The 72,089-nt window shown below is 37.2% G+C and overlaps 4 protein-coding genes and 1 non-coding gene across 6 annotated transcripts; 3 read left to right on the top strand and 2 right to left on the bottom strand.

The window, feature by feature from the left end:
- Positions 1 to 1,094: 1,094 nt before the first annotated feature.
- LOC142176801 (uncharacterized) lies at positions 1,095 to 2,955 on the top strand. Its single transcript, XM_075245167.1, has 2 exons — positions 1,095 to 1,266; positions 1,768 to 2,955. The coding sequence occupies exon 2, from the start codon at positions 1,776 to 1,778 to the stop codon at positions 2,808 to 2,810; it is 1,035 nt and encodes a 344-aa protein (XP_075101268.1). The 5' UTR covers positions 1,095 to 1,266; positions 1,768 to 1,775; the 3' UTR covers positions 2,811 to 2,955.
- An 11,247-nt stretch (positions 2,956 to 14,202) lies between these two features.
- LOC107767841 (putative pectinesterase 53) lies at positions 14,203 to 48,217 on the top strand. Of its 2 annotated transcripts, none has more exons than XM_075244205.1 (5): positions 14,203 to 14,692; positions 15,236 to 15,368; positions 15,985 to 16,188; positions 47,582 to 47,817; positions 47,904 to 48,217. In XM_075244205.1, the coding sequence occupies exons 1-5, from the start codon at positions 14,292 to 14,294 to the stop codon at positions 48,052 to 48,054; spliced, it is 1,125 nt and encodes a 374-aa protein (XP_075100306.1). In that variant the 5' UTR covers positions 14,203 to 14,291; the 3' UTR covers positions 48,055 to 48,217. The 2 variants fall into 2 exon arrangements, with proteins under 2 accessions (XP_075100306.1, XP_075100305.1); XM_075244204.1 differs by having other exon boundaries at positions 15,179 to 15,368.
- Positions 48,218 to 50,844: 2,627 nt separating this feature from the next.
- LOC107758914 (gibberellin 2-beta-dioxygenase 2) lies at positions 50,845 to 54,747 on the bottom strand. Its single transcript, XM_016576763.2, has 3 exons — positions 54,233 to 54,747; positions 51,713 to 52,139; positions 50,845 to 51,534 (listed from the first exon to the last, which is right to left on the bottom strand). Exons 1-3 carry the CDS (start codon positions 54,616 to 54,618, stop codon positions 51,268 to 51,270), a joined length of 1,080 nt encoding a protein of 359 aa, XP_016432249.1. The 5' UTR covers positions 54,619 to 54,747; the 3' UTR covers positions 50,845 to 51,267.
- A 4,427-nt stretch (positions 54,748 to 59,174) lies between these two features.
- Positions 59,175 to 61,787, top strand: LOC142176051 (uncharacterized). Its single transcript, XM_075243108.1, has 5 exons — positions 59,175 to 59,466; positions 59,533 to 60,047; positions 60,409 to 60,649; positions 60,703 to 61,148; positions 61,305 to 61,787. The coding sequence occupies exons 1-5, from the start codon at positions 59,175 to 59,177 to the stop codon at positions 61,785 to 61,787; spliced, it is 1,977 nt and encodes a 658-aa protein (XP_075099209.1).
- Positions 59,647 to 59,752, bottom strand: LOC142176881 (small nucleolar RNA R71). Its single transcript, XR_012705686.1, has one exon. It is a non-coding gene; the product is annotated as a small nucleolar RNA R71 (small nucleolar RNA).
- Positions 61,788 to 72,089: the final 10,302 nt, after the last annotated feature.

Here is a 72,089-nt window from a genome sequence, read left to right as displayed (position 1 = left end):
ATTATAAATAATTGCGTAAGTTAGTAGACAATAATTTGTGAATATTTCCACGTACGTAAGTTAGTAGACAATGATAATTCTGTTCTTTTCACGTTTACTGTTTCCAAAATTTATGGTTTAAATACTGTTGGCAATCTGATTATTTATCTGGTATGTTAGAAAGCTTTTTCAAAAACTTCAGCTTATATAGTGCTGATGTTTTTACAAATGAACTAAATAACTTCAGCATCTTCTGCTGAAGTTTTTGAAAAAGTTTTATGACAAAACTAACGAATCCAGAACCAAAAAACTTTAGTATGAACAAAATAACTTCACCATCTTCTGCTGAAGTTTTTGAAAAAGCTTATCCAGGACAAAAAAAACTTCAGTTTATTTAGTGCTGAAGTTTTTATAAATGAACTAAATAACTTCAGCATCTTCTGCTGAAGTTTTTAAAAAAGCTTAATGACAAAATTAATGAATTCAGGACAAAAAAACTTCAGCTTATTTAGTGCAATTACAAACAAAAACTTTAGCAAATAGAGAATAAAACTTCAGCTACTATGCTTAAGTTCAGCAATTACAAACAAAAACTTCAGCACACTTGCTACTTCAGGCTCGTCTACTGGAATGCTGAAGTTTTGAGTGATTGCATTTGCTACTTCAGCCCCGTATGCTGAAGTTACGCGAAAAAGTGGGTACGCTTGTAAAATAATTTTACAAAGCGGGCACAAATTAAAACGTAACCCAAAAAGCGGGTATTGATGCAACCCCCGTTTTACTATATTGGGCTCCTCTTGTCCATGCCGTCAGGCCCATGAAGAGTAATATGGTTGTTCTCGGTTTCAGTTGGGGAAGAAATCATTAACAAGTGAAATGTGGATTTTGTCGGTAAGAAGTTTAACTCCCCAGCAATGACTTTGTGTAGAAGAAAATTGAGTGTGTTATGATGAATATCACATTATGGTGGATGTCTACTCTTCTTCCATGATCTTTAGCTAAAATGCTTAATGACATATTCAATGACATAATTTGTATGTTCAATGACATATTCCATGACATATTTTCTTCACTTTTTATGCCTATATAAAGGCCTTGTAATAGATAGGAAAAATACACAATTGAAGAAGAAATAAGAATCTCTCTTCCTCTCTTTCTCTCTATATCTCTTAGTTTGTTTTTGCTTGTTCTATATTGTTATTTTGGGTTATATTTCATAACACGTTATCAGCACGAAGCTCTAATTTTATTCTTAACTCCAGCTAAGTTGAGCCATATTTTATTGAGGTATGTATCATTATAATTATTTTATTTATGGCACTACATATATCATATGCTTAATTCTTACAACCTAAATTTTTCTTTGCAATTTTTGATAATTTACATCATTCATGTTGTTGTTCCCTTTTTCATATTTTTGTTTATCATGTTGTTTTTCACACCTGACACAATACCATTAAAAAAAATGTATGCATATGTATGTAGTGTATACATTATCTAGTCACTGCAACTAATAAAACGTTAAATTCTATATATATATATATATATATATATATATATCTAGTCACTGCAACTAATAAAACGTTAAATTCTATATATATATATATATCAATAATATAAAGTGAAATGAAATAATATATAGTTTCTATTTTATGGCATGAATAAAATGAAATAGTAGATTGCTAACATGATATAGCTTTATTTTCATTTGTTTTACCTTAATCGATTTGTTTCATTAATTGTTTATTATTATAATTATTTCTCTAACTTATTCATCTTTTATGATAGTTTTCACTATGTCAAATTTAACAAAACTTGAATTTGTGGCACTTGACATCACCGGGAAGAACTATTTATCATGGGTCCTTGATGCTGAAATTCACCTCGACGCTAAAGGTCTTGGAAATACGATTATACAAGGAAATGAAGCATCAAATCAGGATAAAGCGAAAGCCATGATTTTCCTTCGCCATCATTTACATGAAGGGTTAAAAACTGAATATTTAACAGTAAAAGATTCACTTGAATTATGGATTAATTTGAAGGATCGATATGACCACCTAAAACTTACGGTATTACCAAAAGCTCGGTATGAGTGGATACATTTAAGGTTGCAAGACTTTAAAACTGTAAGTGAGTATAATTCTGCTATCTTTAAAGTAAGTTCTCTATTAAAATTATGTGGAGACACTATCACAGATGAGGACTTATTGGAAAAAACATTTTCTACTTTTCACGCTTCAAATGTGGTGCTACAACAACAATACCGTGAAAAAGGTTTTAAGAAATATTCTGAGTTAATCACATGCCTACTTGTGGCTGAGCAGAATAATACTCTATTAATGAAAAATCATGAAGCCCGTCCTACTGGGTCAGCTCCATTTCCGGAAGTGAATGCTATAGCAACATATGATAAGTTTGAAAGAAAACAAAATAATTACCGTGGTCGTGGACATGGTCATAAACGTGGACGTGGCAGGGGGCGAAACAATTATCGTCATTATGGTGGAAATAAATTGGAGAACAATAAGGGTTCTCAAATTAATCATTCAAAAGGTAAAGCTAGTATGTGTCACCGATGTGGTATGAGAGGTCATTGGGCGCGCATTTGTCGTACGCCAGAACATTTTGTCAAACTTTATCAAGCCTCCCTCAAGAAAAAAGAAAATAATGTGGAGGCACACTTGACCTTTCAAAATAATAATGATGAAGCAGGTCCCTCAAATAAATATGATTCTAAGGCACATCCTGCATATAAAGATGATGATTTTGAAGGCCTAACAAATATTACTCATTTAGAAGTTGGAGACTTCTTTGAGGATATTGACTGAAGAATGAATCATCTTACTGGGGAATGAAGTTATAAAAGTTGTTATGTTTATGTTTGCAACTAGTTTATTTTTTCTTGAGTGTATTTTCCTAATGCATCATGTATTGCTAGTTTCTATATTTCTAATGTATTTCTTAATGTTTTTTTTGCTTGTCTTTCATATTTCTTATGATGTATTATTTGTCTTTTTTATGAAGAATATGAAAATTCCACAGTCTTCAGTTGGACTCAAGATTAATAAAGATGATATATGTCTTTTGGATAGTGCTACAACACACACTATTTTAAAAGATAAGAGATATTTCTCTTATTTGGTAATGAAAGAAGCGAATGTTAATACAATATCCGGTAGTACAAGATTAATTGAAGGTTCTGGAAGAGCCAATTTATTACTACCAGGAGGAACAAATTTGGCTATTAATGAAGCACTATATTGTAGTAAATCTCAAAGAAACTTATTAAGTTTCAAAGATATTCGCCAAAATGGCTATCATATTGAGACTACAAATGATGAAAAGATTGAATATCTTTATATTACTACAATAACGTCCGGTAAGAAATATGTGCTTGAAATGTTACCCGCTTTTTCCTCCGGCTTATACTACACAAGTATTAGCAGGATTGAAACACATGCCGTAGTAAACAAGAAGTTTACTAATCAAGATAATTTTATTATTTGGCATGACCGGTTGGGCCATCCTGGTTCTAATATGATGCGTAAAATAATTGAGAATTCACATGGACATACAATGAAGAATCAGAAAATTCTTCAATTTAAGGAATTCTCTTGTGCTGCATGTTCTCAAGGAAAATTAATTATTAGACCATCAACTATTAAAGTTAGGATGGAATCCCCTGCATTTCTGGAACGTATACAAGGTGATATATGTGGGCCCATTCACCCTCCATGTGGACCATTCAAGTATTATATGGTTTTGATAGATGCATCTACAAGATGGTCACATGTGTGCTTACTATCAACTCGCAATATGGCATTTGCGAGATTGTTGGCTCAAATAATAAAGCTAAGAGCACAGTTTCCAGATTATGCAATTAAGACAATCCGTCTTGATAATGCTGGTGAGTTTACATCCCAAGCCTTTAATGATTATTGTATTTCAACTGGGATAACCATTGAGCATCCGGTTGCTCATGTTCATACACAAAATGGTCTAGCAGAATCATTGATCAAACGCCTCCAATTAATTGCTAGACCAATGCTTATGAGAACAAAACTTCCCATTTCAGTATGGGGTCATGCTATTTTGCACGCAGCATCACTTGTGCGGATAAGGCCCACAAGTTATCATAAAGTCTCCCCATTGCAATTGGCTTTTGGTCAGGAGCCAAATATTTCCCATCTTAGGATCTTTGGTTGTGCGATATATGTTCCAATTGCTCCACCACAACGCACAAAGATGGGTCCTCAAAGAAGGTTGGGGATATATGTTGGATATGAATCTCCTTCAATTATAAAATATCTAGAGCCGATGATTGGAGATTTATTTACAGCAAGATTTTCTGATTGTCATTTTGATGAATCAGTATATCCAACATTAGGGGGAGAAAATAAGCAGCTGAAAAAGAATATAGATTGGAATGCATTATCACTGTCTCATTTAGATACTCGAACAAATCAATGTGAACAAGAGGTTCAAAAGATTATTCATTTGCAAAATATTGCAAATCAATTGCCAGATGCATTCACTGACCTACCAAGGGTGACCAAGTCACATATTCCAGCTGCTAATGCACCAATTCGAGTTGATATCCCGGCAGGACAATTAATTAAAGCAAATGAGTCTAAGCCATGCTTGAAACGTGGTAGACCAATCGGTTCTAAAGATAAAAATCCTCGAAGAAGAAAAAGAGCAAATGATCAAAGTGAACATAACACGGAGGTAGTGGCTCAAGAAGATCCCCAAGACATAACAAATGATAAGACCTTAGGGGAGGTCCAGGTACCTGAAAATAATGAAAATGAAGAGATATCAATAAGTTACGTCTCAACCGGGAAAAGATGGAACCGAAATAATGTTGTTATCGATAACATTTTTGCTTATAATGTTGTTGTTGAAATAATGCAACAAGATGAGGATCTTGAACCAAAATCTGTCAATGAATGTAGACAGAGAAATGATTGGCCAAAATGGAAAGACGCTATCCAGGCAGAGTTAACTTCCTTTGGAAAACGTGAAGTCTTCGGACCCATAGTTCGAACACCTGAAGGCATAAAGCCAGTAGGGTATAAATGGGTTTTTGTGCGGAAACGAAATGATAAAAATGAAGTCGTTAGATATAAAGCACGACTTGTGGCACAAGGGTTTTCCCAAAGGCCTGGAATTGATTATATGGAGACATATTCTCCTGTAGTGGATGCTATCACCTTCAGGTATCTTATAAATATGGCAGTGCAAGAAAAACTTGATATGCATCTAATGGATGTTGTTACAGCCTATTTGTATGGATCATTAGACAACGAAATTTTTATGAAAGTACCTGAGGGATTTAAAGTGCCAGAAGCATATAAAAGTTTTCGAGAAACTTGTTTAATAAAGCTTCAGAAATCTTTATACGAATTGAAACAATCAGGTCGTATGTGGTACAATCGCCTGAGTGAATACCTGTTGAAAGAAGGGTACAAGAATGATCCAATTTGTCCTTGTGTCTTTATAAAAAGGTCTGGATCTAAATTTGTTATAATCGCTGTGTATGTTGATGATTTAAATATCATTGGAACTCCTGAGGAGCTTCCAAAAACAGTAGACTGTTTGAAGAAAGAATTTGAAATGAAAGATCTTGGAAAGACAAAATTTTGTCTTGGTCTACAAATTGAGTATATGAAAGATGGAATATTTGTCCATCAATCAACATATACCGAAAAGATTTTAAAGCGATTCTATATGGATAAAGCACATCCATTGAGTACCCCAATGGTTGTGAGATCACTTGATATAAAGAAAGATCCATTCCGACCTCATGAAAATGATGAAGAGCTTCTTGGTGCCGAAGTACCATATCTTAGTGCAATTGGGGCATTAATGTATCTTGCCAATAATTTCCGACCAGATATAGCTTTCTCAGTAAGTTTATTGGCAAGATTTAGTACTTCGCCAACACAAAGACACTGGAATGGTATTAAACATATATTCAGATACCTCCAAGGGACCATTGATATGGGTTTATTTTATTCAAACGAATCCAAGCCATCATTGATTGGTTATGCAGATGCAGGATATTTGTCTGATCCACACAAAGGTTGATCTCAGACAGGCTATTTATTTACAAGTGGAGGTACAGCCATATCATGGCGTTCGACAAAACAAACTATGGTTGCTACTTCTTCAAATCATGCAGAGATAATAGCCATTCACGAAGCAAGTCGAGAATGCGTTTGGTTAAGATCTATAACTCAACACATTCAGCAAACATGTGGTTTTTCTTCGAAAGAGAATATTCCAACAATATTGTATGAAGACAATGCTTCATGCATAGCTCAATTGAAAGGAGGATATATCAAAGGAGATAGAACAAAACACATTTCACCAAAATTCATTTTCACTCATGATCTTCAGAAGAATGGTGAAATAGATGTACAACAAGTTCGTTCAAGTGATAATTTGGCTGATCTGTTCACTAAGGCATTACCAACCTCAATATTTGAAAAGCTGATATATAAGATTGGAATGCGTCGTCTTCGAGACATTAAGTGATTTTTCATCAGGGGAGTAACTACACGCTGCACTCTTTTCCTTAACCAAGGTTTTGTCCCACTAGGTTTTCCTGGTAAGGTTTTTAATGAGGCAGCAAGCAATGCATATCATAAATAATTATGTACATCCCAATATTTTTTTAGAGAGTTTTTAACAAGGCACATTATCTATGGACATCCAAGGGGGAGTGTTATGATGAATATCACATTATGGTGGATGTCTACTCTTCTTCCATGATCTTTAGCTAAAATGCTTAATGACATATTCAATGACATAATTTGTATGTTCAATGACATATTCCATGACATATTTTCTTCACTTTTTATGCCTATATAAAGGCCTTGTAATAGATAGGAAAAATACACAATTGAAGAAGAAATAAGAATCTCTCTTCCTCTCTTTCTCTCTATATCTCTTAGTTTGTTTTTGTTTGTTCTATATTGTTATTTTGGGTTATATTTCATAACAGAGTGACATTTTAGCCAGAATTAAGATACTGTTTTGAATATGCGGTATGGGGTCCTGGTCCAGTAGCCCTTCCACCAAAGTTGCAGGTCCGCTTCTCCACTAAGATAAGAAATTATGCTTGTACGTACTTGAAGCCGAAACAGTATCAAGATTTAAAGTTTATAAATTCAACTTGGTATTAAATTCATAACTCGCTTTATGTATTAGATTTGCAATTAATATTGTAGTTTTACCCTGACAAGAGTGTTTAACCCAAACAATAGTTTTCAAGATTAAAGCAATAATTTTATATGACGGGCCACAAGCAACCGATTCAATCCGAAAGATATAAAATTTCGTTAATACAACGTGATAGAGAAGTGAAAAATAAATTCAATGATAGATAATATAATAAAAATAAAGCAGAGAAGAAAGAATTCTTATTGAATGATCCTTGATAGGATAATGAGCCGAACAGAGCTTGAAGGGCCGAATTATGGCCAACTTGAGAGCAATATGCTATAAATTACAATGTATAGAATTGTAGAGAAGAAAATTAGATTCCCCTAATGGTGGTAAAAGTATGTCTATTTATAGGGCTAAATCTAAGTAACTAGTCTCCTTGAATTATGAGTCCATTATGAGCATTTACTCAATCCATCCATTACTTTTGGAAGACTTGTAACAGCTGTGTAAATGCTGGAATTCCGTAACTGATGAGATAATTCTATAACTTATGAGTTAATTCCGTAATTAATGAGTCAATCTCGTGCCTGTTGAGTCAATCCCGTGCCTGTTCAGTCAATCTCGTGCATGTTGAGTCAATCTCGTGCCTGTTCTGGGCTATTTCATGATGATCAGTTCCGGGCTAACAGGCACGGTATGAGTATGTTCGGTCCCGGGAGTGTTTCACATATCATCTTTACATGTCATTCTTCACTTTTCTTCAAACTTTACTGACACGTGTCGCCATTTAATAGACCCACATGGCGAGTCTAATTTTTACTAATACAGATAGTCCTCCCACTTTCCGGTTACTCACTAAAATATGACCGGGAAGTGGATGATTTTATCCTTTTCATCCTTGCCTCTGCCTCATTAAAAACCTTGCCAGAAAAACCCAATAGGGACAAAAACCGGACGAAGGAAAAAAGAGTGCAGAACTTAGATATTCAGATTATAACTCCGGCACTTATGTTCCTTTCGTCAATAATCGGTTGGTTTACCCCTGTCTTGTTTCGGGGTTTGGAGACAAATCTTTGTCTCATGTTTGCAAAGTTTGATATATATATTTCGGCTTTATTTTATGCCTATTTTAATATTTGAGTTTTTGTTTCACCCTTTAACTTTGCATTAAAAATGCTTCAATGCTCCGTGACTTTTTTGAATAAGCACGAATTATCAAAGAGGGCCCTTTTATGAATGACATTTAGTGAAGAAGACGTCTCAACTTCATAATGGTGTAAATATACAAAAGAGAGATAGGAATTTTCACATGTTTTTCTTTAACAATGTTTTGAAGAACGTTTTTACATTTAACTTTCATAACATTTCACATGTGTTTGTGTATCGTCTATAACTCATTTTGCAGCTGTTTTTTCTTTTAACAGATTCGATATAAGCTTGCACTCGTAACTATTTTTCTTTTGCAATAATTTTTTTTGAATTAGTACAAGGAGATAACTATTTTTGTTTACAACAGTTTTAAATATAAGGGTATGAATTTTTACCCATAACTAATATTCTGCCTTTAACCTTTTTTGAAACATTCGTTTATATTTACGAATATGTTTTCAAAGGTTTTCGAGTCAGGCTTGTGTTTTTGACTCGTGACTTTGCTCTTAACTTTTGATTTGTTGGGTAGACCTAAGGCTTGACTTGAATTTTGATTTTTCTAGTCTTCTTTGCCTTCCATATATATAGTTCCCAAGTGTTAGAGCTTTGAAGTATGAAATCTCGAGCATTTGATTATTCCTTCCATGTGATCCATTTCTTGAAAAGGAAAAACATACGGAACTCGGAGGTATATATTTAGATGATGACTGCTTAACTAACCCCCCCTTTTTTTTACCAAAAGGGTTGTAACCTAGACCGGGATTAATACAGTGTTCCTCGTGTCTTTCGGGTCTAATATCATCATTTGGTATTTTAGAGAATTTATCCGAGTACTAACTTTTCTTGGCACTTTAGAAAATTATTTGAGTGCTCATACTTAGTCTTTTAGACTAAAATATATATTTGGATGCATCGTTACATGTGCGATTTCTTAATGTTGCACATTTGGGTGTCTTAACTTTTATATAAAAGAGGGCTCTTTTATATACTTTAAACGCTATGAAGAGGACGTCTCCTTTTCATTAAGGCGTAAAATAGGATCGATTGATCCGAGTAGACTTTTAGTTTGAGGGAATATTAATCCCGGTAGGATTTACAAGAGTATTGACCCCATTAAAATTTATGGGAGTATTGACCCCGGTAAGACATTGAGTTTGAGGGAGTATTGATCCCAAATAAATATATATCTTAGTAGATTTGTCCTGAAGAGACACTTAATCTGATTGGATTTTGAATCTAAATTGGAGTATATGAATATACTTCCAAGTAGAGAGGGACACATGTCCGAAATAATATTTGAGATTTACGGGATAATCGATCTGAGTCATAATACAATTAGCCATTAAGAAACGCTTAGATATTTAGCTTGAATGGTCGTTGTTGGACCGAATATAAATCGCGTGTTTGTTCAAAGTGAACTTTATTCTGGTGTATACATTTATCTTGAATTAGATGTAACACTCTCGTTTTTTATCGTAGGATTCTTGACTTTGACATGGAGTTCTTGATCCTTTTTGTGTACGTGTAGTATATGTATTTTTGAAGAACTCATTCAACACCGTTTGAAGTGTTTATGCTTGATATGAGTAATACAACTAACTGAGTTGAGCTGGTAAATAATGTCAGGTCAAATTGACTAATCTTCAAGTATAAGTAATCTCCCTAGTGTTTGAGTTTTGAGGTATGAGAACTAAAACACTGGAATCATAATTTGACAATCCGCGGTCTAATAGTCCCCGGTAGGATAGTTAACTTCGATATTGATGGACTTTCATATGGTCCAGTTCCAACATAGGGACGGTATCGAAGCTCTTTTAATAAAATATTTTGTACTCTAGTCGGGAACTACGGAGGTTCCAAAATGTTGTCGAGAATTATGCCATATCTTGATTTGAGCTATTCATACTAACTTTGATGAGTTTTTGATTTAAAGCCTTATTACCGGAGTAATTTTCACTGCTTTCTTTATAAATTTCTCGTATCATATATTTTGTTTGTTTGGTCCATGTGCCATTTTAGCTTTTGGAGCCTTGAATATTCTCAAATATAATTCTCCTTCAACAAGGCAGGTAGTACGGGATGAGAAGCACTCAGAGTTATCAAGAGCATATTTGTCTTTGGGTAAAGTCCCATTCTGCAAGTAATAAATGAATTTATTATGTCAATTCCAAATTAAATTAGTCAGGCTTACCTCAATTTCATTATAATTGATGATAGATCAGGGATCGCCTAAATAAGGGATGGTTCAATACCGAGACTGTTTGATTCGGAAACGATATTTCTCAATAAGTGCCCGGAGTTGCTTTCTAAGTCAGTGATATCAGCAGTAGATCTGAGACTAACACATCCAACTCGATTTTCTTGGGCTGCATAGTTTTTTTGGATTTGATCAATCGTTAAATCAATATTTTTTCTCTGAGTCCCCAAGCTAATTTAAGCCCTGTAGCATATGCTTCATACTCGGTTTTGTTGTTAGTAATAAAATAACTTTTATGAATTATCTAACTACTTTCCCTGATAGGCATTAAGCATTGCCCCTAACTCGGGAGGTTTAGTACTTGTGGACCTAATTGTGTAGAAGGTCCAGATCCCGAGAATTATCCCAGAAATAACATGTTCGGGTAATATGTTCGAGCTAAAATTAATCATGAAATCTACTAAATTTGTGATTTTATAGTCGTACGTGGCTGATAAACAATATCATATTCACGTAGTTCGACTACTCATTTAGCTAGCCTTCCTGACAGTTCATGTTTATGCAAAATATTACGTAATGAAAATATAGTGACTACGAAAATTGAATGACATTGAAAATAAGGCCTTAGATTTAGGGAAACTACAATTAATGCCAACTTATCAAAATGTAGATATACAATTTCCGTATCTAAGAGCATTTTATAATAGATAGGATAATGTGTACCTTTATCTTCTTGAATTAAAATTGCATTTACCTACACATCCAAGATAATTTGGTGTACCGGCAATCATCTTTCTCCTCAGAATTTTGAAAGTAATGATGTGTTGTTGTTAGATAGCAAGTTCGAATGATTCGACTTTTCGGACCAAACCGATCTTTCGAAGTTCTGTAACTTTATCTTTTATTATTTGACTCTAGTTTGTTCTTTTGCTTGACCGGATTATACCGCGGGTCAATATTGAGCATATAAAACTTTTCCTCCGGTGGTACACCTGCTATGTTAGCTGGAGGAAAGTAAAGCAATTTTTGTTAGCATGTAAAAGTTTAATCACATTACCTTTAAATTCGGTGTCGAGTCTCGACCAACGTAAACCATCCTATTTGAGAAGTCAATGATAATTTCTAGTTCTTCAGCATTTGACCTCGTGGCTTCTGATGCCTTCGGTTCAATGATTGCTTCCGAAAATATCTGTATAATTGTCCAAGGTTATTAATGAACCTTCCTTCCTCGTGTCTATTCCATCCCGCAGCTATCTCTTCTTTTTAGTTGTTAGGTGTGGTATCTTTGTAAGCAATATCATGGGTATTTTACCCATGTTCTTCCTAATTTCATTCTTCTCCTGTGAAATTTTACAATTTAGCAAGGTAATTCCTTGCTTGTTTAGGTAGAGCCGGATCTTTTCAGCCCGTGAAGAAAATCTCGTATCTCTTTGCTCGGACCTGTTTTTTAGATTTTTGCATTTAGATTCGAATCACCCAAGAATCACATCCACTTGATCTCCGGACCTGTTTTGACTTTCAATTGAATGAACATGTCTTCCTCTATTCGAAGCTTTGTATTATATCGAATGTAAATTTTACTCCTCAGTTCCGGGAAGGTCCGGCGTTATTCTTCTGACTCCTTCAATCATATCCGGAATCACCTCGGTTTGGTTTTCGAACCTGTTTTTGGACACTTATTAGTGTCTATTCGACTTACCGTGTCTTCTTCTGTTTAAATTTCGGTGCTGCAATGGTTATGCATATCATTCTCGCAGGATAGATAGGAATTCCCGGAGGTGTTCTATCCGCTCGTTCTGTTCCTTGATCTGTTTCTGTAAGGTTAGAACTAAATTTTGCAAATTAAAATTACCTGGTGTATCTGAACCTCCTATTCCGAAACTGTTTCGTATAGATCCGTTATAATCAGTTCTGGTACTGATAGTTGCGGTACCAATATATCGATGTACATTCTCTATTTTTCTCTGCTTGTTGCTTACATATCATTATCATGGCTATTATTCCCTTTTTATTTTGCATGGTAAAGCCATCTCCAACTTGGTTATCCTCAGTTGTGTTGATTGGTAAATTTCGGCCATGATGAAGGTTTAAACTGAAAACAAGCGAATATTAACAAAAATGTTACTATCTTTGGATGAATAGCAAATTTGTTTGAGTTCCCGGTAATGGAACCAATCTGTTTAACCCAAAATATAGTTTTCAAGATCAAAGCAATAATTTTATAGGACGGGCCACAAGCAACCGATTCAATCCGAAAGATATAAAATTTCGTTAATACAACGTGATAGAGAAGTAAAAAATAAATTCAATGACAGATAATATAATAAAAATAAAGCAGAGAAGAAAGAATTCTTATTGAATGATCCTTGATAGGATAATGAGCCGAACAGAGCTTGAAGGGCCGAATTATGTCTAACTTGAGAGCAATATGCTATAAATTACAATGTATAGAATTGTAGAGAAGAAAATTAGATTCCCCTGATGGTGGTAAAAGTATGTCTATTTATAGGGCTAAATCTAAGTAACTAGTCTCCTTGAATTATGGGTCCATTATGAGCATTTACTCAATCCATCCATTACTTTTGGAAGACTTGTAATAGTTGTGTAAATGCTGGAATTCCGTAACTGATAAGTTAATTCTATAACTGATGAGTTAATTCCATAACTGATGAGTTAATTCTGTTAATTAATGAGTCAATCTCGTGCTTGTTCTGGGCTATTTCATGATGATCAGTTCCGGGCGAACAGGCACGATATGAGTATGTTCGATCCCGGAGATGTTTCACATATCATCTTTACATGTCATTCTTCATTTTTCTTCAAACTTATTGACACGTATCGTCATTCCCACATGGCGAATCTTATTTTTACTAATACAATGAGGCGTCTGGTTATCTCACAAAGTAAAAAACAAGCACTCACAACAAATAATATAAAAAAATTACAAAACAAAACAAAAGCAAAGCGGTTTACTAATTGAATGACCACTTTTAAATTTAATAGCAATTTCAAACTCTCGAATGAGAGGCTCGGAAACTGTGAAATATAATTAGGGTTTGGATATTTCTATCTCCTTTGTTCTGTTAATGTATTAGGCTCCCAGAGAACTAATTATAACAACACACTGTCCATATATACTATTGGTATTTATCTGAACAAACAAAATCAATTGGGATACAGCTAATTAGGTAGGTACAATGCGCAATAGTCTTATCCCTCTGGTGCCCACTGATATCCTATTTTTTGGCACTAAATTGAAACATGGCTTTGCACCACAACCGTGACCCAACTCCTAAGTGCCAATCCTTATAGATTTGAGAGGGTAGGGACCCCTAAACTGCTTATAATGCCACCACTACGAATACTTCATTTCATAAAAAATGTCCCTACACTTCCTCTTTTTTTTTTTTTTGACGTTGCTAATTGTTGCAATACAGAATAAATTCAGTGCTAAAGTATATAAATCTCGCGTACAATCAGATAAAACTGATTTACAACAATAGATTAATTTTCATATCATACGCCGATTAATAATGTGAGAAGTTGTAATAACCAGTATAATCGCAGAGTGCATTTTTTTTTTTTTACAGTATAATATCCTGAAGGTCAGTTTAGTAAATGCAACTCAAGATTAGGCCACACCTAACCACAGTATTTTCCTTGTGTAAATAAATATGCATGTGATCATGCAAACATAAAGATAGTGCTTAGTTTTTCTAGTATTGTGGATATAATATTGTTGCACACTAGCAGTTCCAACCAAAGATAAGCTTACTAGCTGCTATCCAATATGGCATCAGCTGCGCTTATTCTGTCGCTTCTCATTGCCGTGCAACTGCCATATTTGAGAAGCTTGTCTTTACAAAGCAGTAGCTATAGCCCACTTGAAAATCAAGAAAAAGACAATATTGGGCAGTTAGAGGAATGGATATCTTTGAATGTGAAGCACTACAACAGAAAGAGAGCAGCAAGTTTGAAATGGATGCAAGAATCAGTCAGAAACAGGAAACAACAAGTTCCATCGTCTAGTAGCCTGGATCCAAGGCTTAGAAATGCGGAGTTGAACAAAATTTTAATCAGTGTGAATCAAGAAGGAATTGGCAATTTCAAGACCATTAAAGAAGCTCTTGCTAGCATTCCTGTTTATAACAAGCGTCGTGTCATATTGGATATCAAACCTGGAGTTTATAGGTATGTATTTGCTAATTCCTAGTACTCCATCACTGACGACAATATAGAAGATATTTACACGATCAGGTTAATGACTGAATTGCAGATAGATACACACATGCATACACTAGCTAAAATATGGATTAGTAATATGAAACTGTGAATAATTTTTAAATATTACGTCACTTAAAAATTAAATATTGCAAATAACTTTTGATAATAAGCATAAAGTGGTAACATATATAACTGATTTGTTAATGATAGTACTCCATAATAATATTGATGGTGAAAAACTCTTTTAGACTAGCAGAGTATAAATCCATCTTAAAAACAAATTAACTTGCTATGGCCTATTAAACTATACTATAGTATATAATATCTTTAACCACTCAGCATATATCAAATTTAAAAACATACATAGTTACTACTAGCAGTAATTTTGGGAGAGGGAGGAGTAAAGGAATATTAGTGATGCGGATGAAATTTTAGAATATTATCAACTTATAGGGAAAAGATTAACATTCCAAGAAGTTTGCCATTCGTGACATTTCGGGGGGATAGCAGCGATCCGCCGAGGATCACAGGCAACGATACAGCTGCGGCCGCTGGAACCGACGGCAGGCCTTTGAAGACATTCCAAAGTGCTACTGTTTCTGTGGATGCTGATTATTTTGTGGCCATTAACGTCATTTTTGAGGTAAATCTCTATATTCTTGTCTAGGGGTGTACTGTTTTTAAAAAGCTGTTTACTAGACCAATAGTCCAATACGCAAATGAATTAAGACATTCCCTATGCATCCAGTAGGTCCATGATACTGTTGTAAGGTATCACATGGATTTTGTTCAATTAGCCTGTTTTTGTCAAGCTTGCATGATCTTTTCTAAATCATTAAGATTATTCCTACACTTTTTATGTAGTTTTTCAATATTTTCAAGTACCAATGTGAGATCTTTATTCAGATATCAAACAAATTTTTTACAAGTTCGTAGGTGAAGGCAAATTCTACTGCCATACAAAACATTCCAAAGGATAAAACAAAAATTGAAACAGCGTTAGCATATATAAGTATTGCTAATATTTGAATATATTAGTGTCTCAATCAAAGACAAGGCAAATTGCAGTTTGCAGGTCGTGCACTGACAAAATTGTCCTCTGTATTTGTGTCTTTGTAATTGGAGCGCTATAAAATTTAACTTGTCATAATATTGGAAACGTCAATATAATGTCACTATATAAAGGAGATTGGCAATATATGTACTACATTTGATAAAGAAAATTAAGATACGTAGGAGATAGAACATTGGTTTTGTAGAATACAGCAGCACATGTGGTAGGGTCGGTGGGAGAACAAGCAGTGGCACTGAGAATATCGGGGAACAAGGCTGCATTTTACGACTGCAGTTTCTACGGAAGTCAAGACACCCTTTACGATCACAAGGGACTTCACTATTTCAATAATTGCTTCGTTCAAGGCTCTGTTGATTTCATCTTCGGCTATGGCAGATCCCTCTATGAGGTCAGTTCATCTTTCCTCAATTCTCATATTTTATTACCCCACCGTACATCCTCTACTTATTGAAAGATGAGATGAAAATTTACATTTTCTTGTTATTAATTAGGCCGTTCTGAAGAAGTTAATTAAAATTTATGATTACACTAGATCATAACATACCATAAGTTATTTATCCTTGAACAAGGTGCTCAATTGTTTAGGCTCAAAACATAGTATGCGTGTGATCCGAATTATACGTTCGTACTAATTGTTAGTAATCTATATTTGCAAAGTAATTCTGGAAATAAAATAACGTAAAAACATAAATATAAAAGAAGCAGATATTAATGTGAGTCCACTGAATTCACAGTGTTCCTTAAGGAACTTAATCCCCTCCTAGTATATGAGGTGATGGATTATTTCCTGCCAAAATAGAATGGATTACACGCTGGTGTAGCGGTACTTCAAACCCAGCGTTTGAGCATACACAAATGATTGGTAGCAAATCACACTTATTGTTGCTTTCTTTCAGTTAAAACAATGCAGAAGAAAGAAGGAGAATTCAAAATTTTCGTAAGGAAAATCTGAGGAAATGACCTGCTATTTATAGCCAACAGGTTAGATTTAAACGAAGAGGTGCAACTCTTCAAGATGATCATTCATGTACAACGGCTATTATATAAATGGCTATTTACGCAAAATAAAACGGGAAAATAATATCTGAGGGAAACTTTCCTGAACTACGGCCGCGAGGCAATTATCTGTAGTCCGCAGAATTAGGACTGCGGCTGCAATGTATTCTTCTGCGGCTACACAATTCTTGTGCGGTCTGCAATTCTTAGTGGCTCCTGGACTTGGTCTTTTTTCACACCCTCTGATCTTCAGCTTAGAGCTCAGCTTTGCGGCCGCAAAATTCATGTGCGGTCTGCAATTTGCGCAATTGTCTGCTAAAGTTTCCCTCTTTGTTTGCGGCCGCAGATGGAAATCTGCGGTCCGAAATTTCTTCTGTGGCCGCAGAATTCCTATCCATCTGCGGCCGCAATTTCTTCTGTGGCCGCAGAATTCCTTCTGCGAACCGCGCAGTTGTGCTCCTACACCCTTTATTTTTTTGTGCCCCGGACTACTTCTTTTTGAGTCAAATTTCATCTCGGGAGATTAACTTCCATCATTCCTGCAATTTGTATAATTTCATTAGTATCGGGAACACAATTCAATGCTTTTAGACTAAAACTAAAGTTAAAAGGCGCTAATAAGCAGTCAAAATCCCCACTTATCAACTCCCTCAAACTTAAGTCTTTTCTTGTCCTCAAGAGAATAAATTAGTTCCTACCTCCAAAAGTTAAGGGTCATTTCAACGACTCGAAGGTGAGCCATCCACACATCAGTTGGGACCAACAATTACCCACACTACTCATGAATTATCAACAAGGCGACAAGTTAAACATTCATACACATATAGTTCTAATGTGACATTTGAGCTTCAAGAGTTAACTTAACTCATCAAGGACTCTCGCTCTATCTTGTAGGTCATGGTGGATTCCAAACTCTTCCTCCTCTAGTTTCCATTTGCCAATCTCACTTAAGAATTTAGCACTCAATTCAAAGATTTATGAAAGGTTCGGTCATCTCTCCCAGGAGAATGTCACAAGTACGACTTCAAGTACCATAGGCTTGCCCCTCATGTAGATTACCATTAATGTAAGCTCACTCGGCTCAAAATCAAGTAGGACTTCTTTCGGGATGTAATGAAAACTTTTGGATTAGGGATTGATTCAATATGGGTAAGTGGTTACACCTTCCTTAAGCACTCCATTTTTCATTTCTCGGCTCACACTGTGCCTATTCCTTGAGGCATTTTCTTTCTCTTGGGTGACTAGAGAGACTTAACATCACTATTTCTTGATTATTACATTCATAACTCTCCATGTTTTGGATCATTGTCTTTCTTTAAATCCCTTCAACTCTTCTACTTATTCACTTTTTTGTATTTTTTTTATTCTTTTCTTTTCTTTGCCTTTCCTTCTCATCGTTTCTTTTCTCTTTTTATGCCTTGATACCTTTTTCAATTTCCTTGTCTCTCCCCTAAACTTATATTTTTAGCCATTTGTTTCACGTGAGTGTTAAGAAAAGCTCGGGTGCCAAGAGAGGGTTATAATAGAACGGGTAAACGCTTGTAACGTGATTTTCCAATGAGTAAGTCCAAAGGCTCGAAGGGATTAACTAGGGATGACATCATTTGTAGGCAATATAAAATTCAAACGGGCCAAGGAAATCCTATAATCACTTCTCAAGCTAAGCACGACTTACGATTTTTCCTTGAAATACATTCGGGGTAAGTTTTAGACCTTTTGCACAAGTATTTGGACTAATGAAAAAGAAATTCACCTCTCACACGACTGGTTAAAGAGGATAGAGTTGAGGGCCCACAACGACCACATTCAAGTTTGAAAATCACTATGGTTCAATTAAATCACTCGACGGTTGTCAAAGTCAACACAAGAGTCACAAAGTCACTAACTAGAGCTATTTCTTTCAAAAATCCTATTTTTAACCATAAGCACATAGTTAAGTGTGTTGGTACCAAATGAAGCACGATTGACTCTTTGAGCATGACTCTGTTAGGTTTTTTTATTCATTACTACTACCATTATTACCTAAACACAAACGGACTCATTCACTTAAGAAGGGTGTCACACCATCCATTGTTGGGACAAGTTACCCGGTTCACACAACAACTACCTTTGGAAATAACCACGGCATTAAAAAAACCAAAGGCTTATTATCTACTAAAACATAAAAAAGAAGCTACTAAATCAAACACTAACTTGTACGGAAACAAACATCAAGAAGCTACAAAGCAAAAACTATTGAAAATAGAATGAATATATATAATGAGAGAAGAGACAGAATATTTACATAATGAGAAAGAAAAAGAAAATAGCATGAAGTTAATTACAGGCCAAATGTCTCAGAATCATCAAATAAGATCAAATAAACTCCACCCCCTCTCCCGATTAAAAATAAGCATTGTCCCCAATGCTTAACAAAATAAGAATAAAGGAAGGGAAAGAGTGAAGAAAACTCCATATAGATCCTTGTACATCTTTGTGTCCATAGCAACATCACCGCCCTCATTCTCATCCAACTAGATATCATCATCTTCAACTGTGGGAGTGACTGGGTTGGTGAACATCTGATGCGCTGCCTCGGCAGTGTCTGCAGCAAAGTCTGGCTCCTCAGACTGGCCAACTGGCGCCTCTAGTGCTGATGGTGCTATAGGATCTGGGCCTAGGTGGTTTGGGTCAATCAGCATGTCAAAAGGGAGATCTCCGACTGCAGCAAGCTTGGTCATCTATCTCCAGAGCTTATCCATTGACTTCTTGCTAGCCTGGGACTTTCTCATTTTCTTTACTTCTTTACCCAGCTCTTCGATCACTGAACCAAGGTCTCCATGATAGTGTTCTGGTTTTCCAGGAGCTTCTTCAATGTTTCTTCAACTAATGGGGGAAGTTGAGGTTCCTGAACGGAAGACTATGCTGCAATAGTACTAGATATGTTAGATAGCTTTGTTGTGGCTGTCTGCATCCAATTGTTGAGGATCACCAATGTCTAGGAGACTCGCAGCACAGAAAGTGGAGTAGTAGGCATGGGCACCGGCTTCAAAGCTGAGGTGGAACCTGTGGCAAGAAATGCAATGGGAACTGAAAATTGTGGTGGAGGCATAGCTGCGACACTAGAAGAAGGTTCGGCCGAAGTGGATGGACCATCAACTGCTTCCGCAACTACCATAATTGGCTCGTCAAATTGGCCCGCAGTGGTTGGAGGCTTAACTTACTTCTTTGGGTTCTTAGCATCCATCAAAGAGCACCATGAGAAAGGCCTTTTCGGTTGCCCCTTCGTATCATAATCTCTCAGCTCTACACCTGCATCTGTGAGATACTTTGTAATAGTATTGGGATACGGGTAGGACGAGTCAGCTTTCCTAGCCATCATAGAGATGTTGGCCGACATCAAGGCACCCACATTGATCGGATACCCGGCCATAATAAAAGCAACTAAAACTGTCCGAGGAATTGAAAGATAGGTCTCATTCTGGCACGGGTTTAGTTTGCTGCAAACAAAGGTTTGCCACCCCTTCATCTCAAATTTTAGAGTGTTCTTCTGAATAGGAACCCATACTGTGATCCATGGTGGTGGTGGTCCAAGAGCTGCTAGAATCTCCACTAACCAAGGACGAGTTGCCTTCCCAAGTGCATACTTCTCTAAGTACTCTGTGGGCTCGACATCATCAAGTCCCAAGTCTGTGTTCAATGTGTGCTGATCAAATCACACCTTGAGGTTTCTCACTTTCGTCACCTTTGTCCCCTTTTTGATATGCGCCATATTGCGTAGAATTCCGTGACAATGTACTCCTTAGCATCCACCATGCATTGGGTAAATCACATCCACCCTTTGTGTTCCTTGAACTGTTTCAGCATTGTTGGGTTATACTTATCTAGATCCTTCAACTGAAATTGTCGCTCAAGAGTGAGCGACCTCACTGGACATCATTCACGGAAACTGGAGAAGGCTGCTAAGTTGACAAACAGGTCCTCCCATACCTTTTTCTTCTTCGACCTTTCAAGGCCAGCAACTGTAGCATCTCCCCCTCTGCCGTCATCGGGGATGTCCTGAATTGATGTATCTAGTGCCTCAGAGACAGGTGTAATGGAAGGCTCAGAAGCTTGACTGGCACTGTCTGATCCCTCGGAAGTGCTATGAGATGAGGAGGACTCGTCCTTGAGTTGATATCTTCCTGGCGGTCTTGACTGGGCATCCTGCTGCTCTTGTACAGAGGCTGAGTTGGCCTCTGATGCTTCCCTAGATGGGACATAAGAACTGGTCTCGGAGAGGTTTGCACCTCTCCCTCTGCCGGTTGTAGGCTTCTTTGTGATGGTTCTTTGCTGGCCGAGGGGTAAGGCACTCTTGCCTCGACCCCTAGAAGGTTCACCCCTTTCTCTCGAAGTGTCGCCTTTGCCTCTAGATCGAACCATTTTCTGTAGCAAGCAAAGGCAGTTGTTAATTGCAATTCAAGTTCAGACATACAAGGACACACCAGTAAACACAGTGAAGAACATAGTTAAGACATGCTATAGGTTAAGGATCTGCGGTCCGTACATTTTCCTTTGTGGCCGTAGATTTGGCCTTGCCGACCGAACAATTCTTTCTTGCGGCAACAGATGTGGATTGCGGTCCACACATTTTTCTTTGTGGTCGCACCTCAGAAATTCGATATGTGCCAACTCTCTGATAACAGAGAATTAGCTATTTCACGGCCGTAGATTGTTTTCTACGTCCGTACAATTTGAATTGAGGCCGCACAGGTTAGTCACCAAATTGTCAACTCTCTGATAACAGGAAAAGGGTTGTTCTGCGGCCACAATGGGATTTCTTCAGTCATCACAATTTTCTTGTTGCCGTAGAACCCTTCCTTACTAAAGTACCCTAGATTCTACTTTTGCGGACTACACAATTTATTGTGCGGCCGCAGAACTCAAAATTACGAACAAATATCTAGGGATTGCAATTTTTGCACAAATTTTGACATTGTATCAACATATAAGCATGAAAATCTATTTACCCAGTCCCCATAGAGCATGAACTAGTTGACCCATTACTAGTTTAATTCCCCCCCCCCTCCCACACACATGGTTGTATAATTGAGTTCTCTTGACAAATATCCTAAAAATACTGTAAAACTACAATTCAAACTAAAAAATTGAAAAAATATAACAAGTAATTGAAGCATACCAGATATGAATGAGTGCAAAGAATGAGTGATCAACAATTGTGTTGTGTGTGGGCAGATAATTCACCAGAAGATTTCAATTTTTAGTTTGTGTATGCTCAGAGAGGGAAAAGGGTATAGTAGCCCTAGCCCTCTTATTTATAGTTATAGATTTTTTATAAGAGAAGAAGTCCGAGTGTGGCCGCAGATTTCCAATTGCAGACCGCACTCTATTACCTTTTAAGCTTAAACCAACATTTTGTCTGCGGTATGCAGAAATTTGTGCGCGACCACAAATCCCTATTGCGGACCGCAGATTTTGTGTTGTGGCCACAGTTCTAGCATTTCTCTGACAAACCAACTTTAAAGACTTGTCATTTTCCACCTTCCAGTTATGCGGTCCGAAAGTCATTTGTACGGATGGAGAGCACTTTTGTTGCAGCAACCAAAATTGTGTGGTCCGCACAATGCACTTGCGGTCCGCAATTCCTTCAACTTTTAACCCAATTTTTGTCCACAATTCCTGTAAGGCACACTCATCCCTGCAACACACTTCAAATCAAGTTAGCACCAAATTAACACTTAACAACAAAAGTAACAAAAAAAGAAAAAAGGAACATACGTTGCCTCCTAATAAGCACCTAATTTAACGCTGCGGCACGATACAGAATACCATCAGTTGAAATGAATAGCCGCCATGACATGGCCATCTCCAACGTTTCTCAAATAGTGCTTCACTCGGTGCCCATTGACTCGGAATACCTCATTGTTTTTGTTCTTTAAGTCCAATGCACCAAAGGGTGTCACACCCATAACTTCAAAAGGGCCACTCCATTTAGACTTTAACTTCCTGGGAAACATCCTCAATCGTGAGTTGAACAACAACACAAGATCGCCCACCTTGAACTCTTTGTTCCAAATTTATTTATCATGAAGGTATTTCATCTTTTATTTGTACAAGGACGAACTTGCATAAGCATGGTACTGGAACTCATCCAATTCATTCAAATGTGCAACCCTCAAATTAGCGGCTACATCCTAATCAAGATTCAACTTCTTTAGATCCCACATGGCTTTGTGCTCAAGTTTCACCGAAAGATGACAAGCTTTTCCAAACACCAATCGGTATGGAGACATTCCGATAAGTGTTTTGTAAGCCGTCTTTAAGCCCATAATGTATCATCAAGTTTCTTGGACCAATCCATCCGATTAGCATTCACTATTTTGGACAAAATACTCTTTATCTCCTGATTGAAGAATTCCACTTGACCACTTGCGTGTGGATGATAGGGATTCGTGACTTTATGAGTAAAAACATACTTGCTAAGTAAGGTGTCGAAAGCCTTGTTATAAAAATGTGACCCCCCATCGCTTATAATAGCTCGTAGAGTATCAAGCCTTGTGAAAATATTCTTCTTCAAGAACGCCACCACACTTCTCGCCTCATTGTTGGGTAGAGCAATGGCCCATGAAGTCAATACCCCACAAATAGAAAATATCAATATCCAAAATGGTGGTGAGGGGCATTTCATTTTTCTTTGAGATTCCACTGGACCTTTGACATTCATCACATCTTTTCACCGAATCACTTGCATCCTTTTAAAGAGTGGGCCAATAGAAACCACAACTTAGCACTTTAGCCGTCATTCTTGCTCCATCATGGTGACCATCATATGGCAAAGAATGACAAGCCCCAAGAATTTTAACATTGCTCTTCTTTCGGTATACATCTTCTAATCACCCAATCCGTACAAATTCAGAAAAGGTACGGTTCATCCCAATAATAATCTTGACAATCCCGTTTGAGCTTCTTTTTTTGGTTTGAAGAGAACTCATCCCGGATGATACCATATACAAAGAAATTTGATAGATCTGTGAACCATGGCACCTCTTGCATTGAAATAGCCAAAAGTTGCTCATCGGAGAAAGAGTCATTGATTTCAAGGCCATCATGTAGCCTCCCATCCTCCTCCAAACAAGACAAGTAGTCCGCCACTTGATTTTCACTCCCTTTTCGATCTTGGATGTCAATATCAAACTCTTGCAACAAAAGCACCCATATCATCAACCGAGCTTTGGATTCCTTCTTACTCATAATATAACGAAATGACGCATGATCCGTGTGGACAATGACCTTTGCACCTATCAAGTACGGGCGGAACTTCTCAATTGCAAACGCAATGGCAAGGAGCTCTTTTTCCGTAATGGTATAGTTGACTTGGGCAATATTCATGGTCTTACTAGCATAGTATACCAGATTAAAAATCTTGTTGAAGTGTTTCCCCAAAACAACCCTCACCGCTACGTCACTTGCATCGCACATGAGCTCAAAAGGAACACTCCAATTTGGAGCGGTGATAATGGGAGTAGTTATCAACTTGAACTTTAACAATTCAAAGGCTCTCATGCAATCATCATTGAAGTTAAACTTAGCATCTTTCTCAAGGAGCTTGCACAACGGGTTCACCACCTTAGAAAAATATTTGATAAAACACCAGTAAGACTCTGCATGGCCTAAGAAACTTCGCACACCCTATACCGAAGTTGGAGGTGGAAGTTTAGAAATCACCTCAATATTTTCCTTGTCAATTTCAATTCCATTCTTTGAGATTTTATGGCCAAGGACAATATCTTCCTTGACCATGAAATGACACTTCTCCCAATTGAGAACCAAATTTGTTTCTTCACATCTTGCCAATACTTTGTCCAAATTTGCAAGACAATCATCAAAAGAATCTCCAACCACTGAGAAGTCATCTATGAAAACTTCAAGGTAGTCCTCCACCATGTCCTTGAAGAGAGCCATCATACACCTTTGAAAATTCGTTGGTGCATTGCACAAACCAAATGGCATACGCTTGAAGGCGAAAGTACCATTGGGACATGTAAAGGTTGTTTTCTCTTGATCCTCTGGAGCAATAAGAATTTGGTTGTAGCCCGAATACCTATCAAAAAATCAATAGAAAACACGGTCGGCCAACCTATCAAGCATTTAGTCTAAGAAAGGAAGTTCAAAATGAGCCTTCCTTGTGACTTTGTTGAGCTTGCGACAGTCCATACACACTCTCCAAACGGTCACAACTCTTGTAGGAATCAACTCATTCTTTTCATTGGTGACCACCGTCATGCCCCCCTGATTTGGGACACATTGAACCGGAGAAGTCCATGAACTATCAGAAATAGGGTAGACAACCCCGTCATCCAACCACTTGATAATCTCCTTTTTGACCACATTTTGCATAGCTTCATTGAGTCTCCTTTGATATTCAATAGATGGTTTGGCACCTTCCTCCAAGTTTATCTTATGCGTGCAAAATGCATGGCTTATCCCCAAAATATCCACTAATGTCTACCCAATAGCCTTCTTCCTCTTTTGTAGCACCGCCAATATAGATTCTACCTGCATGTTAGACAAATAAGAGGAAAGAATAACCGGTAAAATAGAATAAGGGCCAAGAAATTCATACTGAAGACGTGGAGGCAACAGCTTCAATGCCAAGGTAGGAGGCTCTTCAAGTGAAGGTTTTGTAGGAGTTGTCTTATTTTCAAGATCTAAAGATAATTTATGGGGTGTATATTTGTACGACCCCATTCCTTGCAAAGAGTTCACACATTCCGTGAAGCCATCCATCTCGTCATCATCAAAGTTGAGAAAGACGGCCTCCAACATATCACCAACATTTATCATAGCACTTGTTTCATCAACAATGACATTGGTCACCAAGTTCACAAAAGAGCACATCTCAGTGCTATTGGGTTGCTTCATGGACTTACACACATGGAAAACCACTTTTACATCACCAACCTAGAAAGTAAGTTCTCCGGCTTCAACATCACAAAGAGCATTCCTCGTAGCAAGAAAAGGTTTTCCAAGAATAATCGGCACCTCATAATTGACTTCACAATCGAGAATGACAAAATCCGCAAGAATAATGAACATATCAACACGAACCAAAACATCCTCAATCACTCCCAAAGGTCTCTTCATAGTACGATCGACCATTTGCAATCTCATAGAAGTTGGACTTGGTTTCCCAATTCCCAATGTCTTGAAAACCGAATAGGGCATCAAATTGATACTTGCCCCAAGATCACAAAGAGCTTTAGCAAACTCGGAACTTCCAATTTTACAAGGAATCGTGAATGCACCAGGATCCTCCAACTAGGCAATTGCCCTCACTTGATGAGTGACTTTGATAGTTTCAAAATTCATTGGCCTCTTCTTAGTCACAAGATCATTTATAAACTTTACATAACCGGTCATTTATTCCAAAGCTTCAACTAATGGCACACTGATTGAGAGACTCTTCATCATTTGAATAAACTTCTTGAATTGGTTTTCTCCATTTTGTTTGGCAAGTCTTTGAGGGTATGAAGGTAGAGGCTTAGGCAATGGTACCTTAGCCTTTTACACTACTGGCTCCAGTATGACAATAATGTGATCCCTATACGGGTTCACCTCCTCTTAAGTCTCTTCCACTCTATCATCAATATCAATCCGAACATCATCATTTGATTGCACCATATTTCTCGGGACCTCTTCTTCTTGCGCCACTTGCTCATCATCCATAAGTTGCTTTTGACTCGAGGTGGGTGCATTCCCACCCTTTGGGTTTACCACTGTTCCACTTGGTAGTGCCCCCTTAGGACCAGTATTTAGAGCTTGAGAGATTTGCCCCATTTGAACTTCTAAGTTGCAGATCGATGTGTTGTGTGAGGCAAGTTGGGCATCCGAATCGACATTCTTTTCCATCATTTGCTTGAACATATTCTCCATACGCCCCATTTCGTTGTTGTAAGAACTTGGACCATGGGAAGGATAAGAAGGCGGGTTACTCGATTGTTAAAACATCGGGGGCCTTTGAAAACCTGACCCCCGATTGTCTTGATTATTGTTCCATCTACCTTGATTGTTACCTCCCCCCCCCCCCCCACTATTACCTTGATTGTTTCCACTCTAAATTCCTTGATTGTTATTGTTATGCCAATTCCCTTGATTGTTATTGTTATGTCAATTCCCTTGATTGTTTCCACCACTCCAATTACCTTGGTTGTTAGAATTTCAATTGCCTTGATTGTTTTGAGGATGCCATTGTTGTTGATTTGGGCCTTGGAAATTTTTTTGTTGCCCTTGGAAGTTGTTCACATATTGTACCTCCTCTTCTTGTCTATTGTAAGAATCATCTTGATCAAAGCCACTATCCTCTTGCACATAATTCTCTACTCGATGTTGCACTTACGGACCGTTGGTCCTTCTTTTGTTCACCATCATGTTCACTCCTTCCATGGCATTGACTTGCTTAGGATTTTCTACTTGTTGAATTTGAGACTTTGCTAATTGATTCATGGTGGTAGTCAATTCGGCAATGACTTGCTCATAGTCATGCAACTCTTTGTGAAGGTGGATCACGTTGGGATCACCTTGTGGAACATTAGCCTGGAATTTCCACGCCGATGAAGTTTCCATCATTTTATCCAAAATCTCACAACCCTCCACATAAGGTGCGGTCATGAAATTTCCACCGGCAAGTTGATTCACAATACATTGGTTGGTCATATTAATCCCACGATAGAAAGCTTGTTGAATCATATTCTCTATCATAACGTTGTTGGGACATTCTTTGATCATTGTTCTATACCGCTCCCATATCTTATATAGTGGTTCATTGGGATCTTTATTGAATGCTAGAATCTCATCCCGAAGTGTAGCCATGTGCCACGGAAAGAAGAACTTAGAAATAAATTTCTCCGCCAATTCATCCCAAGTGTAAATGGAATGGTTCGGCAAACGTTCCAACCAATCTAAAGTTTTCCCTGGTGAGAGAAGGGAAAAAAACTTAGCATCAATATATCCACAGAGACATTCATTTGTTTACTCCCTCAACAAGTGTCCACAAACCTCTTCAAATGTTTGTATGCATTTTGACTTGGAGCACTAGTGAAGAAACCTCGTTTCTCTAGCAAAGTGAGCATCACGTTGGTGATTTGAAAGTTGCCCGCCCTAATACAAGAAGGGACTATTGCACTTGCATAACCTTCATTGGGTAACACCCGGTGTGGAGCCGCTCGTGGTGGAGGTGGGGGTGGAGTGGGGACGTTGTCATGAAACACTTGGCCTCCTCTATTGGCTAGAGATTCAAAGGAACCTTATCAACTTGCTCGTCCTCGATGTCCACATCCCCCAAAACAATATTTCTACCTACGATATTTCAAACACATTAGTAACATGGAAGGAAAAGAAGATATTCCAAAAACACACCCAAATATATAGCTAACATCGTTTTTTACTCCACGACAATGACACCAAAAATTGATCACGTCCAAACGCACACCTCATAAGAGGCATAACACGGTTGTATGCAATAATAAAACCAACAAAGAGTCGGAGTCGAATCCACAAGGAGCTAAGATGGGAGTTAGGAGTATATGTTTGGAATGAGCAAGTGAAGTATATAGATTGCACTTCAACAATAGGGTATTTGTTTCTATATCTAATATTAATATAAGGAATGCAAATTAAAGATATAAGACTAGAGATAATTGTCTTGGAGGGTTTTCCAAATATATAAAAGGTCATGACCATGACCTAGGTATTTGCCTAATGGGATAAAGACTTTTATGCTCATTTTCTTGATTGGGTTGTTTTATAGCTCACAACTCTATGTTATACACTCAACACCTCTAGCTTAGAGAGTGGTTTTTTCCAATTTGGCTTTCTCAAGACCAAATGGGTATCAACCAAAATAATTGATAAGAGCTCAAGTCGGGTTATTACTATCTCTAGGTTAAACCCTTTAATTGGAATAATCAATCTCTCAATTGACCCAATTCCTTGTTAGCTAAGTTAATCTAGACTAGGTCCCTCTTTCTCAAGAAGAAACTAAGCCAATAGACATGAATCGATGTTTGCAACCATCAATTCCACAAATTAAGCATGAACTAAGCTAAATAATAAATACCCCATCATAAACAAGCATAATCACCCATAAGGTTTACACACTAGGGTTTGGTCACAACCCTATTAAAAGTCTAGTTTCTCATAGTGGGTGCAGAAGAAAACAAAGAAAAAAAGATAATTAAACTCATATTGAAAGATTAAAATAAAGAAATCTAATGTTAAAACACCAAAATATGCTAAAGTTTCCTAAAACAACAAAGAAAAATGGCTATAGTGCTTCAGATATTCAAAACTTGACCTAATTTTGTGAAACTCTTCTATTTGTACAAGGTTGAAAATCTCGGACAAAAATGCCCCCCGAGAGGTTCTGCGGCCGCACAATTACGTGTGCGGTCCGCAGATTTCTTTATCTTGTCGGGATTTGGAGGTCTGCGATTGCATATTTCAGAACTGCATCCGCGAGGCAATTCTTCTGCGGTCCAAAGAATTAGGACTGCGACCGTAAGGCATTCTTCTGCGACTGCACAATTCTTGTGCAGTCCGCAATTCTCAAAAGCTCCTGCACTTGGTCTTTTTGCACATTCTCTGATCTTCAGCTTCTAGCTTAGCTTTGCAGCCACACAATTCATGTGCAGTCCGCAATTTGCGCAATTTTCTGCTAAAGTTTCCCTCTTTGTTTGCAACCGTAGATGGAAATCTGCGGTCCCTAATTTCTTCTGCGGACGGCATAGTTGTGATCCTACGCCCTTTATTGCCTTGTTCCATAGACTACTCCTTTTTGAGTCAGATTTCATCTCGAGAGATTAACTTCCACCATCTCTACAATTTGCATAATTTTATTAGTTTCGGGAACATGATTCAATGCTTTTAGACTAAAATTAAAACTAAAAAACGCTAATAAGAAATCAAAATCCCCGCTTATCATATACCTAGACAACCATAAGTCATACAATTAATCTTTAACCATCTTTGGTTCTCATTGTTATGTTTGTTTTATCCATGAACACCGCTTAGTTTTAGAAGTGCGTAAAGAACTCCTTACAAAATTCTTCTTGAAGTGGCTAACACTTCACACTTACATTGGTGATTCCTAAGTGTGTCATCTCGTAGATACACTCTTTTGATATACCTCGTATCAAATTTAGAAACCATTAAAAAGCCTTAGTGATTTATCTTTGGTTTTAAACATTGTCTCATCACCAGAATGGACCAAAAATTTAGCTGACAATGTTGAACCGTCATTAATGACTTTTTTTTATCTCCCTAAACCTAGATCTTGGGGTCTCCAGTCTTCTAGGTAGAGTTACCGCCACAATGACTTTGTCACGACCCAAACCGATGGGCCGGGATGGGCACCCGGTACCTTACTCAACTGAGTACCAACATAACGTATCTTTCATATCATTCTATCATAGGTAAATGAACCGGAGTAAAGCATGAGGGAATGCAAACTTATACATATGCGTACGGTCCTATAAGGCCGGCATGATCCTTAATATACTCAAAACATAGGCCGATAAGGCCATACAAGTATCCGTATACATGACATCTATCTACAAGCCTTTAAGAATACATAATATCATAAAGGTCGAGACAGGGTCCCACCATACGAATCTATACATGTACTAATCATATTGACCAAATAAGCAACTCCGAAGCAAATGGAGCGCACCAACACCTTATGCTGAGCTGATAGCGTACTTAGAGGACTCTCCACCTGTCTATCAGGACCTACGGGCATGAAATGCAGTGTCCCCAAGCAAAAGGGAAGTCAGTACAAATAATGTACCGAGTATGTAAGGAATGAAAATCAGTAACTAGTAGACATTAGAGAAACATGGAGTAAAAGACTCAACATGTATATCTGAATAACTCTGTGAATCATTTAGTATTATAATGTCATGCCTATGTATATAAATATCATACTGTGCATGGGTATATGTTTAATAACACCATCAAGCCTCTGAGGGCATCCCATTATATCATCTCGGCCACTATGGGCAAATCATCAACATATACCAGCTGATCAGGTGGTGGAGCGTACATAACGCCATAACATTTTCTCATATCCCATATACATATATATACATATATACGCGTATATAACGTCATCTGGTCATGGGTCAATGTACATGAATGCAATGCATGAGAAATACGTCAATAAAATCTCTTGGAATATCATAAGACCACTATGCCTTCGAGTAATATCATGAAGTGAACTCTTTCAACATAAGTATTTTTCTGAGACGCAAGAACAGATGATAGAATAATATGACACATGGAGAATTAAGAACATAAGCATCTCTAGCATTTTTATGAATAGAGTCATTTATGGAATTTATGCATTTGCATGTTTCATTTGCATCGTATGGATCATGCCAAAAGAAATAAGGGATAGCCTTAACATACCTGCATGACATCTTCCTTATTACTCAACCAAGCTCGACACAATGCCTTGCATCTTCAACAAGTGAAATGATATTGTCGTCAACCTATAATGTCGTACCATCTTATTTGGCTAGTCATATGGCTTAAGAAAAATCGGGAAGAACCTCCCCTATTTTTAATACATCCCAAAGAACACTAAGGGTCATCAACAGCCTAACAACAACAACTATAACCAACAATAGCAACAATAACAATGCAATCCAAGATGAGTTTTTCCAATTATCTTAACAATCATATTGAGCGACAAGCTCATTTTTACTCATAACAAGATATGAATTGAATCCAACTCTTATTTCATAAATTAGTTTACAACCTTCAGAATATCATACTTATATGTATCATATTATTTCTAGTTTAAAACATCCACAAAATGCCTTCCAAAACAGCCCCATACATCTAGCACCCTAATTGTTTACCGTCAATCACTTGTTTTTCATCTTTTCTTCTTCAATCAACTTAATTAACACATAGAAAAGATTTAAAACAGCAGCCACAACATTATCAAATTATTTCTCACAATTTCTAGCCACCACAAACCATATATTTAGCAAAAAAACAGCCCAACCAAAGAGAACACCATATCTCATGTTCTTTCAAGTGCTATCTTATGGTTTTTCACTCAAACAACACAACCAACACAAGATTAGCCTAAGGCACAATCAAGAAGATGTTATACATATCTTCGATAGCATCTACAACTCGAAACTCTATCTCAACTTAGCTCACAATAGTCCTCAATCATACCACAACCTCATTGAAGCATTCTATTGTAGTCTTTAACACCTTTGATGATGATTTGAGTTAATTTCCCTTTAGTTTGGTTCTTGGGATATTGGACCAGCTCTTAGAGAGAATTGAGAGTGTTTTGGTGTATGTTTTCTATGTATAATGACGAGATATACAAGGAAGAAGATAACTTATAAGCACACCGCCTCAACTCTCCAAGTAGGTGGGTAAGCTGCCTGCTTGGCAGCTTAAGCAGTGCAACTTCAGACGCGTGTATCTCTCTAATCCAATAGCGTATTAGCAAACGATTTGTAGCGTTGGAAACTAGACACATAGGGATTAAATTACATATAAATATCTCCATGTAACTCTCAATAGATTGGGATAAAACAGCATCGCAACTGGCCTATAAAACTGCCAGTTTCTCCGAAGTGCGGCGACATGACTTGGTGACCCTACTGTATAAATTAATATTTCGCTACCCCGATGTCATATGAATAAATGATTTAGACTATTGGAAACTAGGTTACAAGACCTTCATTTTGGTATATAATATGTCCCAAAATAACCTCATATGACACATGAAATATATTGCTCAAAATACTTCATTACAAGGCAAATCCTTAGTCGGTTTTTCCGCAACTTAAATCCGATTTTTCCCAAACTTTATATTTTATATCCAAAAACCATATATAGTTATATCTTGACTTTAAACTCATTTAAATCATGATTAAAAAGTCTCATATTCATCTTAACTTGCTTAAGAACTTCAGTAAACCTTTCTTATCCTTGTAGAAAGATTTCGTCCTTTTGAGTTTACATTAGATAATCATGTAATGACAATGACGTCTGAAGTACGGGGTGTAACAACATTAAATCACTTTATATACTTTTAAAGAAGATCTCATTTCCGAGCTTACATCAATTTACTTACAACATACTTTCATGTACAAAAACATGGGGTGTAACATCATTCTCCCCTTTGGAACATTCGTCCTCGAATGTTGACGTATGTACTTATTAGTCTCATATCCTATAGATCTCATGAATATTTTAATATTGTACACAATCTAGGCAATTTTTCTGTGAATAAATTCAAAGACCAGGGCATTCCCTTTTTTAGGCTTCTTCTCACATCACGACTTGTGATCGGAATTCATCCAATCCCGTAACTTTGACTACCTTCTGTGTTGCAGCATTTATGACTCTGTCCTTTTATGTGCGGATCTTCTCTTTTTTTTCCAGCTTTTTGCCAATCTCTTTACCTCACTTTGTGAACACATACAGAACTATAACAAGATGTCCCTTGGAGTATATAGGTGTACTGAAGTTCTTCGCTTGGTACTTTGCCGAACTTACATATATTGCAATATTTTTTTCCTAGTCTTGGTTATTTGTCCTTATGGCTTTAGTGCATCTAAGTATGTCATACCTTACTATAACACTTACTTAGGTTTATTACCGAGGTGTGCTACACAACTCTTGGTTACTTTCTACTGCTTATCCCATAACCTGCTGGCGCAACTCTGCCACATTAGGAAAACATAATCGACCCCGATATCTGAGGACTCCATCTCCTGTAATCTCAAATTGTGTCTTCTCATTTTGAGGGGTTGTATCTCTATAATGATCTAGAACATGATCTTCATACTTGCATTCCTTTACTTCAGTAACTAAAGAGGATGTTGCCATGTCCTAAATAGTAACTCCAGTACCATCTGAATCTAGTAATCAAATTCCAAGGTTATCTAGCTGATGAATCTCACAATCTATGTCACTCTTCTCTGGCTGTAAATATGATAAGCTACCCATAGATCTACGGCTGGGGGCGTCGACTACTACATTTGCCTTCCTTGGACTGTATAAAATATCAACATCATAGTTTTTCACTAGCTCCAACCATCGCCTTTGACGTAATATATTGTCACTAGGGCTCACGTCTCATTGGGGAACATCTGAAGTGATTTTCCTGATCCACCTAGGGGTGATACTATACTTGAATAACTGCACTTCATATCATCCCAACGTGATTCATTTTGTGGGGGTATTCTAATATCGTGCCATCCATAAAATCCCTTTCCTTTAAATCATTACTCAATCGAAGGCCCAAACGGCATCCTCTTATTTATCACAATTACACCATTATTCTACTAGCAGGGTAGCATTTCATCTCTTCTAATTGCTCCTATTCTTAGACTCCTCTGAGTTCATTTAGACTGTACCGAGCTTTCTATAGCTTATGGAAACCATCAACTCTCTTGTTTTGATGGGCTTAATCTCAAGGCCTTACCTGTTCTCGTCACCTTCTCACTTACCATTTCACACATTTACTCCTATCTACCTAAAACCTTGTCGCTATAGGATACTTTAGCATGCAACCTACACATATCGATTCATACTACTCAAAACCTTCATTTACTTGGTGGCATCATAGATTTTCTTTCATGCCTTCTCAGTTGTCTTTAAATGTAAGAAATAGCTTTTTTGGGTCGTTGTGCCACTTGTTGCGTTAATACTTGGCTCATCTTAGTGCCCTCAAATGTTGAAATTCCATGCAACTCATATGATCTTGAATATCACCTTTTGATTTTCTTTATTCTTATCGTTCATTAGCCACCATAGGTGCCACTTTCTTATAGAGTGCATACAATGTTGTGATAATGTTGTTACAAGATCATATCTTCTTTATGTCACTATGCTTAAGTTGAAGCATACTTCCTTATTTTCTCAACTAGTCTTAACTTACCTCCCGCAATGGATCCTTACGTATCAAGTGTTCATTTGCACTTATCTATCAATAACATCTTGTGATGAAACCCTTACTGCCTCTCCCCAGCGTCGTGCTTGCATAATGTTCTGGAGTCGTATCTTATCTGTAGGATCTGAATAGATGCAATCCCATTCCTTTCACCTTTTTACCGCATTCTTTCTTTACTATTCAATCGTTACATCTTAATCTTTGGATTCTTTTCACATCTTCATGGACTCTTACTCACCTTGCGGTAACCCTTCTGTACCAAGGATAATTGAATTCCTTAATCACGAGGGTGACACCTAGTGTAACTAGAATACTTAGTCCCTTAAGCATAACTTTGCTTATAAGGCTCGCTTTAGGGAAGCATTTTCCTGAATGACTTTGAAAGGTTATTCTTCTATTGTCCATTTTATTATCGTCGGAACATAATCTCTGAAATTCTCTTGATGCCAACTATTATCAAATTATTCGGTCCCTAATTCATGTTCAACTTATCTTGTTCACTAGCCCATAATGATTTCTATTATTCTAGGGGTCTAACTTTTCCTTTTGGTAATCACGTTGGAGTCACCAACTCATTTTTTTTGAAACGGGGATATGACTTTATGGCTTTTACTCTTTTATTGCCACAAGGCCTGTCACATCTTGTCTTTTCCCTCACTGACTATAGACTTTGTTACTGTGTCATATTTTGATATACAATTATCATCCATTTATCACATCTTACTCATAATGCTTCATTCACTCTCTTTTTATTCTCGGGCTAATATTTTTGTCCATCACTTTATTCTAAAACTTAAACAAAACATTCTTTCACTTTTAGCTCCCCTTACTTCATCTCACTGGCTCTTCGGAATGCCTAACATTCTCCCTTTCTTTTTTTTTACTCGGGGCTGGAGTCATACTAAGGTAAATATTAATCCCTTCTAGGATCCACTGTTTATTTTCTGAAGTTTCTAAATATTGTAGTATTCATATCTGATTATACTATTTTAGAGTTCACTATCTAGGTGTCTCACAAGGATATCTATTACCACATTTGCACTATCCTTCGGAAATATCAACTAATGCTAACAATCCATCCATAATTTTGGGTTAATCTAGCCCCAACTTGATCCTGATATCTCATCCTTCTCTTAAACTATATTTGTCAGCTCCTATATGCCATAATTGAGATGGGTATGACTAATTGTATATATCTCTGTTACTGTTGAAAGCAACTCATAATGCTTATATTTCTCTGCTAGAATTGTAAATATTGTTAATCTTCATTAACTAGGTACCTCGTACCCTTTTTCACTTTGCATCTTTTACTTCTTGAAACTTGTGTCTACCTTCTAATTCTTTTATTCCTTTTTACCATACGAGTGAATAGATATTCTTGCCTTAGGGCTTATTATTAAGAAGCTTAAACATCTTAGTACACACATGATTTGCTGAAGACCTCACATTTACTCATCATAAGCATGATGCAAAATCGAGTTCCTCTAACTCAACTCTTCCGCAGCCACCTTCAATCTCTTACCAGCTATCTTTCTGAATGTAGATATCGTTGTATTACAAATAAAATAGAAACTAGAAGTTTGAATTCTTACAACTGAGCTCTACCACACGATCTAGAGTAAGAAGAATGAGTGACAGTCCTAAATGCCCTGTAGCCTCCTACTTATAAGTGTGGTGCACAACACACCCATAAATAAGACTCTACTAGACACGGCTTGTAGACTCCCTAGGATAGAACTGCTCTGATACCACTTTTATCACGACCCAAACCGATGGGCCGCGACGGGCACCCGGTACCTTACTCAATCGAGTACCAACATAACATATCTTTCATATCATTCTATCATAGGTAAATGAACCGGAGTAAAGCATGAGAAAATACAAACTTACACATATAAAGTACAGGCCTATAAGGTCGGCATGATTCTTTATATACTCAAAGCATAGGCCGACAAGGCCATACAAGTATCCATATACATGACATCTGTCTACAAGCATCTAAGAATACATAATATCATAAATGTCGGGACAGGGTCCCGCCATACCAATCTATACATGTACTAATCATACTGACCAAAGAAGCAACTCTGAAGCAAATGGAGTGCACCAATACCTTATGTTGAGCTAATAGCGTACTTGGAGGACTCTCCACCTATCTATCAGGACATGCAGGCATGAAATGCAGCGTCCCCGGGCAAAAGGGACGTCAGTATAAATAATGTACCGAGTATTAAGGAATGAAAATCAGTAACTAGTAGACATGAGAGAAACATGGAGTAAACGACTCAACATGTATATCTAAATAACTCTGTGAATCATTTAGTATTATAATGCCGTGCATATGTGTATAAATGTCATATCGTGCATGGGTATATGTGTTAATAACATCATCAAGCCTCTTAGGGCATCCCATTGTATCATCTTGGCCACTGTGAGCAAATCATCAATGTATACTAACTGATCAGGTGGTGGTGCGTATATAACGCCATAATCTTTTCCCATATCTCATATACATATATATATATATACGCATATATAACTTCATCTGGTCATGGGTCAATATACATGAATGCAATGCATGAGAAGTACATTAATAAAATCTCTTGGAATGTCATAAGACCATAATATCATGAAGTGAACTCTTTCAACTTATATATTTTTCTGAGACACATGAACAGATGATAGAATAATATAACACACGGAGAATCAAGAACATAAGCATCTCTAGCATTTCTATGAATAGAGTCATTTATGGAAGTTGTGCATTTGCTCGTTTCGTTTGCTTCGTATGGATCATGCCAAAAGAAATAAGGGATAGCCTTAACATACCTGCATGACATCTTCCTTATTACTCAACAAAGCTCGACATAATGTCCTGCATCTTCAACAAGTGAAATGATATTGTCGTTAACATATAATGTCGTACCATCGTATTTGGCTAGTCGTATGGCTTAAGAAAAATCGGGAAGAACCTCCCCTATTTTTAATACATCCCAAAGAACACTAAGGGTCATCAACAGCCTAACAACAACAACTATAACCAACAATAGCAACAACAACAATGCAATCCAATATGAGTTTTTCCAATTATCTTAACAATCATATTGAGCGACAAGCTCATTTTTACTCATAACAAGATATGAATTGAATCCAACTCTTATTTCATAAATTAGTTTACATCCTTCATAACAACATACTTATATGTATCATATTATTTCTAGTTTAAAACATCCACAAAATGCCTTCCAAAACAACCCCATACGTCTAGCACCCTAAATTTTTACCGCCAATCACTTGTTTTTCATCTTTTCTTCTTCAATCAACTTAATTAACACATAGAAAAGCTTTAAAACAGCAGCCGCAACATTATCAAATTATTTCTCACAATTTCCAGCCACTACAAACCATATATTTAGCAAAAAAATAGCCCAACCAAAGAGAACACCATATCTCATGTTCTTTCAAGTGCTATCTTATGGTTTTTCACTCAAACAACACAACCAACACAAGATTAGCCTAAGGCACAATCAAGAAGATGTTATGCATATCTTTGATAGCATCTAAAACTCGAAACTCTATCTCAACTTAGCTCACAACAGCCCTCAATCACACCACAGCCTCATTGAAGCATTCTATTGTAGTCTTTAACACCTTTGATGATGATTTGAGTTGATTTCCCTTTAGTTTGGTTCTTAGGATATTGGACCAGCTCTTAGAGAGAATTGAGAGTGTTTTGGTGTATGTTTTCTATGTATAATGACGAGATATACAAGGAAGAAGATAACTTATAAGCCCACCGCCTCAATTCTCTAAGTAGGTGGGTAAGCTACCTACTTGGTAGCTTGAGCAGTGCAACTTCAAATGCGTGTATCTCTCTAATACAATATCTTATTGATAAATGGTTTGAAGAGTTGGAAACTATACACATAGGGCTTTAATTCCATATAAATATCTCCATGTAAATCTCAATAGATTGGGAGAAAACGGCATCGCAACTGGCCTATAAAACTGCCAATTTCTCTGAAGCGCGGCGACATGACTTGGCGACCCTACTATATAAATTAATATTTCGCTACCCCGATGTCATATGAATAAATGGTTTAGACTATTGAAAACTAGGTTCCAAGACCTTCATTTTGGTATATAATATGTCCCAAAACGACCTCATATGACACATGAAATATATTGCTCAAAATGCTTCATTACAAGGCAAATCCTTAGTCGGTTTTTCCGCAACTTAAATCCGATTTTTCCCAAACTTTATATTTCATATACAAACATCATATATAGTTATATCTTGACTTTAAATGCATTTAAATCATAATTAACAAGTCTCATATTCATCTTAACTTGCTTAAGACATCAGTAAACCTTTCTTATCCTTGTAGAAGGATTTCGTCCTCTTTGAGTTTACATTAGATAATCCTATAATGACAGTGACATCTGAAGTACAGGGTGTAACAACATTAAATCACTTTATATACTTTCAAAGAAGATCTCATTTCCTAGCTTACATCAATTGACTTGCGACATACTTTCAAGTACAAAAATATGGGGTGTAACAGACTTGTCCTTGGCCATAGTCCCATTCCCCTCGATGTTCTTTCAACTGTCTCGATAGTTAGGGCTTTTGTAAGTGAATCTGATACATTATCACTTGGACTTACGTAGTCAATTATGATAATTCCTCTAGAGAGTAATTGCCTAACGGTTTTATGTCTTCGCCGTATATGACGAGATTTACCGTTATACATAACACTCACAGCCCTTCCAATTGCCACTTGACTATCACAATATATACATATTGGGGCCAACGGTTTGGGCCAAAATGGAATATCTTCCAATAATTTTCGGAGTCATTCAGCTTCTTCACCGACTTTGTCTAAAGTTATGAATTCAGCCTCCATTGTAGAGTGGGCAATACAAGTTTGTTTGGACGACTTCCAAGATACTACTCCCCCACTAATAGTGAATATATATCCACTTGTGTACTTAAAATCGGTTGAACCGATAATCCAATTTACATCACAATCCTCAATTACTGCAGGATATTTAATGTAGTGCAAAGTAAAGTCCTGGGTATGTTTTGAATATCCCAAAACTCTTTTCATTACCATCTGATGAGATTGACCTGGATTACTCGTGTATCGACTCAATTTACTTATTTATAGCACAAGCTATATCTGGTCGTGTACAATTCATAATATATATTAAACATCCCAACACACGGGCATAATCCAATTGTGATATGCTTTGGCCTTTGTTCTTTGCTAGTGCAAGATTCACGTCAGTTGGAGTCTTTGCATCTTTAAAATCTAAGTGCTTGAATTTTTCAAGTATTGTTTTAGTCTAATGAGATTATGACAATGCCAGGCCTTGAGGAGTCTTATGGATCTTAATACCAGAATTAAATCGACAACTCCTAAATCTTTCATATCAAAATTGCTAGTTAGCATACGCTTAGTCGCATTTATGTTGACAACATTGTTTGGTCAAATTTCGCATGCCATTATTTGGGTGTTTATTTTAGTCCGTAAAGCGACTTAAAGAGTATACATACCTTTATTTCTTTACCTGAAATTACAAACCCTTCTGGTTGTTCCATGTAGTTTTCTTCCTTCAAATCTCCATTTAAGAAGGCCGTCTAAACGTCTATTTGATGAATTTCAAGATCATATACCGCAGCTAATGCTACTAATGTTCTTATGACCGTAATTCTTGTAACTAGAGAGTATGTATCAAAATAGTTAAGACCTTCTCGTTGTCTATACCCTTTGATCACAAGTCTTGCTTTATATTTATCAATAGTGCCATCATCTTTCATTTTCCTCTTAAAAATCCATTTAGGACCCAACGGTTTATTTCTAGGAGGAAGATCAACCAATTCTCATATATGGTTGTTTAATATGGATTATATTTTACTATTGACTACCTCTTTCCAAAATAATGATTCCGAAGAAGACAAAGCTTCTTTAAATGTTCGAGGCTCATTTTCAATAAGAAAGTCACAAAATCTGGTTTAAATAAAGTAGACATTCTTTGAGGTTTACTATGTCTTGGTCCTCTTGATTAGATGCATTTTCTTTGGCTTCTTCCCGAAGTCATTTAGATATTTCACTAATCGACTCACATTCCTTTTTACAGGGTTATATATATATATATACGTAGAATTCAGCATTACTTGATTCTATAATCAAATTTTTATGAATGTCGGGATTTTCTAATTTATGAACCAGAAATCGATATGCTTTACTATTGGTTGCATATCCTATAAAAACACAATCAACGATTTTCGGTCCTATCTTTACCCTTTTGAGTTTAGGAACTTGAACTTTTGCCAAACACCTTAAAACAATTCAAGTTGAGCTTCTTTCCTTTCCATTTTTCACATGGAATGGATTGCGTTTTGTTATGAGGTACTCTATTTAGTATCCAGTTTGTCGTAAGAATAGCTTCCTCCCACAAGTTCTATGGTAAACCAAAACTTATCAACAAAGTGTTCATCATCTTCTTTAATGATTGATTATTTCTTTCCGCAATTCCATTAGATTTGGGCTTGTAAGGGTCGTTGTTTGATGAATAATTCCATATTCTAAACATATTTCTTCAAAAGGGGATTCATACTCACCACCCCTATCACTTCTTATCATTTTGATTTTCTTTTTAAGTTGTGTTTCAACTTCAATTTTGTATTGCTTGAACGTATCTATTGCTTTTTATTTACTACTAAGTAAGTAGACATAGCAATAGCGAGTATAATCGTCAATAAAATTATGAAATACTTCTTTCCACCGCGAGACGGTATTGAGTTCATGTAGCAAATATCTATGTAAATTAAGTATAAAAGATTTGAATTCCTTTCAACAGACTTATAATAATATTTAACATACTTAGATTTTACACATATTTAAAATTTTGATTTGTCCCACTCATACTTTGGCAATACTTTCAAATTAAATTTTATAATTGACATGTCTCAAACGTGTATGCCATAAATCATTTGACTCAAGTAAGAAGAAGAAGCTGAAATTTTATAATTCTCAACGATCATTCAGTTTGCAAAGGCCCTCAGTAAGGTAGTCTTTTCCTACAAACATTGTATTACAACCTTATTAGATACGAAAACACACTTTAACATGTTCTTGACAAGAAGTGCAGTAGAGACTAAGTTCTTCCTAATTTCAGGAACATGAAGGACATTGTTCAGAGTCACCACCTTACCAGAAGTCATTTTCAGAAATATTTTGCCACATCCTTGAATCTTGACCGTTGCAAAATTTCACATAGAAAATGTCTCTTCGGCTCTAACGGGAGCATATGTAGCAAACACTTCTATAACAGCACAAACATGGTGAGTGGCTCCAAAATCAATCCATCATTCTTTGAAATTTTCCACCAGGTTGTATTCTGAAAGTATAGCACACAAGTCATCAATATCCTCATGCTTTTCAACCATGTTTGTTTGACCCTTCTTCTTGTCTTTCTTTGGAGCACGACAATCTGCAGATTTGTGTCCAGCTTTCCCGCAGTTGTAGCAATTTCCTTTGAACTGCTTCTTGCTTTGGTTACTTTTTGGTCCAGAGGGATTTTTTCTCTTTTACTTATTTTGTAGAACATCCTCAACAATGTTTGCTCCCATTATTGTTGCGTTTCCATGACCCTTCTTTTTAGGAGCATTGTTGTCCTCTTCGATCCTCAACCGAACAATGAGTTCTTTGAGCGACATATCCTTGCATTTGTGTTTCAAGTAATTTTTGAAGCCCTTCCACAAAGGAGGCAACTTCTCAATCATCACCGCAACTTGGAATACTTCATTAATGACAAGATCTTCAATAAAAATTATACTAATAATAATAATAATAATATAACTAATACTTTCAACAAAAGTACTAATTTGATGTATACCTTCAGTAAGAAGATCATGAATAATCACTTGCAATCCCTAGACTTAGGTAGTAACAAACTTGCTATCTACCATTTTGTAGTCCAAAGATTTTGCGGCAACAAATTTCTTCAACCAGGCATCCTCAGTTTTATATTTATTTTCCAGCACAATCCACATTTCTTTTGACATCTCTATATTACTATAGATGTTATACAAATCGTCCTCCATTCCTCTAATAATAAAATTCTTACACAAAAAATCAGAATGCTTCTACGCCTCAGTCACGAGGAAGCGTCCATTTTCTAGAGTTTTGTCAGGTAGAACATGAACATCTTCTTTAATGAACTTTTTTAGACTTAAAGTCGTCAAGTAGAAGAACATCTTCTGCTGCCACCGCTTGAAATCAATCCCTGAAAATTTTTCGGGCTTTTCTACCGGTGCCAATGCCAGTGTTGTTCTACTTGTCGATGCATTGGCAGTCACCATTGGAACAGGCTGGTTTCCGTTCTCATTCGTCATTTCTGTAAAAAAAAATGGCACAAACAAATGTTTAATCTACAATGAAGATTTTATATCTTCAAATCGAATAAAACTGAAGTAGAAAATCATGTAGATTTTAATCTCCATCGAAGTAGAAAATCACTAGGATTTTAATATCCAAATAACAACTAATAAAACAAAGGCTTTAACCTCTAAACCGGGAGGAGAAAATCACAGGTTTAAATCTCTAGAACAATATATACAATACAAATACAGAATATAATTAAGTCCTTAAGCTTGTTAGTAATCTGTATTTGCAAAGTAAATCTGGAAATAAAATAACGTAAAAACATAAATGCAGAAGAAGTAGATATTGATGCGAGCCCACTGAATTTACAGTGTTTCCTTAAGGAACTTAATCCCCTCTTAGTATCCGAAGTGATATATTATTTTCTCCCAGAATAGAACGAATTACACACTGGTATAGCGGTACTTCAAACCCCATTGTTTTAGCAAATACAAATGATCGGTAGCAAATCACACTTACAGTTGCTTTCTTTCAGTTAAAACAATGCAGAAGAAAGAAGGAGAATTCAGAATTTTCGTAAGGAAAATCTGAGGTAATGACTTGCTATTTATAGCCAACAGGTTGGGTTTAAACGAAGAGGTGCAACTCTTCAAGATGATCGTTCACGTAAAACGGCTATTATGTAAATGACTACAATGTCTAGAGAAATAAACTAACAATATGACAAAGATAAAGAAGGAGAGTCAAGGCCCGCGAATGCCATGTAGCTACCTTGATAGTCTCCAAACTCTGGAACCTCAATCAGCAACTGTCGTTGCGACCGATATCGCCTGGATCTGCATACAATATGCAAAGAGTGACGTGAGTACACCAACTCAGTAAGTAACAAGTCCAAACTTTGAACTGAAAGGTAGTGACGAACTCAACCGCAACAGATATGATAGAAATAATTGTACATAAATGTAGGCATGCTTTCAAGTTAAATAGACCGCTTAAGGCAATAAAGTAAATACAGATCTGAATAGTGTAAGGTATACAGCTCAGCTATATCTACATGACAATGCACAAACTGTATGAAATGCACCATGTGATCTCACTCTCAAGTGCTCAACCATTCGATACTGTATATGGCCATCCGGCCTAGGGAAATTCATCCTCAAACATATACAACACTGACTGTAAGCCACCCAGTACCGAGGAAAAAGGACAATCCAACCTTGTGGAGAAATCCATCTCCATATATCAAGTACTTTGGACAAATCCATGTCCAGGGAAATCCATCCCTCAATAATATCATCTACGCTCACTAGGGGTGTGTTACAGACTCTGGAGGGGCTCTTATAGCTCAAGCGCTATCATAATCATCAATATAACCACTGCGACATGCAGCCCGATCCGATAACTGTCACTCATAACCAGGCTATCGGCCTCACTCAGTCATCAGCCTCTCCAGTCTCACCCACAAGCTCACAATATCATAAAAACAAACCCGTAACAATGATATGATGAATCAATAAATAACTGAGACTGAGATATGATATAAAAATACATGAACATGATTGAGTACAGATTATAAATAAAAATAGTGAGATGACAGCAAGAAACGACCACTAAGGGTCTCAACAATACCGGCATAAAGCCTAAACACGATATCTATCATGATTTACACCTTAATTACTTTATCACCATGATGAAAACATGGACATCAACAAGGTAGAGTCACTAAACGGTGCCATAGACTCATCCAGGACACAATTCTCATGGTGCATGCCCGCACGCTCGTCACTTGGCATGTGCGTCACCTCAATACTAATTACATAACATATAATTAGGGATTTCGAACCCTTAGAACTAAGTTTGGAAGCGTTACTCACCTCAAACCAAGTAAAATCCTACTCTGCAATGCCTTTGCCTCTTAAATCGATCTCCAAACGTCCCGAATCTAGCCACAAGCAATACAATACGATCAATATAAGCTAAAGGAATTAATTCCATAAGAAAATATCAAATTATAGCCAAAGATCCAAAATCGGCTCAAACCCGACCCCCGGGCCCATGTCTCGAAATTTGACAAAAGTCACAAAACCCGAAAGCCCATTCACTCACGAGTCTAACCATGCTAAATTTATCAAAATCCGACCTCATTTGGTCACTTAAATCCCCAAAATACGTTCTCCAAATTCTCAAGCCCTAACCCCAAATTTTCAACTCAAATCTCTAATTAGGTGATGAATAAAGCCATGAATTCACGAAATTTAGACCATTACGGGTTAGAATTACCTACCCCAAAGTTTTTCTTGAAATTCCTCGAAAACATTGCCTCTTCCCGAGCTTCTCAAGTCCAAAATCGAAAATGAAACACAAAACCTCGAGCTGGTGTTTTTCTGCCTGGCAATACCGCACCTGCGGTCCATTTTTCGCTTCTGCGACGCCGCACCTGCGGAAATTCCATTGCGGTGCGGATTTCACTTAAAATCCTGACCTCGCTCCTGCGGCCTCAAGACAGCATTTGTGCCTTACGCAGGTGCAGAAACCATCTCACTCTCCAAACACGCACCTGCGCCCCTGGGTCAGCTTCTGTGACCACCGCAGGTGCGAAAATGCCATCGCACCTACATCCTCTGCCTAAGTCTTTCTTAGCTGCACTTGCGACTCCTCCTTCGCTTATGCGGCCTCGCACCTGCGGTTCCCCCTCCGCAGGTGCGGTCACACCAGAAACAGCAGCTTCAGCTGCACTTCTTTAACTCAAAATAATCCGATAACTACTCGAAATCACCCCGAGGCCCTCGGGACCACAACCAAACATACCAACAGATCATATAACATTATACAAACTTAGTCGAATCTTCGCATCACTCAAAACAACATCAAAATACCAAGTACACTCGGATTCAAGCCTAAAGAACTTCTAAACTTCTGAATTCCACAAACGACGCTGAAACCTACTAAACCACGTCTGATTGACCTTAAATTTTGCACCTAAGTCATAAATGACCCCACGAACCTACTCCAACTTCCTAAAATCTAATCCGACCCCAATATCAAAATTTTCACTACCGGCCAAAATCGCCAAAATTCTAACTTTCGTCAATTCGAGCCTAATTCTACTATGGACCTCCAAATCACATTCTGGACGCGCTCCTATGTCCAAAATCACCTGACGGAGCTAACGGAACCATCAAAATTCAAATCCGAGACCATTTACACATAAGTCAACATCCTATCAACTTTTCCAACTTAAGCTTTCAATTAAGAGACTATGTGTCTCAATTCACTCTGAAACCACTCTAGACCCGAACCAATTAACATGGTATATCATAATATAGTTGTAGAATACAAAAGAAGTAGGAAATGGGAGAACGGGGTTACAACTCTCAAAACGACCGGCCGACTCGTTACATTTGTAAAGGAGGGAAAATCAAAATTAATTTTTCCCTCAATTTCTCATTCACCTCAATTTTGAACAAAAACACCACCACTAATTATTAGCAAAAACAGATCTAGGATTTTAAGTCACATGTTATGTAATGCTCACCATCTTTTTTTACCATAAGTCTAAACCAATGTTTTAAAAGGCGTTTTCGGGTGAGTCTTGGGGCAAGGCGCACCAAAAACGCCTCGAGGCGATGCTGTGGAGTAAAAATCTCAAGAGGCGTACCCCTAGCAATTCGGGACGTACACCCGGGCATTAAAGGCATATGCCCGGCGTTTGAGGCACATTTTGGCGTAAACCCCAGAGATTTTTCAAATTAAAACAAAATTTATTGAATAAGTCCTTCATATAATACCCAAATTCTCAAAAGTCATCTTGGTAATTACACAAAAGTTTTAAAAAGAAATTGAAATGTATTAAATTTAAAAATCAAGACCTTTTTAATTGATTAAAGCCCTAATTCATGGTCTTTCCCAATTCTTTATCATGTCCGCTAGTCTGCTAATATCTCCTAAAAGCAATGAATATTCAATTTTGTTTTTACAAATACAAAGAAAACTCTATTCTCCTTCATAGCAGCAAGTTTAAAGTTCAAATTGCAGGTTAGTCATCATTTTTGTTCCTCTATGTAGAAAATTTTATTCTTTTAGACTCAAGTTACTTGTGCTTGTAAGTAGCGTATCATAGAGTGTTTTGTGAGTAGCGTATTAGTAACGTGTGTGTGTGTATGAAAAATATATATTTCACATATTTATAAAAAAAAATCAATTTTTATGCAATTTTACATGTTTATAAATATTTACTGTAATTATATTAATTTTATAAAATATTAAAAATTAAATACCTATGGGGCTTATGCCCCGTGCCCTTGGGGCTTACGCCTCGCTGAGGCATATGTATAACGGCTCGTTTACGCCCACGCCTTTTAAAACACTGGTCCAAACTTAGTATTAATTACTCAATATTATTTTTATTTTTTTAATGATATGAATAGAACTGCCACTTGAACTCGGTGGCAAAGAAAGTAGCGTCCCTGACAGCCCAGAAGCGAACTAATTCGTCAATATTAAGTGGATTCTCGTTCAAGAACAGCACCATAACAGGGACCGGTTCGGTTTACTTGGGAAGAGCCTGGGGTGATTATTCCAGAGTAATTTTTTCTTACACTTACATGGACGAGATTGTTCTTCCTCTAGGATGGAGCGATTGGGGCAAAACAAGTCGAGACTCGTAAGTCTTTTTTTGGTTTTGTTGGCCTTTTAAATTGCAAATTGATTTACCAAAGTTTAAAAAAACAATGTGAAAAATGGATGTAGGAGAGTTTACTACGGAGAGTACAGGTGCAGTGGACCAGGAGCTAACATGACAGGAAGAGTGCCGTGGGCGCGAATACTCACCGATGAAGAGGCAATGCCTTTTATTGGCACCTATTATATTGATGGCAATTCTTGGCTCATACATCCCTAGTAATAAATTTAACGTATCCTCTATATATGTATCCACCTTAAATTTTAAGTAGTGCCTCTATTGTGTGCATCACGTATGAACTTTCTTATTGCATATACCCGTTCTTGTCTCCGTTGTTGCCAGGCAAATAACGAATTTATTAATTTGAATAACGAATACATTATCTACTGCTTTTTAGTTTAAAAGATGCATCTTATAGTTTGATTATTTTCTCCAAAATGTTAGCCTCGTTGTATCCCCTGTCCTGCCCTGCTATTCGTATGATATATGTTGTTCTTCCAAGTTTACTTTTTTGCTGTAGATATACATGTTGTTGGAGTATTAATTCTTTGAGGTGTCCTTACCATATTGTTTCTGAAGGGGTTACATTGAGTACCAATAGTTCTAGTATAGTTGTTTTAATCAGAATCTTAGTTTTTGCAGTTTGATTGTTGTATCGAGCTGACTTGTTGGCTTAGTTACTGCGCTTGTAAGTTTTTAATCTCCTTAATTTGGGCTCAATCATATAGTATTTGATATCAACCTTCTGAACCAAAACAAATAATATTGTGCTCAACTGTCAATCACAATTAATAAAATTTACAGAAAGATAGATAGATAGATAGAGAACCCAATGCAAGAAGAAGTTCAAATTAAAAGAGGAGGCATAGGAGACTAGTATACAGCTGAGAAGCAAGCAAGTAGTGGATTTGTTTTTATTTTAGACTGCCCTTTCAACTAACATCACATTCAAATTCATATCATAACAATTGGCCCTATTTTAATGCTTGCTGCAGGGGAGTTATGGACTAAGTTGGACACTAGGATCCGACTTCCATTTCTTGACAATGACATTAGATATTGACACTATGATTAATGCATGGATAAAGCAACAACTTACATAACATATACTAGTGCTATATACACTTGGAAATGTGTGTATTTGGGATTCTTTATTAGGGCCAAATACAGGCCTGAGATATGATCTTCCAACTAGGAACATCCTCAGCCTCAAATATCCAGCCACAATAGTAATAGTAATCCTTGTTGCCAGAAACCAAACTAATGTTGCTATTATTGTTGCCTGCTTCTGCATCATCGGAAAATAGCACATCATCTGTTCCTTGCAAATTGGTGTCCTCATGAGATCTGACAATTAGTGCTTCCAGAAGCAACACTAGCGAAGCCATTCTTTAATTTACCAACAAATTGCTGTAACAAAAGACAGAAAATAGAAGGGGGTTTTTGGGGGAGTACTATTTCTTCCAATGGAGAAGTGCTTTAATCTCCTTTTCCCAACAAAAATACCTATAAAATGCAATATAGCCTGCCTTTACCATATTAATGAGTTGATCCCCAACTACTCATTTAGCAACACGAAAAAAATTTGAACTTTCAAAGTATACGTTTCTTTACCTACTTAAATGCAAGTTCTGTGTCTGTAAACAACTTATTAATAAGCTAGTAGTAATTTGCAATAGCCCCATATCAGAGTTGAGACTTCGTCCTAGCCCGGCCCTTCTCACATTAATTCTCTGTATGCTGTGAGGAGAGTTTACATTTATACTTTCACAATGTAAATAAGTTTTATGCTATAAATCTATTATAGGTAATCATTTATTGATAACCTAGAAAACGGAGCTTGTAAAATATTATTACAGTTGAATGGAATTTCTTCTCCTGTCAGATTTGAGTTGTGTGGCTTATGAAGATTTTAACAACTTTATTTAGTATTTCCAATGTACCCAAACAAAAATTATATGGAGGTTGAAGTGCCGTTTTTTATTTATTTCTTATAAACTTCAAGAGAAAATTAATAAAAATCAAAGCATGAAAGTGGCAACAATTTGGTTTCATGCAAATCTTACCTTTGAAGCTGTAATGGTAGTTTCTAAGATAGTTGGTCTGTTCACGTATAACGTGAGATATATGAGTCAATGGGAGTTGAACAACCCATCAGTAGCCCAATTTCATTAGTCTTTTTCGGCCTAAAGGCATTAAAAAAAGTTTCAAAAATAGCCCAATTAGCTATAAGGACAGGAGACCCAATTCGATCACCTAACGTGTTAGACTGCAGTGCTGTACAGAAATTAAGACACCTAAGCAAGATATCCATCTGTGCTGTTAGGTTTGATTTCAATAAAATTTCATTTTTTCATGTATTTTTGTCATTTTCATCACTTGGCATTATTACCTTTGTGTGTAGAACTGCGACACATTTACCCTTCAATTTTGTATTTCTTTTAAGAATAAGTCCAAGTCTTTTTAATATAGTTTCTATCCATTTTGGCTATGCCATTATAGCAGATTCATTCCTACATACTAAACTTAATTTGGAGAGTCCATAATCATCACGCAAAAGGAAATCTATATGAGGTAGACAATGCTAGCTAGCTTAACTGGAATTCTCCATTCCACTTAAATTAATCTTGCACAATCTTTCCAACGTACTAATCACTAAAGATGTGATATATAGCCACTTAGACAGGATAGAATGTGACTTTCAATAAGCATGCGCAGAAGTAATATCAAAGAGATGGTTGACATAGACAAGTTCCACTTTTAAGCTTAATTGTGTTTGATGCAATGTGGATTTAACATATTTGTGGTTGAATTGTTTAGTCCAGATTGTGCCACAAGAGGTACATATAGGATTAGGTGGTTTCATTTTATTAGCTGGCTGAAGACACCAAAAAGAATTGCCATCAATTATCAGAATAAGAATAATGGACTGCGGGTAGAACAAAGTTATGATAAGAAAATAACATACTCAGTATAATTCTACAAATTAAGGTCCGAGGAAGGTTATAATAAGAAAATGATATAACTTTTATACATTGACTAAGTGCAAAAGATTTTTTACACTAATACACCATCTAAAAAATTACTACAATACCTCCTAACCCTCTAAAAGACTTTTCCTCGCATTGGAGTACGCCATAGCTAGGTACTCATGGAGAGCAAATATAAAAGTTAATAAGCAAAAAAAAAAAAAAAAAAAAAAAAAAAAAAGATCATGACAAGCGAGTTAGCATTCTGTTGGGAATTATATCTAGAGCTAGCAGGCGAGACCAACAAGAATTGTGGTATATAAAGTGATAATTACTCCATCATCTTTAATTAACGATTTCGAGTCTTGAATATAAAGTCGTCTTTGTGAGGAACTGTTTTAACCCAACGTCCTGGTGCAAATCCAATCACATAAAAAAAAACTTGGGCGAGCAAGGAGGATTGTCATTGGGTGTGATTCTTGAAATGGTCAAGACGACTATCAGCGAGACGCAAGGAATATACAATCTGTTTTAACTGACCCCACGTGAAAGGCCTGTAGATATTACTATTATTTGTAGAAATAATACTCTTATTCTTGATTTGAGAAGGAGAAGTTATCCAAGCGTCAAGTGCAGGAGCCGCAAAATACATCATTGACATTCTCGTCTTCCATGAATTCATCGCCACTACCCTATGCCTCACGCTTGTAAATCTTCCATTCGTCAAAGCCTGCAACCATTATTTTTCCCATTATTAGTCATTGAATTTTAGTTTTGATATATACATGAACATTAATTACAAAATAATTTTTTTACACAATCAGATACGTAATAAAATTAATTTGTATAACACACATTAATCAGTAATTATTTATTATAATTATTTATTATAATTACTGGATACAGACCTGAAAGGAGTCCCCGACGAAAACAAAGAACTCATTGGGGTCAGGAGGAACGGGAATCCAGAAACCGTCATGGGAACAGATTTGAAGACCATTAACGTCATTTGATCGAAGGATGGTCAATATCTGAGGGTCAGTATGCTCTCCAAATCCAATTCTTGATTTTGATCCAACGGTAGGGAGAGGAGGAGAGATGTGGAGTCGTTCTTGTTCTACTGGTGATGGGTCCCAATTATGATTGAATTCTTGTTGATGATTAGGTGCAGTGAGTGGTGGATAGTGATTGATCCTGAAGCAAGAGTCATTCTGGGAATCACTTATGAGGTTGCTAAAAATAGACTTGTCTTGGGTCCTTAAACCTTCCGCCACCAATTCAAGAATGTCGCAAGCCAGATTCTTAACTGCATTTACGTAATCGTTTGCCACGCAGCTGCAAAATTTACAAGACAAATTGGATATTGACATCAGCGCAAGTACCCAAGAACAAGCCGCGCGCTACCTCTACTAAATCGCTAATTAGTTAGAGATTATAAGTATTAAACCAATAAAATTAAATCAAATAAAAAACTTCTGACTTTTTCTTGTTAGGTGGTCCTAGGCCTAAGACGTATATGAAAATTTTCCATTACATTATTTTTATTAGCATTGACTTATCCTGTTTCCCGATAGTTACTAGTATTATATTAATATACATTATTCTTGTCAACGCCAAAAAATAAAAGAAAAAAACAGTAAGTAGGAGTATATTTTAGTAATAAAAAATTTCTATTAGAAGAAAACAACAAGTCTAACATATAGATATAGATATATATATATAGAAGAAAACAACAAGTCTAACATATAGATATATATAAAAAAGAAACATATGCTGCAAGTTTGCAGTTGACAGTGCAACTGTTTGGGGATTAGGAAGATGATAATTTGATACACCTAAAATTCGAAAAAAAAAGGTGGTCTGGTCGTGTCTATGTACTTAGCATGCTACTATCTGAAAAGTTTTTTCCATCCAACTAAAGTCACCATATTGACCTAAAAAGGGGGTCCATGCACGTACGTGTAAACATATACCATTTGACTTGAATTATAAAGACTTATCAATGGCCTTTGGCTGGTCAATAGTCAGCTGCTAGCTAGCACACAATAAGCATTAGGTAACATAGATATTTTAATTAATACCTGACAACCTATCTGTTCCTCTGAAAAGGAGTTGCCATCCTTATTAAAAAATATTTTTGAGCCTGTTTCCAGGTACACCCTCAAACAAAGAAGAGTCCGTCCCGGTTTGAATTCAGGCACGGCCCGCCCGTCTGCTGCTAGGTCCGGAAATGGTGCCGGGTGAGGGCGTCGCTATGCCCCTTAATGAATCGAATGGTCCTTCGACCTTCGTTTGATTTCGAAGGCCGGCACGATTCACAATAAGTGATCAGTTTCCTTTTAGCACGCCCATTAAGAAAATGCTAAATTCTATACAAAAATACTTAGTATGACTAAACTACCCTTATTAAATATTGGTCACATAGTTACAGTGAGGAGTGTGAAAACTTTTTAGGGATATGCACATAAGGGTAAAAGAGTAAAAACAAACTGAATTTTTTCTTAATTACCTAACTGGACACTCATTTTGAACCAAAATAAAAAAGTAAATAGATCATTTATTGTGAACTGAAGGAAGTAACCATTAATTTCATTAGCCTCGGAATAACTAATAATACGGCTGATGAGATTCCCACTGCAGACATTTTATCTTTTTGCTACAATATTTAAAATTGTAGATAGTTTTGATGAAAAGTTTGCTACAGTTTGAGAAGACTTATTAATGTCTCCTCGAAGAATATCTTCAAGAAAGAAGTAAATATTCTTTCCCTCCAGCTTACACATTGATGATGTAATCGGACCAAATTGTATAATATTGTATTACGTGAACATGAGATGAACAATACGAATGCGGCGTAAATTCATTAATGCACTAAAGGTATTATTATATAAATACCCACTTGATTTAGTTAAGTGGGGCAAGCATGCTAATCAGAAGAACAAATTACGCTTGTTTCCATGACTAAGACTTAGACTAATGTTCAAAAGCTGTAAAAGCTACGTGCCCGTTGAATTAATGTGCATATGTGATATCAAGGTCTTCTAAATTCAGATCAGAAATGTGGTTATTCTTGAAGGAAAAGAGGTAAAAATAAAATTCAAAGGCGTAAAACAAAGTGGCTGTCAATCAAGTACGAAATATTAGAGCTAATTATGAGGAACCACTTACAATTTGGATTATGGAACAGCTAATAAAGTAATAAAAATATTTTTTTCTAACCATTTAAATTTTTAGATGACAATTCAATATGATATCAATTAGATAGAGGTCATAAATTCAAATCTCACTAACACCCATTATGAGAAGAATTTTCACGTGTTTGGCTCATTAAAAAATCAAGTCCAAGATCATGTAAATTAGAAGATATAATTAATCAAGTAAATGCTTAAACTTTTAGATAAGATGACGGATAGAAATAAATAAATTACCTGAAAGTAGAAGGGTCATTAGATATGGTTTTGGAGCGTTGAGAAAGCGAAAGAGGATTGGCTTCCAAGAGAATATACTCAAGATCACCTTTATCGCCATTGAAGCCAATATTTTTGCAACCATAGCCAAACGGAGTTGCAGGTCCAGCACGTCGTTTCTGAGAAACCGGACGAGAAAAGAAGTCGACGGCTTCCCTTTCCATTCTTGCAATAACCTTGTTGGGAACACCGTGGTTTGTTACCTTAAAAAAACCGTAATCTTCGCATGCTTTCACTATCATCTCAGACGACTTGGACTTCTCCTCAGATAAGTCAATTGTTGGAATTCCGAAAGCTGTGGTTTTCTTGTTACCACGCCTCAGCGTATTTGGAGTTGCCACTACCATGTTATTTTTTATGATGGCTAGAATATTTAATGTGTGGGTGGTATTGTAAGCTTAATAAGTTGCCTTTGGATAAGTATATGATTTTGAAGAGTGATAGAATGGAAGAGTTGAGCTAGAATGCTCTAAGCTCTCTCGGACACGCCTATAAATAGCTAGACTAGATGGAAACGAGGGAATTAGGAGAGGGACCCTCGAAAGGGTTTAAAGGACTAAAAAAAAGAGAGGAACAAGAAAAGGTGAGGTGGGGGCCGTAGGACTAGGAGAAGGGGAGCGTGGGGGTGTTGCCACGACCTTTGACAAACTTTATTTAATTTACTACTCCACTATTATTCAATTTTTTTTTAAATGTGGTCCGCAGCAAAACTTGTACCTAACTTATCTTTTGTTCTTCATTCAAATTTGATGTATTTCTAGGCAAACTTTAATTTCTTCAAGACAAGGGAAAACGATTGACCCCAACACCCATAACTTATATAAGTTAACTTTTAAGACAATGGTATCGCATGTGTATCAAAGAGAATAAACAACAGTCTAGTGCTTTGAAAATGAAAAAATACATATCCTCCACATCTCCAATAGGACCAATACTAACAAGACGAAAATTTGAAGTCAACACCCTAAATATATATTTAGATACAGGAATTCGAGCCTGGAGAAGGGAGAAATTAAACTTCTCTTCGGAAATATTTCCCTTTAATGAGTTAAGTATAGTATATTGTATTATTTTAAATTAGTCAGATTAGTGAATTTTCAATATTGAATGGTCTGATTAAAAAAAATATTAGATTTCATCGCACCAAATCTCATCTCTCAATAAATCTTATTTTACTAGCGACATAGTCAAGGTGGAGCTAGAGCATAGGTAGTATCCAAAGTTCAAACTTTGTATTTATTGTAAGAAATTCGTGAAATAAGTTTAAATTATTAATTTAGAACTCGTAACTTAAAAGGAATAAATATGGATACATAAGCTTCAAATCTTAGCTCCGTCTTCATATATGATCCCCGCTCAATTCAAAATGATTTAAAAAAACCATTAATGTGTGTGGTGGGAGGGAATAGGGGAAAATAGTGAAGGGGGATGGTGTCCATAGGTAGGGGAGTGGGAAAATGTAAGGATGGGGAAGGGCGGCAAATGGCGGCATTAGGTGAGGGGATGACAATTAAATTTTGGGCCAACCCCTCCCCTGGCTTTGCTGAGAGTTTTACATTTGATTTGAGAGCAAATTAAAAATGTGTGCCAGCGGCCATTTGTTTCTTCTGATTGGATTCTTGTGTTCAACACGTTATAAATGACGCGTAATTGCTTGCTATTTCCATGAAATTATATACGCGGATTTTGACTTCTACTTTTTTCTAAATCCATTCTTCCCTCTAACTTTTCCCTCTTTATATGTCGACTAAGATTATTTTATGAGCTATTTCTTGCAAAATTTCACGTACATGTTCAGATACTCGGTTTATTTAGCGCTTGTTTGGATTAGCTAATTAACTATTGTAGTTGATAATAATTAAAAACTAAAAAGTTTTCTTTTAAATGGTGAACATGATGTTATAAATAAGTCGTTACATGCATATTAAATAATTGATATGTTTTATATTTCGAAACTTACAAAAAATATTAGAAATAAAATGGTTGTGGCTTAGTTAAACTAAAAGTACTTATAAGTTTAAGCCATAATTAATTAAGGACAATCAATTTATGACTTTTTACTGACTTTGTTTATAATATAACTTAGCAAAAGCATAATAAGCCGAGAAATAATTACATTCTTTTTTTACTGTCTTTTGTTAATAAATTCTGTTATTAAATGAGAACCTAATTAATGAGAAACATATCTATCTGTTAACCAAAAGATGTTCCCCTTAAAGCCTTGAAGGGGATTTTCTAAAAGAAACTTTTGTGGAAATGCGTCTTAGTCACGGATAACCCTCCTTTTGTCCCCTTATGACTTTCTGAGTTTATAATTACCCAATTTTCTTCCTGAATTGTTTAGTGGTGGAGGTGGAACCGCAGAAGTAACTAACTACTCATAAGTATTAATCTTTTAATAGGTTAATCAAAATATAAGAAATATATCGCAATTTTAGTATTTTACGCAACTAGAATTTTCATGACAAGATTGTCTGGCATTTGATACTTAGACTGTGAATATCACATATTAAATACCCGGTACGTGTAAGTTTTAACTGAATCATTACTATGGTTCTATATGCAAAAAGGGCATCGTGAGGCACAAAACATCCTGCATTCACGCAGGATTTGGAGAAGCGTCGCACTTCTAAGGGTGTGATGCATACCCTAATACAAGATGATGTAGACAGGGGAGAAACTATGTTGACCCAGGGTGGTCAACTGAACACCCTTCGCCGAAAAATTATACTATATATAAGGTAAAATATTATTTGTTATTGATTAGAAAATAGACTTTGAACACCCTTATTGAATTTCCTGGCTTCGCCACTGGATGTAGATAGTATACCCTAATGCATGTATTAGTGGTTGTTTCTACGGCTCGAACCTCTGACCTATAGGTCACACGAAGATAACTTTATCGTAGCTCTATATGTAACTAGAAAGAATATTTAAGTCTGAGGTACCAAATCACTGAACCTAATTCCTTTTTATTTTGGAAATTTCTGTCAACTTAATTAATGCATCAACCACTATAGTCTATATATCTCTGTGTTAGTCAACTAAATTGTGTAAGTTATAAAAGAATATGGTACCCTGGAACCATCCGTTAATAGTTGTCAATCAAAAAAATTTAAAGATTTTTTCCAGAAAACAAACAGCTGTAAAGCTTTAAGTAGTAGTCACGGAGTTCTGTAGTAATATTTGAGACTACTGTTTTTCAACGTTTCATACTACTTTTTCAAAAGATGTTTTTGAGAAGTCAAAATCTGAAACTATCGAGGTCGATCTCTGTGTTATGCCAACACTTAGTGTTTGTAATTATTATAATTTGGCACCCACATCAAATTTGTTTTAGAGAAACAGAGTCTTCCCTGTGATAATAAGCTATATTCATGTAGTTTAGCGATCATTTACGCCTCAACTTAGCTATACTTTATTGCTATATGAAGTTTAAATGACAACCAATGGCTCTAATTATGAATTTTGTGTTTTGCTGGAACAAGTCTTGATTATGAGGACATTGAACAATGTTTGGAGCTAATCTGAAGCAAGGAAAGCCAATCGGAGGTACATGCGGGTGAAAGAAGAAGGAAAAAAAAATAGAAAACAGCTTAACTCCATGAGCGCGCGCCAAGCGCGGCCGTGCTCGTCAGACAGAATAGAATGCGATATGTGCGGCCCAAGCGCGGTCCAAGCGCGGCCGCGATGATCAATTCGAGGAACATTATTTTCAGGGGTAATTTTGTCAGTTCTAGGGCAATCTCCTTAACATATAAGAAGCCCAGCTCGCCCAAAAAGAAGGTATCAAGGTTTTTGAAGGATTATTGAAGGCAAGAAGATTCGGCATAGAGTTTTACCTTTCTTCTTCTTATTTTGATCATTAATGATGAATTCTACTGTTATGATTGTGAAAACGATTATGCATAGCTAAACATTTAATCTAGGGTTTTGATGGAACCACTTGGAGGATGAATTTCTGATATGTTAATATAGATTTGCCTTAATAATTTCTCTATTTATTCAACTATATAGTGATTGTTGTTGAATAAAGGGCCCTCAATCGGCTGTGCTTATTTAATGCAGTACTCGGGAGAGAGTGTATATTTAGGTAGTTGTTGAACAACATCACTCCTAACGTATATGAGGGATCAATACAAAGGATTTAAAGGTGGGATTAGGGATTACGAAACCTAGGGTGCGATCTAAGTGAGCTGTAACTAAGGCCAGCTAGCGTAATTCAGGAGAATATGTCTAGTATATTATTGTAATTACTCGGGAGAGAGTTACGACAGTCAAAGTGTTCATGATCGATAGAGAAGACTTAGACAAAATTTATAGCAAACATAGCGGAAAGGATTCCGACGAGAGGGGAAATCATAATCTTAGGCCATTCTCATTCTTGCTTACAACCACTTTATAGCTAGTTTTTAATTACTGCATTTGTATTACATATCATTTAGTTAATAAACACCCAAATTGTTACTCAAATATTTCTGAAGATTGAATACGTGAATTTCTGTGAGTCCAATAGATGCGATCGATAGGTTAATTCCCTGTGGGATTCGACTCCGGACTTGTTAACCGGAATATATTTTGCAATGACCACTTTATCCTTTCTATAAGGCATAGTTAGGCGTGATCAAATTTTGACATCGTTGCCGGGAATTAACGGTGTTATTGATTGCAGTTAAAAAGAAGTGCAGAAATTTTTAGTGTAGTCAATTTTCTTCAATTTAAACTGATCATTGAAATTCTAATATTTGTAGTCGTGGTTGTTACAGGTGCATGCCTAGAAACTTCTCAAGAACTGGAGAATTATTCGAAGAATTATCAGATCCTGAGAAGGTATTCAAGGCATTGAACCGTGCAAACAGAAAAGGTACAACAACAGAACTCAACCGAAAGAATTGAACCAGACATGAAAGACGATAATCTAAACAATAGAGATAACGTGAATGATCCAAACAATAGGAACAACGCAAATTACCCAAATGATCAGGGTGTGGCACCTCTTGTGCTAGAAACAACACTATATGAATGGGCACAACCCACAACTGACAACTTAGCAATTGCTATTGTAGTCCCTCAGATACAAGCAGACTCATTCCAGATCACAAATAACACGTTACATCTGTTGCAGAACAAGGGACTATTCTCTGGATCATATGTTGAAGATCCTCAGCAGCATCTAAAGAACTTCCTCTCAATTTGTGCCACGTAGAGACAACACAATGTCGCACCAGAAGCAATACGTTTGTTGTTGTTTCCATTCTCAGTGACAAGAGCAACCCAGACTTGGCTTAATTCACTCCCTATCAACTTCATCACTACTTGGGAGGAATTAGTCAAGCAATATTTGAGCAAATTTCATCCGCCCAAGAAGACTGTTCAGCAAATTGATGAGATATTGAGCCTCAAACAGAGACCAATTGAGACGCTACATGAAACGTGGGAGAGATTCAAGAGTCTGATGGTTACATGTCCACATCATGGTATTCCGGAGCAGATGTTGGGGCAGAGATTTTACATGGGTTTAGCAGATACTTTGAAAGCCAATATTGATGCTTCAGCAGGTGGAGCATTTTTGAGCAAGACATTCAGAGAGAGCAAGATCTTGCTTGGCAAGATGGAACAAAACTCAGGATGGACAACAAGGAACGCTCCAATCACTCATGTGGTGCACTCAGTAGCTCTAGACCCGGCTAACTCCATGGCTGAAAATATGGCTACTCTAATGATACAAATGAGCATCCTCACCAAAAAGGTTGAAGAATCAGGCCAGAAGCACCAGGTACACATAGTTGATGCAACCAATGGGGGTCTATGTACATCATACATTAATCAACCATATGTCTGATCATGGAGTGCTGAAGGTGAAAATCAACAATATCAGGAAAACATGAATTATGTGGCCAACTACGGGGACCGAGACCAGGTGGTCAGAATTGGGGTCAGCAAAATCAACAATACAGACCAGCTCAGCAGTAGTACAATAACAACAATAATCATGGGGCTATACGACCACAGGGGCAAATGGTGCCTTACCAAAGGCAACAAGGGTACAACCAGCAAAATCAGCAGCAGGCCTATCAATAACCTTTACAACAACATATTGTAAGACATGTAGATGGGTTTGCTAAACTCGAGGGTAGGATGAACAAGTGATTGGGTCCACTAGAAAACTAGCTGACAGAGTAGACTCACATGAGTCAGCGATTAAGAATATTGAGATCCAGTTAGGACAGATTTCCATGGCCCTAAATAATCGTCCTCATAGGACGTTACCTGCAGGCACCCAAATCAATCCAAAAGAGCAGGTCCCGAAGCAGCTGATGGTAGTAAGCCTCCGAAATGGTAGGGACTTAGATCTGGAGCAAGAAATTGCTTGCGAAAGTAGGCCGGCTGAGACACTGGTGTAAGTACCCATTGAATAGATGATTCGGCAGGTTTAACTGAGGTGACGGTACAGAGTGCACAAGAGAACACCAACAAAGAAGAAGAGGTTGTGAAAGAGACTAAAGGTGCGCCGAAACCGACAGTAGAAGTAGTGCCTGAACAAGAGAAAAACCAAATTACAAGGAAAAAGAAACCTCTAGCACCATTCCCACAGAGATTGGCCAAGTATCAAAAAGATGAGCAATACAAGAAATTTTTGAAGATGTTGAAGCAAATTCAGGTAAATATTCCATTGATCGATGCTTTAAAAGAAATGCCTGGGTATGCAAAGATGATTAAAGGCTTGATGTCCCGCAAGTTTGACCTCCAATACTTGGCCACGGTGACTCTTACTCAGACCTGCAGTGCGGTGGTGACTAGACCAATTGCTGAGAAGCTGTCTGAGCCAGGGAGTTTCACAATTCCCTGCACAATAGACAACTTTGCATTTGCTAAGGCACTGTGTGATCTGGGAGCAAACATAAATCTTATGCCCCTGGCTATCTACAAAAGGCTACGCATTGGAAGAGCTAGACCCACGTCTATGCTATTATAGCTGGCTGACCGAACAGTGAAGAGGCCCTCTAGGATTCTAGATGATGTATTGGTGCAGGTTGGGAAGTTTGTGTTCCCAGCAGATTTTGTCATCCTTGACTGTCGGGTTGACAAGGAAATTCCCATAATTTTGGGAAGACCATTCTTGACCACTTGGAGAGCTTTAATTGATTGTGAAACCAGAGAGCTCAAGATGAGATTAAACGATGAAGAAATAACATTCAACGTGCAGAAATATATGCGCAAACCCAGTGAATTTGCCAATTGCTCTCTAATAGATGCGGTGGATGTAGTGTTGGAGGAGGACGATAAAGCATTGAACGTTAAAGATCCCTTAGCAGCTTGTCTCATGAACTTAGAAAAAGCTAATGGTGAAGACTTGGCAAAGTGGGTACTGGCTATTGAAGGCCAAGGTTTATGGAAAAGGGAGCTTGAATTTGAACCTTTGCACTTGGAGGAAAGAAAAACTCCTCCAGCTAAGCCGTCAATAGAAGAACTACCGAAGTTGGAACTGAAGTTATTATCTCATCCAGTTTGTTAGATGTGCAAGCAGAATAGCTTTTGCAGGTACTGACTGAGTGCAAGACTGCAATTGGGTGGACCATTACAGACATTAAGAGGATCATCCCAGCCTTCTGTATGCATAAGATTCTGCTAAAAAATGGGCACAAACCTTCCAGAGAACATCAAAGAAGACTGAACCCCAACATGAAAGAAGTGGTGAAAAAGGAAGTGATTAAATGGTTAGATGCGGGAATCATATTCCCGATCTCTAACAACAACTAGGTTAGCCCAGTGCAGTATGTGCCAAAAAAGGGAGGTATGACGGTGGTGACAAATGAAAAGAACGAGTTGATCTCTACCCGAACAGTCACAGGTTGGCGAATCTATATAGATTACAGGAAATTGAACTTGGCCACCAGGAAGGACCATTTCCCACTGCCATTCATTGATCAGATGCTAGATAGATTGGCAAAGAGGTCTCACTTTTTCTTCCTGGATGGGTACTCAGGGTATAATCAGATTTTCATTGCCCCTGAGGATCGGGAGAAAACGTTGTTCACCTGCCCTTATGAAATCTATGTTTTTCGGTGAATGCCATATGGCCTATGCAATGCACCCGCCACATTGCAAAGGTGCATGATGGCCATCTTCACAGATATGGTAGAGGAGATAATGGAGGTTTTCATGGATGACTTCTTAGTAGTGGGGAATTCATTCGATGATTGCCTTGTGAACTTGAGGCGAGTTTTGAAAAGGAGTATCGAGACGAATCCGATACTCAATTGGGAAAAGTGTCATTTCATGGTACAGGAAAGTATAGTCTTGGGGCACCTAGTGTCAAGTAAAGGTATTGAGGTGGATCGTGCAAATGTTGATGTGATAGAAAAGCTTCCACACCCACCTCTGTCAAAGCAATCAGAAGTTTTCTGGGGCACGCTGGTTTCTATAGGAGATTTATAAAAGATTTTTCCAAAATTGCTAACCCCTTGTGCAAATTGCTTGAAAAAAATCACCCTTTTGTGTTTTCTGATGACTGTAGGGTAGCTTTTGAGGAACTAACAAAGTGACTGGTAAAAACATCTATCATAGTTGCCCCCAATTGGGAGAAACTATTTGAGTTGATGTGTGATGCTAGTGACTATGCTGTGGGAGCAGTTCTTGGGCAACGAAAAGATAAAATCATGCATCCAATATACTACGCAAGTAGAACGTTGAGTGGAGCCTAGCTGAATTACACTGTGACCAAGAAGGAGATGCTGGCAATGGTGTTCATATTTGACAAGTTCAGGTCATACCTGATAGGCTCAAAGGTAATTGTTTATACTGACCATGTTGCTCTCAGGTACTTAATTGAGAAACCGCTCCTCATTCAATGGGTGCTACTGCTCCAAGAATTTGATTTGGAGATCTGTGACCGAAAGGGAACGGAGAACCAAGTAGCTAACTATTTATCCAGGCTAGAAGGAGCTGAAAAGAAGGTTGAGGTAGAAGAAATTCTTGAAACTTTTCCAGATGAACAACTACTAGCCACGAGTCTCGAGGAAACTCTATGGTATGCAGACATTGCAAACTACCTGATGAGCGGTATTGTTCCTTATGACCTTTCCTCTATTCAAAAGAAAAAGTTCTTTCGTGATTGTCGCATGTATTATTGGGATGAGCCTTATCTGTTCAGGATTTGTGTTGATAACATGATCCGGAGATGTATCCCCGAGATAGACCAATCTTCTATTTTGCAGGCTTGTCACGCATCCCCATATGGCGGCCATTTCGGGGGAGTAAGGACAGCTGCGAAAGTGTTGGAGTCGGGATTTTACTGGCCGATATTGTTCAAAGATGCACATCTATGGATAAAGGGTGTGATGAATGAGAACGAACCAGGAACATTTCCCGCAGACATGAGATGCCCATGAACCCAATTCAAGAGGTAGAAGTGTTTGATGTATGGGGGATCGACTTCATGGGGCCGTTCGTCAGCTCATATGGCAACAAGTACATACTCGTCGATGTGGACTGAGTGGCCAAATGGGTAGAAGCTGCAACACTCCCTACAAATGATGCAAGGGGGAAATTGGTTTTTTGAGAAAGAACATTTTCACCCGATTTGGCACCCCAAGGGCAATAATCAGTGACAGAGACACTCACTTTTGCAATCGAGCCTTTATAAAGTTGTTGGAGAAGTATGATGTATTCCACAAGGTGGCCACCCCATATCATCCACAAACAAGCGGGCAAGTGGAAGTTTCGAATAGAGAAATAAAGAATGTGCTGACAAAAACTAGGAATGCAACTAGAATAGATTGGGCAAGGAAGTTCGATGATGCACTTTGGGCGTATCTAACAGCTTTCAAAACTCTAATTGGCATGTCTCCATACAAATTGGTGTTTAGAAAAGCGTTTCATTTACCTGTAGAGTTAGAACATAGAGCTTGGTGGGCATTGAGACAGTTAAATCTTGATAGTGAAGCAGCTGGAACAAGTAGAGTAATAGAATTGCATGAGCTGGATGAGTTTAGATATCACACTTTTGAGAACACAAGATTATACAAGGAAAGAACGAAGATTATAGGAATATTATTGAGCGGAATTTTAAACCTGGAGATACGGTATTGCTATACAATTCGCGTCTGAGGTTGTTTCCGTGCAAATTAAAATCACGATGGTCAGGCCCTTTTTGTGTGGTTGAAATTCACCCCTCGGGAGCAGTAGAGATTACTGCGAGTAATTTCTCTCACACATTTAGAGTCAGTGGGCATAGAGTGAAATATTATGTAGGCATGGAGGAAGTAAAGAAAGTGTCAGTGACCCATTTGATCGAGCCACCAAAGTTGAGCGTACCTTAAATGCGCTTATCTACGTTGTGCTGCGATATTAAATCAGGCGCTTCATGGGAGGCAACCCATTGATTTGTTGTATTTGTCATGCCACGACATTAACTAAGGCGCTGGTTGGGAGGCAACCCAATGTGTAGTGATTTTAGTGTAGTTAGAATTTGTTATTTTGATTTTTGTAAGTACTAACAAGTGTAGGTGAGCTTGGGCGATTGATAAGTCCATTAGACGCTAAAGGGATAGGTAACAATTTGATAAATCTCGAGGTCTAGGTGTGTGGTCGTGCTTAGACCGTGCAAAATGCAAAGTATTCTATCTCAAGTTTTCTCCCAGGAGCACGACCGCGCTCAGACCACGCATATCGCCAAGTGTTTTGCCTTGCAAGCGCGGCCGCGCTCGGACCGCGCTTGTACCGCTCCGCCTGCCACTTTAGTTTTGTTATTTATTTTTTATTTTTTTTTGTTTTGTTTTGTTATTTTAATTATAACACTCTAACCTACCCCCCTCCCCCAACTTGATATCCCCTCCCTCTCCCTCTTAATCTATTCACACCTAAACACCTAAACCCTCTCTTACAAATCAAAAAAATAACTCACAACCCTTCCCCTTCTCCCCAAAGAACCCCAACCCTCATAATCCCCCTTTACTCTCAAATCACACGCAATCCACTCTCTTTTCTCTTTTGACAGCCCCTTCACCTACCCTAACCACATCTCTACCAGGTAAGATCCATTGTTTCAATTCTTGTTGGGATATTTGAGTTCTTGGTGAGGTAGTAGTTTTTCTTTCTTTTCTTTAGTAGATTTTTTTTGTTGTATGTTCTTGTATGTTAGTGGGTTTGTTGAGGTTGTTGTAGATGTATCTCTTGACATCTGTGGGTCACATTGGGGTAGTTGTGGTTGTGTTTGGCTTATAACTTTGTCAATTGGGGACTCCGGTGAATGGTGCATACAAAGTGTTTGTTAAAATGCTTCAATGAGTTGTTAATGTTAATTGTGACCAATTATGCGGATGAAGTTTGAGTAACCACCTTTGATTCACATCTTTTGTGTTTCACTGATAATGTTCTTTATTTCAGGTAGTATGGCACCTTCCAAGAAACACCGAACCACCGGTGATTCATCCAGCGGCCAAGTTGGATCCTCCAGAGCACGCGCTTCAACTCTTGCTCGTCCTTATGATAGTAACAAGTTTGTCTTCGCCGCAGCTTAGGACCGTTTTGCTGACAAGGCAGCCAAGAAGCCCATACCGGAGAGGGACATGGATATAAGGTCACTCCAATATGGTTGTCCCAACTTGTATAATAAGTTGGTCCGACATGGGTTGGAGATTTTCTTTAAAGAATCGAATGACGCAAATCTGATGGTTGTGCGCGAATTTTATGCAAAAGTTAAAGAACATGTGAACGGTGTATGCACATTGCGCAAGAAGAATGTAGACGTCTCTGTTGAGGCCATTCAGAGAGCATACCGACTGGCCGCACATGTGGCAGAGGCAGACGACTACTATGAAGCCTATGGTAGACGATGGACCTTGTAGGAGGTATTATTTAAAACAATATATGTGCCTGGCAAGGAAATTGTGTGGATGAAACATGGGCGTAAGTTCCATTCGGCGACACTAACCTTTGAAGGGAAGTGTTGGTTGTATGTCATCAACAACCGTCTGCTCCCGTCCTCCAACACCACGGAAGTAAATGCTCCTCGAGATGCATTGATTTGGTATTTTATGAATGGCCACAATTTTGACGTGGCCAAGCTTATTCACGAGGAGATGTTTACTCGTTGTCCGGTGAAGAGGTATGGTTTCTTCTTCCCTTCCCTAGTCACTAGGTTATGCCGCACAACTCAGGTGTTGGAAAACTTGAGCGTAGATGAAAAAGTGCCGAAAGGCAAAGTTTCGAGCAGATAAGGTGACTATTGGGAAGGAGCCTGTGGCACCTGGTGGTGATAATAGTGATGACTCGGATGCACCTGAGGAGGTGGAGGATGAGCAGGAGGAAGTGGGAGCTAAGTCGCCTACCCATGAGCATGTTGCGGAAGCTGCAGGACCATCTAGGGTCGGTCGGATTACTCGGTTAGCAGCCTTAGAGCAGGAGATGGCAGGGTTGCGTACTACGGTCACTGACTTGGGGATGAGAGTTGATGCTTTGGCCACCCAGAATGCTAAATCAGATAAGAAGATCATGGGCTGGCTACGTGCTTTGGGTCGGGCATGTCACCTTGACCCTGGCACTGTCTTTGATGACGTCCAAATCCACCACTAAAAAGTAAATGGACACGGTCGCATGCAATATAATATACCCAACTATGAGTCGGGGTCGAATCCCACAGAGAACAATATGTAAGTGATTAGGAATGTAAGAGAATTACCACTTGTTATCCAATGCCAAACACTAAGAATTAGTTTGAGAAAAGATTTATACTTAAATGCGGAAATGTAAACTAACCTAGAAAGCATGTAAAATGATCAATGGCTACAAGGATGAATGCATTAGGAATTACACTCAAGTAACGATCCAATGTATTTCACGATTTTACAAATATGAGCGAGTTTATGTTAATAGCCACGGGTAATAATTCTATATTAGCTTCTTCCAAAGACTAACAAGATTTCCTAATTGAATTGTCCCTAAAACAATTAAGAGATTTAGCACACCCGGATATGGCTACAAGTAGTTCAATCCTATCCCTAGGTAGAATCTATAAAATTAGGGTTAAAGCCTCAAGTTCTTGTTAATTAATCTTTCCCAACCCCAAATAATCTTTCCCAAAATTAATTCGGAGTTAATGGGCGAGTCCTAGGGTTAGCTAATCTCTTTGGAAACATTAAAGAACGAGAATAATTAAAGAAACAATAACTCACTTCATAAAAGGATAAAAATCATTCAATACATAAGCACAACAAAGTATTTAATCCACACTTTAAATATGAATATTCCCATAAATAAGATTCAAGTGTTGGATAAAATACTACACACTTAGATATACAATACAAAGCAAGAAAATGAAGAAATAAACATAAATGGGTAAGAAATTCTCAACCACAAGCTTCAAATCTTCAAGACCAAAGTGTGTGTACAAAACCCTAGCTTCCAACCTTGTTCTCTCTAGTGTTTGGAACTGAAAATATGCCAAAAGATATTTACAAATGAGCGGGTTTGGGTATTAAATGGTTTGGGGTGAAAAATGTGAATTTTCAGAACTGCCCAGTTTTCTCGCCCATTTTCTTCTTCGCGTTCGCGAAGATTTGCTTTCCTTGAGCTTCGCGTTCGCGAAGGTTTGAGTCTTGCTGCTTTGTGTTCGCGGTAGGTACTTTGCGCTCGCGAAGGTTTAGTTTCGTGCTTCTTCACGTTCGCGAAGAGTAAATCACTAGGCAGGTTCTCATTGTCCATTTTAGCTCATTTTTGACTTGTTTTCACTTGGTTTCTTCACCATTACTTCTAAATCACATACAACCTGTAAAACAGAAGTAAATGACATTAAAAACACGATTTTATCACTCAAACATAGCAAAAGTATAGGTTTAAAGACAAGATAAGTTGGTAAATTACCAACTTATCAGTCTCCGATCAGGACTGATCTGTCAGGGAAGTTCCTTTACCTCGCATTTATTTATTTATTTTGTATGACATGTGGACATGCCATCTTTTTAAGTGTAGGGTGGGGGATGCTTCATTTGTATGTTGTATATATAGGAACATAGCTTGATTTTTGGTCTTTAGTTAGTTGTCTAAATGTGTGATTCGACTTGTCCCGACGATGGATATCACTCGACGGGTTTCTTGAGGGTCTAAGTCGATATATATAAAAAAAATACAAGAAAAGATTTTCTTTTGTTGGTAGTGTATCAATTTCCCCTTGGTTTTTTTTGGACCGCGGTTCTTTTCTAAGGGTTTTATTTGAACCGGGTGTAGTTAGTTTTTTTATTTTTTTTAGGTAGTTATGGGCTATGAGCTAAGATGGAAAGAGGATCTCTTAATGTTGTTACGCCTTGAATATAGTAGACACTTTAGTGTGACGCTTAGTCTCAGTTGTTGATTCTTGTTAGAGTGCCTTAAATTGTATGTTCTTAACTTCACTTAAGTACTCAGACGAGTTTTTGATAATCTAATCTGGAGTTAGTCATGTGCCATGTGTGTATGAGATTTATTGTATTCTGTGCACTGCATTTGATGCCTAGAACTTGCCCTGTGTGTTTGCAAAGCGAAATATTAGTTTTATTCAGTCTTGGAAGTGATATAGGCGTTTCTTTGTTGAACCAGATATGTATATTTTACCCGCCTAATTGTTATGTACCATAGTTAATCCCTTTGAGCCTGTAATCATATTTCCTTGGCAACCACATTACAAGGCTTACCCAATTGTTTGAATGTACCATCTGTTTGAACCTTTTCACCTCCCATAAGCACTTGCATTGTGATGCACTGTTAAAAGTTAAAGTGTGGATTAGTTGGTTTGTCTTTTGTGTGGAACTAATGAAATCAGGAGAAAGGTGCACGGTTTTGAATAAGTAAGAGCCACTTGAAAAAAAAAGAGAATAAATAGTGATATTGTTGTGAAAAATAGTCTTTGATAAGTAGTGGCTCTTGATTAAGTGTGCTTAAAGAAGCAGGGAGTTAATATATTGATGTAAAAGGTGGAGTCATGGTTCTACATAAGCGCGGGGTTATGAATATAAAAGTATATGTATTAAAGTGCTTAGGGAGGTGTAGTCACTCTTGTATTCAAAATGTATCCTACCTGTCCCTTAGCCTACATTACAACCAAATAAAGTCCTACTTGATCCTAGACTGAATGAGTTCGATTAGTAGAGTAGTACACTACGGGCAAGCCTATGGTGCATATTTTGTGGCATATGAATGTTCTTTCTGAGAGTGAGTGAATTTTGTCTATTTGAGTTCCTAATTGTTCTTAATGTCTATTGCTTGTGGAACTACTCTCGTTTGCGATGTGAGGGCACTTGATTCATGAAGGAAAGATACATCTTGACCTCTGTGTAGAGTAAGTGAGTAAGTTAGAAATATTGCATGGCATGTGAGAGTCAACTCTTGAGGAAAAGATGTTACACTACTGGACTCAATCCTTGTGGTATGTTCTTGGTGTGATATGTTAGAGAAGTTGCTTAGCGAAGGAACCTCTGTAGAGTATGGTTGATTGCTCGGGGACGAGCAATGGTTTAAGTGTGGGGTGTTGATAATAGGCTATATTCATGTAGTTTAGAGACCATTTACGCCCCAACTTAGCTATACTTTATTATTATATGAAGGTTAAATGACAACAAATGGCTCTAATTATGAATTTTGTGCTTTGCAGGAGCAAGTCTTGATTATGAGCACATTGAACAGTGTTTGGGGCTAATTTGAAGCAAGGAAAGCCAATCGGAGGTGAATGCGCATGAAAGAAGAAGGAAAAAGATAGAAAACAGCTGAACTCTGTAAGCACGTGATTTTCACCCTATATGAGAATTACTCCCAAAAAATTCAAAAATAAAATAATTTTTCTTGGTGTGCAATTTTGTGATATTTTGAATAATTATTTGTATGTTTGTCTATGCATGTTTATTTGTTAAATTATTAAAAATACAAAAATATGTCGCATTTTGCATGTAGGATTTAATTATACAATTGTTAGTAACTAAGTTTGTTTCACAAAAAAAATTACAAAAATAGGCATCGTTTGCATTTTTAGCATTTAAGGTCCAAATATACAATTTTATGCTTAATTATTACTTAATTGCGCGTTAATTATTATTGGGAGTTAATATGCGCTTTTATAACTTAATTTAGTTCTTAATAATAGTTTAAGTATTTTTATAATTTAGTTTTAGAAAAATAAAAGAAGAAAAGAGAGCAAAAAATAAAGAAAGTCGGAATTGGGCCTCTTCTTCGATTTCAAGCCACAGGCCCAAAAAATGACCCAATCTTCCCAAACGACCCAGTCCATTTCGAACTGGGTCGACCCAGTCCATAACCCAACATCCTATTATCTTACATTTTACAAAAACAAAACAACAAAAAAGAAGAAAAAACCCTAAAAAAAACTAAGAAGTCATCCGCCCCCCCTCCCCCTCCTATCTTCTTCTTCTTCCTCAAGCTTCACCAAGCTCCATCAATGGCTGCCCTCAACCAGCTGCTTCCGCCTTCTTCTTCCTCGACCAAACGACACAAGTCCCTCGATCTCCAACGACCCACCATAACACTGTCGCTACCATAGCTTCATCTCTTTCGTCAAGCTTAAAGCTTGCTCGACTATGGCTGCCACCCCATCGCCATAACTGCCCTCCCATGGTGGAAACCCCACTGCAAACGACCCCTTTCTTCAGCTCCTTCTTCACTGCTTCTACTACCTCGCCCGCTGCTGCCCGTCCGAAGCCACCATCGCCGCTGTTTCATCGTCTTTCTCCTGCTGTCGCGATGCTGCTCATCTTCCTCCTTCCAGCTGCTACTGCTTCATGTTTCTTCTTATTCCTCACTCGACGGACAACTGCTGCTGCTTCGTGGTTCAAACTTCAAGCCCCGAGCTGCCTCGTCCAGCTTCTGCCTCGTCGTTCATGGCTGAACGTCCATCGCGACAACCCAAGCCATGGTTACCCCGTCACGGCCAAGCTCACGCAGCAACTGCTTCTGCTTTCTTCTTCGTCGTCCAAATAGCTGTTGCGTTGTTCTTCGCCATTGGGCTGCCGGACACTGCTTCATCTTCCCTTAGTCTTCTTCGTTTTGTCAAAAGTCGAGTTTCTTTCGTTGAGTCGAAGCCCGGACAGATTTGTTTACAATCGAGTTCGTCGTTGATTCATCTCCGATTAGTTGTTTTTGAGTTTTATTTTTGTCCATATTTCGTTTTTATATTTCTCAAAGTTAAAATCGTTAAATATTTGATTCTTGTTTTGTTCGTTGTTCATCGTTGAAATAATTTTCTAGTGTGTTCATGTGTTTTGATTGAATTAATTTTCAGATTTCAAATGGAAAGTTAATTAATTGTTTTTCATGTTTATTTCATGTTTGTTTTATTGTTTAGGTAAAAGTTGTTAGTCTAATGTTAGTGAGATACAAATTGAAGTTTAATTAATTGTTTCTTCAATTTGTTTCATGTGTTTATGTATTTTTAGAAATTGTTAATATTGTTAAGTTCAAGTTTAAGTTCATAATTGTTTCTTCGTCAATCTTATTATTTGTCTAAAAGAATTTAGTTGTGTTAGGGAAATATGTTGGTTTAGTCATTTAATCCGTCATGTTTGTTGTTTTAAAAAAATATAGATTCATTCATGTTCATACTTTGTTTGGTTGATCTTGAATCCGAAATTTGTATAGTTTGATTTCTTGTTTATCATTTATGATTATTTCTTGAATTTGTCTCATAATCTTGTCTAAGTTTAATATAAGAATTGTTGGTTGTAATGTTGTTAGAGTTAATTTTAAGTTCAATATGATTGAATTTAGAAATCTAAATATACTTGTTTGTTGTTGTTGTTGAATCCGAAAATAGGATTGTTTGTTGCTAAAATATTGT

This window comes from Nicotiana tabacum, chromosome 22 (assembly GCF_000715075.1).
Source record: "Nicotiana tabacum cultivar K326 chromosome 22, ASM71507v2, whole genome shotgun sequence".
Taxonomy (NCBI): domain Eukaryota; kingdom Viridiplantae; phylum Streptophyta; class Magnoliopsida; order Solanales; family Solanaceae; genus Nicotiana; species Nicotiana tabacum.
This window is presented reverse-complemented; position numbering and strand designations above follow the sequence as displayed.

What these genes read in the sequence shown, in the direction of transcription:
- LOC142176801 (XM_075245167.1), top strand. Translation starts at nt 1,776, where the DNA reads ATGTCAAATTTAACAAAACTTGAATTTGTGGCACTTGACATCACCGGG.
- LOC107767841 (XM_075244204.1), top strand. Translation starts at nt 14,292, where the DNA reads ATGGCATCAGCTGCGCTTATTCTGTCGCTTCTCATTGCCGTGCAACTG. An exon ending in CCATTAACGTCATTTTTGAG is followed by an intron (nt 15,369 to 15,984) that starts GTAAATCTCTAT and finishes TTGGTTTTGTAG; the next exon opens with AATACAGCAGCACATGTGGT. An exon ending in ATGGCAGATCCCTCTATGAG is followed by an intron (nt 16,189 to 47,581) that starts GTCAGTTCATCT and finishes TGATATGAATAG; the next exon opens with AACTGCCACTTGAACTCGGT.
- LOC107758914 (XM_016576763.2), bottom strand. Translation starts at nt 54,618, where the DNA reads ATGGTAGTGGCAACTCCAAATACGCTGAGGCGTGGTAACAAGAAAACC. An exon ending in AATGACCCTTCTACTTTCAG is followed by an intron (nt 52,140 to 54,232) that starts GTAATTTATTTA and finishes TAAATTTTGCAG; the next exon opens with CTGCGTGGCAAACGATTACG. An exon ending in TCGTCGGGGACTCCTTTCAG is followed by an intron (nt 51,535 to 51,712) that starts GTCTGTATCCAG and finishes TAATGGTTGCAG; the next exon opens with GCTTTGACGAATGGAAGATT.
- LOC142176051 (XM_075243108.1), top strand. Translation starts at nt 59,175, where the DNA reads ATGAAAGACGATAATCTAAACAATAGAGATAACGTGAATGATCCAAAC. An exon ending in AAAGAACTTCCTCTCAATTT is followed by an intron (nt 59,467 to 59,532) that starts GTGCCACGTAGA and finishes TTCCATTCTCAG; the next exon opens with TGACAAGAGCAACCCAGACT. An exon ending in AATCAGGCCAGAAGCACCAG is followed by an intron (nt 60,048 to 60,408) that starts GTACACATAGTT and finishes ACTCGAGGGTAG; the next exon opens with GATGAACAAGTGATTGGGTC.